A 72089-nucleotide genomic window follows, 5' to 3' on the forward strand; every position below is an offset into this window, starting at 1 on the left:
AGTTTTCGTCGAATTTCATATCTTAGTTTAACCATGTGCTGATGTCTGATATCTTTATTATGCTCAAAAGTACAGATGGAAGTTTGATTTCCGATTACGATTATATTCGGAGGGGTTGTCAGATCTTCGCACACAGAGGTATGTATGAAGGATTTTGGCCTGAAGGATGGGCCTACAAACTGTTGGAGCCCACATGCACATTACAGATTAACGATTATTGCACGCCAAACAGTAATTACGGGACAGAAGAAAAGTAGCGAATGATGACCACCAGCATTTGACTGTAAAACAGCGCTGAAACATGCATCCTTCCCTGCGCCGATTGTCACCCCACACAGACGGATAAGGAAAGTGCTTTTTGTTTTGACTTGCTTCCAAGAAACGCAGTCTTGTTAATGGTGTGTCATTTGCCATATTCAAACGTTCTGTGTTGGTCAATGTTCCGTAAAGACATGTAAATAAATAAAGGACAAGATCAATACTATTATTCGTGTTTGGTTGGCTTAGTGGGTTCTGTACAACCTGTTGAATATTTATTTATTTCCCCAGGGATAAAGGTTTTGTCTACTTTGTCCCTATACGTTTCAAAAGATTGGACAACCAATAGGATGGACGTTTAGTGCTCTGATTAACTCTGAACACTCTGAGAAATAGACGTCGATGGAGTTAATCTTTAATGTGAAGCCGTGGCAGAATTGTTTACGTCGTCATGTGTTTGTCAGGCAATGTCTGAAATGCCGTTGCAGGAAAGTTGTTTTGTTGCTATGTTATTGACATCAATAGTATGCAAGGGAGATAAGAAAATATTGCATCCCAAATCCATGATTATATTGTAATCTTCTGTAACATACCATCTGCTAATATCGTTATGGGAGTGAATGAACATTTTAACGTCGCATCGACATTATTTCAGTCATGGTGACTAATATCGTTATGAGAAGGCCAGAAGATAAACGGCAAGTATAGGAAATAATTATTATTTTCGATTTTGTTGCGAATATCAACTTTCCTAAATACATGAAGTCAATTTTCGAGAAAAAGTGTACTCTTCAAAACGAAACGCAATACGGATATTTTGGGCCATAAAAGCAAACTTAGCGGACCAAGAGGTGCAAAATGAAGAGGTTTAATGTGTTATAGTGTCAGTGACAATTTTTTCGGATCAAAAGCATCACAACAAGGACATGCAAACCATTAGTCGGGAAACCCGTACGATTCGGATAAACGCACCCAGTGCATAAACAAATGGGCCATGGAGCTGCACGTAATGCACGCGCAGCAGCACTATCAACGGTATTATAGTGCAGGGATTTTGACTCCCTGGCATCTTCGTCAATCGAACAGTGACTGTTCAACAACATGGCAAGATTAACAGAAGTGCAAATAAACAACGTCATGGGCCACTTGCAGGCAGGGAAATCCCGATCAGCTGTAGCCAGAGTTTTCAATGTAGCGTCCAGCACCAACACAAGGCTATAGGATTGGTTTCAACAGCATGGGTCAATACGGGATCGGACAAGGTCGGGACGACCAAGAGTAACCACCCCGCCCAAGATCGCTACATCCACTTGCGCCTCCTACGTGAATGGACGACACAGCCACCTAAACTGCATCCCAAATACCCGGACTGCGCAGAATCTCCTACCAGACCGTACGAAACCGTTTAAGAGCAGGTCTACGAGCAAGACGTCCTGTTCGACGCGTGATATTGAGTAGACAACATAGTCAACAACGACTGCATTGGTGTCGTCAACACAAGGTATGGCCTCAACTGTGAAGAAGTGAGTGAGTGAGTGAGTGAGTATTGTTTTACGCCTCTTTTAGCAATATACAAGCAATATCACGGCGGGGGACACTAGAAATGGGCTTCACACCTTGTACCCATGTCTGGAATCGAACCCGGGTCTTCGGCGTAACGAGCGAACGCTTTAACCACTAGGCTACCCGACCGCCCCCAACTGTGAAGGAGAGATGTCTGGCTCAGCGCCGAATCAAGATTTCTCCTCCGTCGAGAGGGTGGAAGAGCACAGCTATACAGACGTCGAGGAGAAAGTTACACCGGAAACTGCGTGCAGGAAGTGGACAGGTTTGGTGGGGGTAGCGCTATGATGTGGCCGGCTACCTCTCAGCATGGCCGGACAGGTTTGGTCCATATCCAGGGCAATCTTACGGCTCAACGATACATCAGCAAAGTTCTCCTACCACACGTCCTCCCATTTGCAGTCAATGGCAACGGTGTATTCCAGCAGGACAACGCTCGACCGCATACAGCACGGATCACAAGAGCCTGTCTACACAACCACAACGTTAATGTTCTACTCTGGCCCTCCAGATCCCCGGATTTGAACCCGATAGAGCACCCGTGGGATGCATTTGATAGACCCGTGGGATGCACTTGATAGACGGCTACGCCGACGTCAGCCACAACCCGAGACTTTGCAGGCCGAGTTGGCTCTCATTCCCCAGGATGTGATTCGCATACTCGCCAGGGGATGTCAGGCCGCTATCGATTCCAACGGGGGACATACCCGTTATTGATGGTAGCTGACCTTCACCCTTGACTTTTCCTATGTACCGATAGCTGAGATAACTACAATCACCAAGTGTTCTCTCCACAACATTTTGGCTCAATACCTTGTACGGTTCCTTGTATAAATGTATTTTCCTACCTCGCACAAATCTGGCTTTGCGTTTCTTTTTTTTAAACAGTATATTTAATGTCCAAATGAAAGTGTTGAAATCAGACGCCCCGTAATCGTTTTCCAAAACAAACCTATTTCGTGGCGTGTCCCAAAGCTACATTTACTATATAAATCTATCTCACGTTATCTACAGGGGTCACGGGTGGCCCAGTCGTCTAAGGCGCCGCGATTCGCTGTGCAGAGTTGCGTCCCTTGGGCACGCCAGAAACTTAATATAATTGTGGGTTCGAATCCCGGTTCGCCGCAATTATGTTTCTAGGTTTGTCATAACCATATCCGCCCTCGTGGGTTTCACCGAAGTGATAAACGTCTGAGACCTGCATAACTTCGGACTTTCCTCCCACATTAAGCTGACACGCCGCAATATAACTGCAATACTGTTAAAAGCGGCGTTAAACCCAACTCACTCACTCACGTAAGTTATCTTCGGTTAAGCAGCTATTAGGTTACGTTAAGAAGCGGTCAGCCGCAATTCAAACACCAGTCAAGAGCAAATCTAAGGGTGTATCTATTTCTGGTAATCCTGCAAAAATAGCCACACTGCATGTTTACTATGGATGAGCATAAATGCAGATAATCCCCATAATGCGAATAAAAAGGGTGGAAATGGGGCAGGCTGGGCGCTGGCCTGGTCTTTAAAATTGCGAAGCACGACATGGGAACCCGTTTTAACCCCAGTGGAGGATCTTTTCGTTTCAGCGACGATTTAACCAAACATTTTATCGTCTGTTTTACGCTATTTCCGTTTTAGAAACTTAGATTTTGGTCAAGCATTGGTGATTAAACATGCCCTAAAATATTTATTTTTGAGGCCAAAGATTGAAGTGGTACGTTTTCACCAAATTCAATGGTCGACTGGAACTAAAATCGCGTCTTCATGTTAGTGAGTCACAGAGATCGCTTGAACTATCCCTGAACTCATTTGCACCAGTGGTTTTATACATGTACTTGCATGGAATTTATTGTTCATATATTTTTACGCCAGGTGATGTAAGTTTACAGTATACTTATTTAAAAAGTCCCCAAATGACTGAGGCATCCTCGTGAACATGTTAAAAATACGAGATGTTTGTTGAAACCTTGCCTTTAAGCTTTGTATAAACATGTATACATAACAATGAAGCAAACGTTTCCCAAGGTGATGCATGAAAGGACAGAATGGAAACTCAATGAAGCATTAAATCTTGCCGACTGGCGCTCTGTCTTGACGTCATAATAATCAATGACACAGTGCTTGCCGTAAAAGGCGACTATGCTTGTCGTAAGAGGCGACTAACGGGATCGGGTGGTCAGACTCGCCGACTTGGTTGATTCATGTCATCGATCCAAATTGTGTGGAGACCCGTGAAGATTCCAGGGGTAGAATAGGTCTGCAGCAACCCATACTTGCCGTAAAAGGCGACAATGCTTGTCGTAAAAGGCGACTAACGGTTGATTCATGTCATTGATTCCGATTGCGCGGATCGATGCTCATGATGTCAATCACTGGATAGTCTGGTCCAGACTCGATTATTTACAGGCCGCCGTCATATAGCTGGAATATTACTGAGTGCGGCGTTTAAAAACAAACCATCCAATCAAATCTGAGTGAATCTTTTATTTGTAAAGTTAGTGTTGGGAAAATATGTGTGTCTTAAAATATCATAAGTTGTCAATCACTGAATTTTCGGTTTCTGATTCAATTATTATACAGACAACTGTCATATTACACGAACATATCTTAGTGAGGAGCTAAACAACAAACAAACAAACACATAAGCTGCCAATTAGTTGAAACAAATACATGAAATACAACATTCATATCCTAAGGAAGAGAAAATATGGATGTCAGCTTCTTCATTATGAGGAACAAAACGTTTCGGAGAATATGCTTACTCCTTCATACTTACTCACGTATCACCTGAAGGAGTAAGTAAATACTCAAAATGTTGTCTTCCTCATAATAAAGGTGTTGACATCTGTTCCTTAAGTGTATCACTTCTAAATGACAAAGACTTGATTCACATCCTAGTTTTCCTTCTGTTGGCCCAGATTTCCATGTGCTCAATATGTTTGTTTTGTTACTGACAGTGACGACCATTCACAGCCGACTTGTATGTTTGCAAGGCTATATCTCAACAGTTATGATTAGTCACCTTAGCAATTGCACACTGCAGAGTTGAGCAGCCGCACCAATACATCAATTCCTACACGTATTGTGGTGGAGTTTCGGAACAGATGGCCTTGTAATATGTCCATCCTGATTTGCCGTATAGTTTTGCCAGTGACACAGCCACAAACTCACATGTTCCATTGAGATTGCTGCTGTCAAGGCTATTAAAGTTAAAGCCATCACATGCCCACATCATCGTACATTCAATCATGCAGGTCTTCAAGCTGCCGATGATTTCATGCCTGGGTCTGGTCGTGTGATACATCTCTGTGAAGGGCACAAAGGTGGACGGGGACCGCTGACCGAAACTGCAGTTATTTTCTGAAAGTGTCAAAGAAATAATTCGTATTTCTGTTTGCGAAACTGGTATTGATCGGCTATATGGTATTCATCAGATATTATTACATGATACAGCATGGTATTACAAAACGATTATATATCCCTAGCAAGTGTTTCAGGACAGAAATCAGTTAAATCGACGCATTTACTATCCACATTTTTTATCTGCAGTTCAGAAAGTGTCTTCGATGCAAATTATTATAATAATTTGCGTTTTCCTTATGATTATCAAATGATAGTATAAATGGTATTAACTATCTCATCTCATTATCAGTGACATTTGAGTAATAAAGTCTAAAGTGCACGTTTGTGAGATTGTTTGTCCAACTTAACAGGGCCATCCTAATGAATTAAATAGAAACTACCACTACCACAACCACCACTACTACTACTACTACTACTATTACTACTACTACTACTACTACTACTACTATAACGACTACTACTAATAATACTTCTCAAAAGAAGTTACAGAACATCCGACGTTTTTTATATGTTTGAATTTAATCTGCCATGGCTGGTCGGTATTGCAACGCTCAGCCTTCCAACTGTGGGTGTTTTTTAAAGTGTCTTCAGAAGTGGTATAATGGTACAATACTCCCTAACAATTGTTAATCTGAACAATTGACAAGTTTCAACTGTTAAACATTTGGAATATTGTTTCGCTGACCATTTATCTTTGGGTGGACTGCCACTTCACACAGAGTTAGCGTGTCGTCATGTTTCTGATGCCTCTTCTTTATCCGGACATATCGCCCCTCAACGGGATACATGCATCTGAGAGTTTCTGTAACTGCACTCCCAAATTCCCCAAAGAAGGAAAAACACATCTGACCATTTGCTGCAGGGCTCTCAACTGGATCAGCTGAGAATATTTCAATGTCAAAGTTGTGTAGACGCCAGTCTGAAACCGAAATAATGTGAAAGAATTGTGTAAGTTTTTACAAGACAATAGTTGTAAAACTGAGCACAAATACCACAAATAGACATCAGTATGATTATCATGTAGTCTTTAGTAGTAATACTCAACCTTCTTATGAGAGGCCGGTGGATGATGAAGATGAATGGAATTGGTTAAACCCCAAAAGAAATAGGAATTACCTTACTCATTTGATGTATATACAAAACGTAAATGCACAAAACCTTATTATTTATGCAAATCCTGCACAAACAATACATGGCGAGTGAGCTTTGCATTTGAAGCCCAGTTTTGGACTCAGTTCCTACCCTCGACTTACATATGAGCTTGGGAAGCGAACAAAACGAAAGTTTTACATTCCTGAATTGCAAAAGGCACCAGTTTAGCATTTGAGGTATGCATTAACAACGTTTGTTGAACATGTTGAAGTTAAGGAATTAAGCTACATTTAAACGGAGTTCAATTCTTGTCTTGGATATGTAAATTCGCAAACTAAATATTACGACCTGCAAAAGGCATCTGTTGTCTGATTTTGTCTCCCTTTGACAATAATATTGAACAGCTTGTGACTTAAGATGCGGAAGTGAACACTACTTTCATTTGAACATATGTTGCCTTTCGAAAAGTAAACAATAATAAAACATTAAAAATGAAGTAGCAAAGGCCGAAGCTCTACCCTTAATAATACTACTAACAATGCCTACCATCTTCCAAAAATCCTCAATAGCAATAAGCACTTTCAGTACTGTAGTGATTATATACAGTTTCCACAGTTTGCTCCTGAAACGAGCCTATCCCGTTTAACCTACCGTAAGTCTTTGAATAAGCGCCACTTCAAACGACGCAAAGACGGAGCCTCGAAGAGAGACATTTTAAACGATAAAAACTAAAAAAAACTATTAAAAAACGCCTACCTCGTATAAACGCTTGGTCAAAGGACATTCCGTTATAAATGCAAGCACTACACTTTTTCGAATTTTTATTGAAAACACTGATGCGAGGCATTAACCCGGGTAGGCGGGGCAGTCTAGTCTTTGAGCGTTTGCTCGTCACACCGGGGATACAATGTGTGAAGCTAATTTCTGGTGTCCCATACTGTGATGTTGCTGGAATATTGGTAAAACGGCGAAAATGGACGCGACAAAGGCCTGTCCATTATCATAAAAAATCCATGAGCATTTGTTTCTTTACTAATCAAATAGGTAATAAATGTATGGTATATGTGAACGGAATATATTGCCTGTATGTATGCTTTACTGTTTAGGAGCGCAATGTCGACCAAAAATTGTAACGTCTCATACATAAAAAATACATCGTGATATTATTCAATGTGAATGATGAAAATTTACCCTTTTCACTGAGTCCTTTGTTAACGATGGTGACCGCCTCGATGTTTATGACCTTTTGTAGATCCACCCGCCACCACAGGTGATTTAACGCTGTGGTAAATATATCGTGATGTTATTCAATGTGAATGATGGATACTCACCAAATTTGCTGAATCCTCTGTTCACGATGGTGACCGCCTCAACGTTAACGACCTTCTGCAGATCCACCCGCCACCACGGCAGTGGATGACTACTGGTTCCGGGGCTGTACGTACAAGATGAACGTTCGAAGATAAGTTCCCCATTTCCGTCCACGGCTCGACTCGGCACCCCCCCTAACGCAACAGCACTCTGGACAGCAGGTTTTCTACTGGCAACGTTGTCAAGGCAATATGCTGAATGAAAGGGATAGGTGTTTCTTGATAGTTCGGGATTTTAGACCAGTACTTCCTGTCAACACTGATATCATCAATAAAACAATTCTACATCTAATTTGGAATGTATAAGCTTTGCATATGAAGTAAAGAAGAAAAGATTACCTCACTGGTATGCATGAATATCGAAATAGGCACACATATCACGGGGCTTAATTTTCTTCACTATTTTGCCTTTTAAGCCCAATGAAATCTGCTTCTTCGGATAATTCTTTTCTAGTGTTGTGTTATATTTACAAGTCTCATTAAGTTTGGTAAATTATGTTTTCAACAGGGTTATTCCAAATTTAACACAAGGTCTCTTTGACTCATTATGATGTCATTTACAAAGGGTGTCAAACATAACTTTCGGTCGCTTTTCTGTCGTTAAAAATTCCATATTTCAGTTTAACCCTATAGTGATGTCTAATATCTTATATGTGCTCTATATTCTAGATGGATGTTAGATTTACAATGACCTTCTATAGAGGGGTTGTCAGGTTTTCACCCACAGAGGTGTCAAATATCGGAGTGAAAATCTGGTTTTGATGAGATTCTGAAAATGCTGACACTTATGTTAACATGCGAATAGTGAAAGGTCAAAACATTTGTTTTCTTATTGTGTGTCATGTGGCTAATATATGTTTAATTGCGTAATTCATTATTTCAAGATATGAACCAATCAGAGAAGATATACCATCCCCATCTTATAGCCTTAAATGCAGTCGACCTTAGACAATGTTCAGAGAAAATGATTGGATGTGTCTATTATGTACAGCAATGCCAGATTGATGTTATGGCACAATACGAGACGTTGACAGTGTTTCTAAACAACTAACTGCCAGCATCAATGAATTGGGTCTGTCTGGTATGCCACAGACGTCAAAGCAACCATGGTCACAAAAAAGGACGAAAGCCAAATGATGCATCAATTTGGAAGATGTGTTGCTTCTCATTCAGGAACCATTGGGTCTCCATAAAGTAAGACATCCTCTATGTCGTTGAAGGAAATCAAATGACTGCAGCAATAATTTTGTGATTGATGGGTCTGCAGACAGTATCGACTAGAGAGTATCGTTCTTGATATTACTCTGAAACGTTAGACCAAACCAGAAACAGACTCTCAGACAAAGACAGCATGTTGTTTATAAAGGCGTTGATGCCTTAAAATTAAGTAACATTCTTATTCCGGTTTCGGAAAATGTCCCACACTATTTCACATTTCACGCACCACCAACCGTTTCACACCATTGAATCCAAGTTGTTCAATTAAGGCAACGAGTTAAAGTAAATAGACAGGTCATGATGTAAAATCAAGTACTTGTGGCTGCCAAGACTCATCACACTGCTCCAATACAGTCATTGGTGACCGACAGTTTTTCCCCGAGGTATGAGTGACAAGTCAAATATTGTCACATATAAGGCCAGTATGTTAACCGGGAAAAGAATCTGTGAAAAACACACATCAGTACTATCACCTTTTGACCTGACTCTAAAACCTAGAATATGTCCATTCCACATTTATATTAGATTCCAACGCTCAATACATATCAATACAAAGCGAGATATATTGCTGCGTCCAGAAAAACGTAATGTACTACCAAATCTCTGTCTCAAAGATTAACGATAACCTTTGATACAATCAATGAAGGAATTCTATATATTCGCAGAAAGTATTTGAGACAGGTGTAATTAATACTATGTGGATTCTCAAAACCTCACAGGACCTGATTGACATGATTGATTAGTATAGAAAAAAACAAAGTTCAATTAATAATGCCAAAGCATTTGATTTTCAACTTGATACACCACTGTCCTGCATGGCACACTTAAGGAAACACTTAATTCCGTGATACATGGGCCATTTGTTGGTGACGATAGATATAGTTACATTTCGATATCTCAGAGGTTCAGGACAATTTGCAAAAAAGAGCAAAAGTCATCTGAATTTCACCTGAAGTTCACTGAGAGAACAATATGTAAAATGTCCTCACAAGAACATCTGTGAAAGTTGGAAATAAGACATTACGGCAGGAAGTAGGCATCCCCATGGGCACCAATTGTGCTCCCGTTCTTGTTGATCATTTGCTTAATGCATATAAATTAGAATGTCTACTTGGATTGTCAAAATCAAAACGGGTGACTTTGGCCAAGAACTCCATGAGCTCCAGGTATATCGATGATCGTTCAATAACGGTCAAATAGCCCAGTCCCTTTGAATGATCTACCCACCTGAACCAGAAATAAAAGAGTGAAACTGTCTCATTTGTTTCATATTTAGATCTATACATAAAGATTCAGCGTGATAACCAATGAAAAATAATTGTATGCCATACAGTAATTGAAGGACTTACCGCAGACAGAAGGAAAATAGTGAAGGATGAATCCCAATATTTCACAGCACAACAGCGCTGAAACATGCATCCTTCTTGTTCCGACCATCCTCTGCCTACACAAAGTGATAAGGAAAGTTAGTTTTGTTTTGACGCACTTCCAAGGTAGCGCAGTCCTGGTATTGATACGTCACTGGACCAATACAACGTTCTGTCTTTTTTTAATATTCTACAAACATACATACAATAATTGAAGTACTTGATCAATACTGTAAGTCTTGTCTGATTGGCTAAAAGTTTTACACTACATGTATAAATAAAAGATATTTCCCTAGTTAGTCTGCATCCTTTTAAACCGAGTCGCCGAGCTCAATACAATTTGTGTTCAATTTTCAGGAACAGAATCGATGAACGTTTTGTGCTACGTGTTGTCTTTTATACAAACTGGCAGAGCTGTTTACATAATCAGTTTTTTTGTCTGCCAAAGTCATATGCCATTAAAGGAAGGTTATTTTACTGCCATGTTGTTGTTGCCAACAATAGTATGCAAGGGTGATCAGAAAAGTTAAAAGGACAACTGAGGTGAAAAATGTGATCGCGATGTTGTCACGAACATAACTATTCCTAGATTCATTACCTTCTTAGAAAATGTTTAAATGTCCAAGCGAAAGTACTGAAATCACACGCTCCGTAAGTTGAAATTGTGCAGCGCGACAAACATCGGGAACTTGTTTTAACATAGGTGACTTTTTGTATCGTTTGTTTTACGCTACTTCCGTTTTACAAAATTGATTTTTGTGATTAAGCTTTCTCTAGAGAACTGTTAACGCGCATGTTGACTGGGAATTAGCTCTTGGGAGGGGATATAGAATAAAATCGACATCACTGTCAATTGCACAATGAGCGGAATCCCTGCTCTGACAACACAAACACAGCGATGGGCGGACCTTCCAGCTCAGGCATACATGAAGTGAGCGGACCTCCAGCTCACCTCAGGACGTTTCCTACGAGCGGCACATCCTGCTCGAGGTCGTCCCTACACCAGCACTTGGAATACCAAGCTTGACTAACACATATACTAATGGTAACACATATATAGTAATGAACAACAATGGACAGACAAAGAGACAATGACGTTGCTTTGGACATTGGACATATGGGCGTGATGAACCGACATAGTTCAGGGGATGATCAATTAAGGCAATAAATGCCATACTATAAAAAGCAGTAGTTAAAGGGAAGTGATATGGTAGTCCAGGCTGACTGACAGTCAAAACACAATGATATGTTGGTGAGGATTAACAACGGGGATTAGTGTCTTAAACATAATGACAATTAAGTAATGGAGACATATATATGTCATGGCTACAGGGTAATTAGCCTTTGGAGTCAAATGTACTTTAGTCGTAAATCAGTCGTTATGACAGTACTAAACTCTGCAAAATTGTTACGTTCAGTTTACCTAGCCTATAATATGAAGGGATATTGGAGCCACAGAGTGAAGTGGCAAGACTTAACCAAACCAAAGACATCTTCAAGCCAACAAGTGAATCACAAAGATTCAATGAACTATCTCCCGTTAACCATTCGTACAGGATACGAAACTCATGGTCACGAGTGGTTCTTTTCTTGCATCTGGGAATGATTGTTCATTTTAAATGTTTACGCCATGATATGCAAATTTATAGTATACTTTTTATTAGCTTCGGGAAGATCCGGGTTAGAATAGGTCTTCAGTAATCCACACTTGCCGTAAGAGGCAACTATACTTGTCGAAAGGGGCGACTAACGGGATCGGGTGGTGAAGCTCGCTAATTTGGTTGATGCATGTCAGGGTATCCCAGTTGCGTGATCGATGCTCATGACATCAATCACCGAGTTGTATGGTCCAGATTCGATTATTTACAGACCGCCGTCATATAACTAGAATATTGTTGTGTGCAGTGTTAAACAACAAACAAACAAACAAACTTATGTATATAGTCCCCAATTATTATGTTTATATGAACACAAGACATCCTTATGAACATGCATAGAATACGAGATGTCTGTTACAAGCTTGCGCTTATGCGTGTTAGCAAAATGATTCCGTCCATCCAACTGTCATTAAAGTTCACGTAACTTTGTTTTAAGTATAAATACTAAAATTGAGTTGAAGACCAAGCAAGTGTCGACACATTTGCTTGGTCTGCTGAAACAGGAATCCACTTTCTGATGCGTTTTCATAAAAACATGCATATTATATGGAACATACTTTGTTCCGTTGCAATTCTGGACAGGTTGATCGGCAGAAATATTATGACTAATCTCGAGTTTTAGCTGTTTTAAGACAAGCACGTACATGTATGTGTAATGTTTAGGCAGACAACGTGTGTTGATGACGAGATCACTCTGCACGCTGCGACAAACCCATTAACTTTTCTCTTTGCCTTTGTGCTATCCACGTAAATGGGAGACTTGCGGTACATGCCTATAAGTAATTGATGTACAGTCTAGTGGTACTAGTTGCTTTTGGTATTTATAAGTTGCATCTACACATTTCATAGAAGAAGAAAAAGAAATTGTATTTTTGTCTCACCCACCGCAGTGGATGCCCCGAGGGCTATGAGAGCCAGTAAAACACATAGTATATCACAATATAAAACATCAAGGGTTACGAGTCCAGCACAGCCTCCCCACCCTCCGGGAAATAAGAATTAATACCCCACCCCCACCACCCATCCACCTTAAAACAAAACAATATATCGCTCATCTTGCCACACACACACACACACACACCAGTATATACATACATACTCACACACACACACATACATACTTACCAGTATATACATACATACTCACACACATACATACTCACAAACATACATACATGGATGATACTGGTTGGCTCGGAGTCAGTATACTGTGTCTGAATGGGGTATTCAAGTTAAACTACGGCATGGTATCTCAGTGGACTAGCACTATAAATCGGCATCATTCCGGACTAGTGCAAGCAGCCACACACACACACGTACATGCACGTCGCTATATTATAATCTTGGACGCGACGTTAAACCCCATTTCGCCTCACCACTCTCTCTCTCTCTGTCTCTGAATTTCTGCACAGAATCATAATACTTAAAGTTACAGTTAACAGCGGCAGCCGCACTGAGTAAACTCTGCCTTAAGTCTGTATAAAAACAACAGGCAATCAGAATTTCTTTCGGTGCACAACTGTTGCAACATCGAAGTTCAGATAAAGGAATGGCGGCCTTGGAACATCTGCCTGACTCTATAAATATAAGATGTGATCCACACCTGAACTTAGTCAGTTCAGTTCTTTCATCTTTTTTTCAACTGTTTTTACATACGTGCGTGGAGAGGAACTGGGACTTATACAGTCTGCAGGTTCTTAACTTGTTGCCATTAAGTTTTCCGTTGCCATTCCAGATGTTACAATACCATTGCAGATTGTCTCTATATACCAATAATTCCTGTAAAAATATTAACATTCATCTTTAAGCTCAAATTTTATATAATAACCCATGATACATTATGCTTTTGGAATATATTCAAAGTTTTGTTAACAGGTGATTCTCTTCTGGTAGTGGGGACACGGGTGGCCCAGTCGTCTAAGGCGCCGCGATCCGTTGCGTCCATTAGGCACGCCATAAACCTATGATTGTGGGTTCGAATCCCGGCTCGACCCGATTATGTTTCCAGGTTTGTCAGCACCATACCCGTGCTCGTGGGTTTCACCGAAGTGGTAAACGTCTGAGACCTGCATCACTTCCTCCCACATTAAGCTGACACGCCGTGATATTGCTGGAATACTGTTAAAAGCTGCGTTAAACCCAACTCACTCACTCACTCTTCTGGTAGTAGACCATCTGCAGATTTTATGAATAAGCCTTTATGCGGGGAGGGTTTGTGCCAACCCATATCCCCCCTGGTGGCAAGGTTTGAGGCATTCTTCCTCACACCAAGGAAATATTTACACGCTTTGTTTTGAATGACTTGAATTCCTCTGTATTTATTTGAGTTCTTTAACCGTTTTCTTCAGATCGATAGTTGTTGCGACACATATAATTTCTTAATAGTTGTAATTAGTAATTTCCACTGATTTGGGTATAAAGTGTATATAATCTGGATCTTGTCTCTTCTCACAACAAGTACCCCACTCCAGCACAGCCAGACAGCATACGCTGGAGAGAAATTTCATCCGGGGTTATCAATGCGATATCGTCAGCGATATGCTCATTAAACTGCATGCCACATTTTAGAATAATTATTTAATTTGAAGTTTACACGATGTACGGCTTTTCCATTGGACGAGAGGTCGGTCACATGACCGCGAAATTGACGTTCATACATAAGTGTATGAACGACACAATTTGACGTTCATACGTTTTTCACGAGACAGTTTTCTTGAAATGACGTAAACACTGACGGACTACTTTCACATTCCTGGTGGAACCCCTGGGAATTCCCTTGCACGAATACACACAGAAGCGTTCTTTCTGATCATTTAGACCCTTTAATCTTAAACTCAGCTTTCAATATATATTGAGAAACGTCAGAGAGTTTGACTGCATGATCGATTACGAATATCCTATTGTGAACAAAACGAAGAAATGCACATCCGAACAATCGAAGTATCGACTCGATCCGTGTCTGGGCTGACAGTGACAGTCCACAGCAATCAATGAATTTACCTAAGTGTCTAAGTAACACATCTGTAATCAAGCTTCCACGTTCAAACAGTTTGGCCCTCACTCTATGATTTGTTTGTTTGTTGTGTAACGCCGCACTCAGCAATATTCCAGCTATATGACGGCGGTCTGTAAATAATCGAATCTGGACCAGACAGTCCAGTGATTAATGTCATGAGTATCGATCCACGTAATTGGGATCGATGATATGCATCAACCAAGTCATCACTCTTTGAAGGTTCATACTCCAATGAACTCACCAAAGTGAAAGTCAGTTATTAATTTCCTCAGCTAAGTCGTTGACATAAATTGAACATAATGTAGGAGACAATTTGCAGCCTTGTTTGACACCGAGAGTAACTGTATCTTTTTGTTCAAAGAACACTGGACATCAGAATTTAGTTCTGTGATGCATCTAAAATTCTTCCTTTGATGTCAAGTTGCATCATTAATCATCCTAAACCATAAGCAGTTACGGTTTAAAATACCGAACGCTTTCCCCGTGTCTACCAAACATACATAGGCAGACTGTGTGCTGAGTATCCTGTTATTAACGAGATGAACCAGTGGATATATATGTTCTAAACAATTTCTCTTAGGTCGAAAACCATGTTGCTCCTCGGAGAGATCACTTTCCTCGAGCCATGTCTTCAATCGTTGATTAAATGTGTCAGCGTTGTAGACTATTTTATTGTATCTACTGAGTTATTTCCAAATGTATTAGATATGTCCTTTTCACCACGCACTGATTTGAGTCGGATCACTTACCTTTAGTATGCAGTTTCAAGGATATTGTTACTGCTGGAGTATACAAGGAAAGTACTGCTTCTGTTAATATATCCTATGTTCCTAAATATAAATTCAGAACAGTTTTCATCTTATGTTAAGTATCTCAGTGAATATATTTGTAAAGTGATGTTTGAAGAATATATATATTATTGGTAGATCAAAATGTAAATGCTGCAGTATGTAAGCTCAGAGATATCACACTCTACTGTGCAAAGTCAGCTGGTGCTGTTTCTATAGGATCTTCAGGAAGACAAAGATATCAGCCTCCGTGGTTTGATAAGGAGAGCGAGTTTCTGAAGTCTGGAAAATACAGACTTTTGAATAAATTCAGAAGTTGTAAGTGTGCTTCAAACTTAAAGCAATACATATCAGCCAACGATGGTTTTAGGAAATGTTGCAACAAAAAGAAACTTAACTATGGCCTACATTTAAATGAAGAAATCAATACTGCTGCTAAACACAGTGATTGTAAACAGTTTTAGAAGACAGTGAAAAAGGTCATACAGCGACAAGTGACTTGCTGATTAACTTTAGAGATCTTCTTAATCCCTTACAAGGAACTGATAATAATGAGTTTGATTGTGTTGTGGAGGAGTTTCTGCTCTCTCCTACATATGATAACTGTAATGATTTACCCTTTTCGGATGAGCTCCTGTCAGGTAATTATATAAGATCACTGAAAGAGAGGCCTCGGACGCTATCAGTAACCTGAATGGATGTATTTTTTCCTATTCTGTAAATGGCTTGCAGAAACAGTTAAATGTGTTCCAGAGTTACACTTCAAAATGGAGCCTTGAAGTAAATCTGAATACAACCAATGTTGTAGTTTTTGAAAAGGTGGTATTGTTGCAAAACATGAAAAGTGGTTTCTTTGTTCGTCTGCCTTGAGTGTAGTCACTTACTATAAATATTTAGGTCTTATGTTCTCCTCTAGATTGTCATAGTCTATGGCATGTAAGCAATTAGCTGCTCAGCCATTATGTCTAAGTAAGGATAAGAATTTATGGATGAACAACTTCTTTATTACAATTAAGAGTTCATCCATAATTTCTTATCCTTACTTATCACTCCAACTTCTAAATGCCTATCAAAGAAGCCATTATGCCTCTTTATAATTTATTCAGGAAAAACAGTCGTGTGTCTTTTTTCACAGCATGTGCTATAATTGTAATACGGCCAATAGATAATTCTGTTGAGAAATAATGACAAAGTTTGTTATGACGTCACGGTCTAAATCTGAACGTGACCCGGCTTCCACCATAATACCTCAATGACCCGAACTAATTCACTGTCAATTCTTTTTAATTCAACAACAAATAACTATCGTTGCAACGATAGTTTAATGATAATCAATTATAGTGAGTGAGTCAGTGAGTGAGTTTATATTTAAAGTCACATCGGCAATATTTCAGCTATATCGTTACTTGCACAAGTAATAGCATATATAAAAAAACTGTCGTCAAAGGACAGTACAACAACTAGCAATATATCACTGATTATAACTTTAAAACTAGTTTTAGAACATTAAAATGATTGGATTATGACAGACGAAACATCGTAAAAACAGGCTATTGATCACCAACAACTAAAGTTAGGCCACCATACCGGGGACCATGGGGACTTACAGTACCTTTAATCAATTATATAATACCACGCAAATACATATGATGAGATCGACAAGCAGTTTGAGGAAACAATGCGTGACGTAGATCAGGTGACTGCTTAATTTATTAACAAACTGTCATACCATCAACAACCAATCAAGGCAAGTTAGCATTAAAGCATAGACCCTGTCAATCAAGGCAATAGTCGCGAAACCTAACTCCAAAGCATACCGAATTAACACTACTTAACAACATCAACGTATTGAACATGTTTCTCAGTGAACGTCGACATGTATACAAAGGAAAACAATTCCAAACTAGCGTGTAAATATAAGCTGCACCTGTGTTATCACAAAAAACTCGCAGACACCTTCCGTATTATCATGACACAATTAATATCAAAGGCATATTTTTTACACTTCTTTCAGCACCGGCTCGGATGAAAATACTGGCTACCGTATCCATAGTTAGGTGGATCCCTATCTCGATTAACACCATATCTGACGTGACATCTGTAATGCTTTCTTCGTGTTTTCGAAGCGTCGATTTAAATCTCACAGATGAACAAAATGAATGACAATATTTGAAGGTAAAATGGATTATTTATATGAAATAGACCTCTCTTGCGCGCCATTTGGCCAGGTATGTTCATGGACTACAAAGACCGAAGCGCAGCTTACAATAATCCCTACCTGTGATCGCTTTGTGCAAATGGACAGCGAGATGAGTGAGTGAGTGAGTGAGTGAGTGAGTGAGTGAGTGAGTATGATTTTACGCCGCTTTTAGCAATATTCCAGCAATATCACGGCGGGGGACACCAGACATGGGCTTCACACATTGTACCAACATCGGGAATCGAACCCGGGTCTTCGGCGTGATGAACGAACGCTTAAAGGGGCACTGATCTAACGCAATTCCCCGGGACTGGTTGTTGCCTTTGTTATTGTTTTTTCCCCAGTGAGTACCCGGATGTATAGCAGAAATCTAGACTAGTTCGCGGCCTCTGCTGCGCCATTCGTAAGCGCATTAGTCACTTGTATGGGTAGTAATAAGGGCGTATGGTCACATTGATCAACAAAAGGAAATACAGTTTTCGAGATAATAAGGAAATGTAGGTATCTTTGTGGGTAGCATCGGTAATGGTGACGAAGTTTTGATAAGACACTTGCTTGGTAATTTTGCGATTTTCGTTTACACTATTTTGACTTGCAACACAAAGTAAATATTTCACCTGAGCATTGCTTTTATATAGTGTGTATATTTTTTTACTGTCAAAATGTGTAACATTTTCAAATTTATTAAACGCCTAAATATTCAGTTATTTTACAAAGTGACTGAAAAACATTTCCATCTGTATTATTATGATAACGAATTCCAAACATTTTGATGTTTAATGTCATCACCAAGAGACTGAAAATGTTACGTTGAAAAGTACATTTCTATGTTGTTTGGCTTCTAATCCTACATAATAATCAGTTGTGATGTTTGTAGGCCCTTTTAATCGTCTTAATCAATTTGGACAGATTTTTTAGTCAAAATGACTGAAATATTTACACATTTTATAAATTGCCTGAGAGAATCACGTTTTACAAATTGACGGTAATATATACACGCTTAAAAAGGAAAAGGCCTGTGAAAACAACGTCTATCGCGCATTGAAGAATTTCCAAACCAAGACATAGAGAAACAAGGACGAATCGGTTCAATGTTACAGCAAATGTAGGAAAACAAAATGCAAATACCATAATTACAACCTACCAAATTTATGTGTATAAATTTTAGGCAGCTTCCTTGTTCGGGGAATGTATCCATGAATATCCACACAAAGGAACAATATCCCACTCGTCTGCAGCTGTACAAAAAACCTTATTCGATGTCACGTGTCTCTGTAACAATCACATATTTTTTAAAATATATATCGTTTGGGGATATTTTAACCCGTGTCTGTTTCTCAACTGATCACTTGGATTGTTTCAGGTGTTTCACATAGGTGTCAAGTCTCAAGGGTCAGCTGAGAAAGCCCACGTGACAACTATTTTCATAACGTCCACAGTTCCTAAAAAATCCATTGAGTGATAGATAACAATGATCAATCAATCAACGTATTGTCAGTTAACCCTTTGAACAAAGTATGTTGTTTTAACATCGGCACTTCACGCCATGATATGAGTGTATTCCCTTTGTTTTAGTAAACCTAGACATGTAAACACTCACTTTTGACATATCCACTGTGCAAAATAACAGTGATTAATCAATCAACGTATTTTCTGTTAATCCTTTGATGACTAGGAACGATCCGTTGATTTACAAAAAAAAGTAAATCAACTGATCATACACCTCTTGCTGGTCTGCCACGTGCATATTACATAACACACATTTCACCTCACTTCAAACCTGGATTTAGATTGAATAATTACCCCAGACACAATAAATGCCAAATGGGAACCTTTGTCAGGTAATCTAAGTGGTGCTACCACTAATTGTACCTGTAATAAATTCATTAAGTGAGCCTCAAGTGAATGACGACAAATACACAAGTGTAGGGGTTATACGAGAAAACGTAGATGACAACAAGGGAGTAGATATCGTATTATCGACGCAATCCGAAATCCAAAAATGCTTTCACTGCATGGATACTTTTTTTTAGTATTAAACTATAACCATCTGGGGTATTTCCAAATGACGACATCCGATGAGCTCCGCGGTGTCCTCCCATTAGTTAGACGTCCCAATAGTTAGACAGCTTATAACAACACTTTAAACGGTTGAGTGCACACTAACCCTTATGCTTGTTACCTCAGACTTTAAAATGGAATAGTCTAGATAAGATCTGACAAACAAAGCAAAGCAGCTTTAAATAGATACTTTAATATTATACTTAACATTTAATGACACTTTACATTTGATAAATTATATACAGTTTGGTGAAATGATGGCATCGCTGGGATGCTGGCTTCATCTACTTGAGTGACTTGCTCCTCTAGAACAGAACAGAACTTTATTACGCTCAGCCCGAGATCCTCGGCATAGGAGGTACAAACTGACAGCAAAATACACATTATAATTGCGGATTGTGGTTAGCCGGAAGATTTTACAATTTGCATTACATATTTACAGAATTTACTAAGGTTTTTTAATACAGATATCTCTTTACAAGTGAAAAGTCTTTGAAATTTAATCATATTAGGTCTTTTAGAATATGTAGGTGGGATATACAAAATTCTTTCTTTAGTAAAATATGGACATTTAAAAATATAGTGAAATTCATCTCCAATATCATCAATAAAAGGCAGTTTACATTTTCTTTCACAAATAGGTATCCCATTCCATCTTCCTTTTTCAATTGGTAAGTGGTGGCATGAAGTACGAAATAAAAGTAGAGGGATAGCTTTATTTAGGGGTAGGGACGTCAGATAATTTTCTAATTCAAATTGTGGTTTCAAGAGAGAATAGACTACACTTTCCTCGTGCAATGCCTGCATCTGTGTGGTTTCTTCTCGCGCTCTTTTACGAAGATTGCTGACAAAGTTCACTCTGGTTTCATCTTCAGGCGGATGGTTATGTTCCGACTGATTGCAAAGAAAGTCACCGACAGTCGTACATTTCCCATTGCACGTCTTGACGACACATCTCGAATGTGAGCAGGTTTGCCTCTCGCGGTTTCTGTTGTAAATATATCCATCTAATATCAACTGCTCACTTCCACGCCGAGAGATGATGTACTCTACTTTCCTTAAACCATCCATATCGATACTGATAATGATACGTACCCCAAGATCATTTTTATTTCTTTGATGAGTACGTAATCTAAACTCAACTCCTTCAACTGATCATACAGTAAGACAATTAAGCTACTCCATAGTTTACACAGTAAATCTCATGCCTATTGAACCTGTGCTGAGAGTAAGGTAATTTAGGTTAATTAAACGAAATTATAACATTTATACTCCCTAAACTGTGAGTCCCCTATCCCTACTCAGTACTTTAATCTAATTAGGACTGATCCATTACACCTGTAGGTATATTCCCTCTTTGCCTAAATAGAAATGTCTAACAATTGGGACGTCTAACTAATGGGACGTCTAACTAATGGGATATAACCAGCTCCGCCGTTCTTTTTGTCTGTTTGTTTAGGTTGAAGAAATTAATTAACATGCGCCCTTTGTCGAAATCTTTATAGATCCCGGTTAACCAATCAGTGTTTATGCAAAAATGCGTAAAACAAATATTGCCTCCAGCCTCCAAGTTTATTTAGCTGTCCTTGCAGACGGAAGCCCAGTCTCTGGTCACGCTAAGTTGCGTTGCGTATCATCCGGGTACTCACGGGGAAAAAACAATAACAAAGGCAACAACCAGTCCGGGGAATTCCGTTAGATCAGTGCCCCTTTAAACCACTAGGCTCCCCGACCGCCCCTGGACAGCGAGATGGAGCCATAGGCTGGATTTACAAGCATTGTAAACATAATTTCCTTTTGTGCAAGTGAGTAAGTTGTAAGGTAATTATCACAACTTGGATGGTAATTCGCTCTCATTTCATTGCGATGAAAGTTGTCCGTCTTGGTTTGCGTATTGATCTGCATTCACTGGGAATGACAATTAATTGTACTGAATCATGTCGTCACTTACCGAAGAGTTCGGTATTTTGACTGTCATTATCATTGAACGAAAAGAATGAACATGTCGTTAAGTAAAACTTGGACAATCAAGCCAATTAACGCGTACGTCTTTCGACTAATGGGTAACCAGAAAAGTAATATACTTATCGGAGATGTTTTTTGATCTCACACAAGTTATATTTTTTGTGGGAACCAGTTTTGGATAATAAATACCAGTATGGTTTGACAATACAGACTGATTAAAATAGTTTCTTTATTTGGCTAGTCATAATGAAACTATCCTCTGCTGCTCTCATTCCTGTATGTAGATATGGGATCCGTGAAGATCTTGGGTAGAATAGGTCTTCAGCAACCCGTGCTTGCCGTAAAAGGCGACTATGCTTGTCGTAAAAGGCGACTATGCTTGTCGAATGAGACGACTAACGGGATCGGGTTGCAACGCTCGCTTACTTGGTTGAAGCATGTCATCGATCCCAATTGCTTGGATCGATGCTCATGTCAATCACTGGATTGTCTGGTCCACGCTCGATTATTTACAGACCGCCGTCATATCGCTTGAATATTGCTGAGTAATAACAAAACAACCAATGTAGATATGGTACATAAGATGTAAAAAGTAATAAACTGGGGTGAAATGTAATGACTGCTGTCGTAAGTTGTGATGAATTCTCCTGTTCCTTCAGATTCTGGAGCACTTGTACATCCACTGTTTGTTCGACTTCAACACAGCCCATTTTGACGCCAGTGACATTTATTGCCTTTGTTCTTATTCATGCCGAGAGTTGGTGCGGTAAGTTATAATAAATTCTAACAAAACAAATGCAATAACCTCCCATTCATTCAGGCTCTGACGAACTTCGATTTCCACTGCTTGTTCAACCTCCATTTGTTGAAATAAATAACTGAAACCGAGTCTTTTCCTCTTTTGTTCTCGCTCATGCAAGTGGCAAGTGTCTCGTATTTAGGAATGGCAGCAGATGAGGGATTGGTACATGCTTCTGTTACAGTGCAATGTACTTTATCCAAAAAATGATCACTGTTATAGATGAATATCTACACAGCTAATTGCGAAGACGGGTCCACCCGTGTTCCCGGGTGCATTTTTAAGGCCATATCTTATTTACCTTCATTTTATTGATCTAACATATCCCATGCCTTTACGTCAACCCACGATTACATCGTAAACATGATGATGTAAGGGAGGTAACTCTAAACCCGGAAGTATTTCTATAAATAGAACGCATATGTTAAAGGGGCACTGATCCAACGCAATTCCCCGGGACAGGTTGTTGCCTTTGTTATTGTTTTTTTTTGTGGTACCCGGATGAAATCGCAGAAATCTCGACTAGTTCGCGACCTGTGCTGTGCCACCCGTAAAGCGCACAATCAGCTAATTGAGCAGCGCCACCAAGCACCTGGACTTACTTTCGCGCTGGCTATGGGGCGAATGCGAACGACAGAATCGGCAAAAAAGGAGAAGATTGGAAGAGGGTAGAAAGAGGAACGTCACTAGAATCTGTTTAGGACTGCACCACGATCGATGGAACGACATGCGAGAAAGCACTGGATCAGGCAACAGCGAATTCATCAAACATCTGCTCGATGTTCATGATCAATTCTGCGCCTGCAGCAAGTAAGTATTTCCTAATCACTCTACATTATCAAACGATAAGTCAACACAAAGTTTAGAAATTGCTATTTTTGTGCCTATTTACGCTGCTTTTTCATAGTTTAGTAATGTTATGATTATACTCTGTAAACAAAGTAGCTTCCCGAAACCCGCCCTCCAAATTACCTGAATGGGAGATACGAAGTGTTTGTTTATAGTCGGTTTTTAAACATTGTCACATGTTTTAGTTCCCAGGCAATGGATACAGCTGATCATGAAGTGACTGGCGATATCAGCATCGGGAACACCGCCACTTCCTTGTACGCCTGGACTTTCTTTTAGTACTCCTGTTTGTGGTCACGTTGACACTCCAAGTCCATCTCGTTTTGGTATGTAAACGTTTGTTCATGTACGTTTCAAAATTATATTTTTGCGTGGGAATGAATGATAGAAGTATGATTATTTATTAAATTATTTAGTAATATTATTTCTCAAATGGTACAAAAGCAAAATAGGTATGTTTTTAAAAATAGTTTGTATATTTTCTCCAAGCTTCCTAATTTAGGTTGAAAGGTATATAGTGACACTTTGTTTCGAAATCAAATTGTTGCATTGTCAGCAAACCTGCCCATTGTGTATTGCTGGCTTGCTTACAGCTTATATTGGTCGCAAGGATACATGCTTCTGTATGCAGTCTTATGTACCTGACTGCTTTCTTGTGATATTCTTGCCTGTGTGGCCCATATACAATAACAATGAATTGTACAGATTAAAATATTGTTAATTGACCGGAAATAGGATATACTTATGAAATAATGTGCATGTGCACTTGTAAGTGATTGTACGTGAGAATTTCATGTGTTATCAGGGCTACTTTTGGAGAGGACATTGACAACATCTCGGCATTAGAGGAAGATCTTCTAAACTTGCCCGAATTTGCCACAGATGATGATGACTTCCCCGACACTTCTGAGCCACTGCTTGAACTCATCTCCACACCGAAGTTTATTGGTTACCCGAGTCCGATCATGGAGTTGGTGAAACTGAAAGCCGGTGACACTTGTACAAGACCATACTGTGTTAGTCCGCTCATGTTCACAGACAAGATGTATGGCACTGCCTTGGTTGTACGATGGGATTGCACTTCTGGTTACTCGTGTGGATCCTGGGCCTCACAACCAAAGAGGATGTTTTGTGGAAATCTCCAGCTGTCGACCAGTATCCTCTTCAGTGGCAACTCCTACATGAAGATTCCTAAACCTTGGAATTATTGGCGAGCCAACTTTCTACCAGGTATTATATGAGGACAATAGAATAAATTGACATCCTGTTGAAACTCTAAGACATTAATATTTATTCATTTAGTAAGTAATGAAATAAAAGTACCTTGGTGCTTAGGTACATGTTGACATTCATACATATTTGTTGAAAAATATTTTCCTGTATTACTAAGACACAGGTTAGCTACTTCCTGCAAATACTGCTGCGACCAAAATACAAATAAGTAGTTGATAATGAAATATGCTTTCATTTTAGGTTCAAAGACTATAATAGGGTACATGGTGTGAAGCCCATTTTCCCGTGTGCCCCATGGAATACTGCTAAAAGCGGCATAAAAAACATAGTCACTCCCAGCAGGAACAGACTCTTTGCAGACTTTCTGTCTGGTACAACTAAAAACAACCCATTTTGCTCTGTTTGGGGCATGCCAGTTACAAAAAGGTGTACTTCGACACAGTCTAAAAGTACTGACCGTCCGCATATTCATCATCAAGGATATGTTGAAGTGGTATTATAATTACTGGAAGGTGAGATAGGTGTTTCGCTGTGGAAGGACTCGCTGAAGGTTGAGACTGTGACTCCGCGATTCCAACAGTGCTTTGGTTTTCACCCAATGAACGCCACCTCCACTTTCTGAAGCACTTCCCACAAGGTCAGACATGTCTTTACCAGCCATGTGTTTACCATGGGGACTTTGTGCACTAAAAACCTAGGTTGTTCCAAAACAAGGATTTCGCACTCAGCAATATTCCAGCTATATGACGGCGGTCTGTAAATTAACGAGTCTGGACCAGACAATCCAGTGATTTGAAACATGAGCATCGATCCACGCAATTGGGATCGATGACATGCATCAACCAAGTCAGCGAGCCTGACCACCTGATCCCGTTAGTCGCCTCTTACGACAAGCATAGTCGCCTTTTACGGCAAGCATGGGTTGCTGAAGACCAACGCATGTATCTGACCGCCTACTTTAGCAAACTCCGCTAAAACAGGAGAAAGGTTTACATACATTATTAGAAGCAAGTAAAGGCATGCAAAACAGAACATTGGTGCTTATGGTGAGTGTATAGGTCATCAGGGTGAAAGTTGCTTTTGTTAAGTTAGTATACGTAGTTATATAAGTGCTGGAGTTAATCTAAATTAAATTGTTTTTTTATACTTCTCAAGTAATATAGTTTGAAACAGAACGTGCTGAAACCGAAACAAGACAATTAAAATTCTTTACGGAAATATTTATAAATAACTACAAAATCAACTCGGCCATATAGAGTAGAGTATTGGAAAGTTCTTGTTTCTTTTAATTAAGTTATGCTCACGATACAATGCATTCCGTATAACCACCAAAGTGCATTATCGTTTTTCTTCAATTACTCATACTGACCACTGCCATGATATTATTATACTGGCATTGAATAGTGTACTACCACTCTGTTGTGTACTGCCATTGTAATTGCTGTGCAGTATTTGGTACAGATTTGTAAAACTAGTTAATTTTATAATACAATTGTTGATTGAATACCGCTTGTTGGTTGTTAGTTGGTTTCAAACTGGGCCTTACGTACAGATATCTTTTGAACGTAGGTGCATTGTAGAAGCTGTAATATCAGTGAAGACAGAGTTGACTGACTTATAGATTTGTAAAAAATGAAAGCAAATGCCACCTGATGTTCACTTATAAGTGAAATGCTGAACTTCCTCGTTGATAACATCTTTGTAAAATTTTGGGGAAAGAAGTTTAGGCAAGAAGTAGGCATCACAATGGGCACCAGTTATGCTTTCTTTCTTGCTGAACCTTTTTCTTAATGCATCTGAATCGGAATTTCAGCTTGAAACAAGGTAATTTGTCCAAGACGTTTAATTAAAGCGTCAGGCATATCAACAATATGATATCGTTTAAAAACCATTATATAACCAACTCCCTCCCACTTATTTACTCATTTTAACACCAAGAAATGAGATTAATCTGTTTCGTATTTATATCTATGCATAAAGATTCGCTCTACACAGGACTGTATTACAAAATGAATTACTTCAACTTTCCAATAGTCAACTCTCAATTTATGCCAAGCCATATTCATGCAGCTCCAGCCCATGGTGTTTACATTTCACAATCGAGCATGCTCCCTCTACCAAGATTTAAAAGAGAATCATACGACTCAGAAGTTGCTTGATCAAGGATTCGTCATACAAGGCCTCAGTAAAGCTTTCAAAAAGTTTTATTGTAGACATATGCAGAATAAATTTATAAAACTTAACGCATCAGTCCAAAAGGATGTCCCTATTTTAACTTGTATGATCCCATGTTTTTCAGATGAACACTTTGACTTGACTTTGCATGTGTTTGTGACGGGTGCCACCGGTGGGGCAGGATATGCTCACCGTTTCGCGAACACCTGCCATCATCTCTATTTGATAGTGATTCATAAACACATACTCAATGTATTCTTGGAATCGTACAATCATATTTCTTATGAATATGGAAAGGGTTTGGTCGCTTTTCTTTATAGATTTCAATCTCTTTATTATTTCAATGCCAGGTTTCGGTAAAGGTGCTAGTACTTTAATCAAGCAAGAGATGCATAACTGGGAAGGCAATGTTATGCGGCAATATTACACATTGATAAACAACAACAAAACACGGTGACAAAGGATGATGGCAAACAGTATCATTACCGACATGCCTCCAATAAGTCAATGAGGCTGAAACAATATTAGGATATGAGAAAATGCAGTTTTTCATTCAGTTATAAAATGTTAAGAAAAACATGTTCACTGAATTAATACAAATATTTAAATATATTCGACACTCAGAAATGACCATAACTTTAAGTTAGTTAACTTATTGTTTCAATTTGGAAGTCGACACGTAACAATTTGATAAAATGCTTTTTTTCGTTTTGTTGTAAATTTGAGGGGAGAAAAACATATTCATTGAATTTACACAAATACGACTGTAAAGTATTCGACACTCAGATTTCATTATAACATTTACATGAGTTTTGTTGTTTCCCAAACATTACACACCTAATCAGCTGCAGTCAGTTATGGTAGATATTTATAATTCACACTGGCTTCATTCCATACTCCTTTCCGACCTGGCATAAAGTCAGTGTGAATCATGAATCACTATTCCTGTCAGTCGGGAATCCAGATAAGAACGTCGGTCTCCAGCAACCTATGCTTGGACGTCTTCTCATTCTTTGTTCATGTGGCCGACAGTGAATACTTCGATGATTGTGTATGACTCAAAATGTACCACGTGAAGACAAATAATTGAATGCATTTGTAGTTTTCTAGCTAATCACATCTTCCGTCTTCTCTGCTACAGAACGCCTCTTGTTAAAATGTTCTGTGATTAGGTCAACACACGTTGGGATTCCTGGTAAAAAAATAAGCCCACAGCAAGCCCCATATGCCGGTCGTAGGTGGCTACTAACGTGGGTGGTCTGGCTCGGTTGATTGCATGTCATCGTATCGCAATCAATGTTCCGAGTGTCAATTACTGGATTTGGGTTTCAGATTCAATTATTTACTTTACCTCGTCACATAAGAAGACAATATCTGTGTGAGGCGTTAAACAACAAACAAACAAACAGTAAATTTGTTGAAACACATTGCAATATCCACATCCTAGGTTTCTGTTGTTGGTCCGGATCTGCATGTGCTCAATCTGTTTGTTTTGTCACTGATATATCTCAACAGCATTGATTAACCACCTTGCCACATGCACATGTTATGCCAGAGTTGAACAGAAGTACCAATACATCAATTCCTACACGTGTTGAGCTGGAGTTTCGGAACACAAGGCCTTGTAAAATGTCCATCCCGGTTTGCCGTAAAGTTTAGCCAGTGACACAGACACAAACTCACATGTTCCATTGCCGTTGCTGCTGTCCAGGATATTAAAGTTAAAGCCATCACATGCCCACATCATCGTACATTCAATCATGCAGGTCTTTAAGCTCCCGATGATTTCATACCTGGCTCTGGTCGTGTGATACATCTCTGTGTATGGCACAAAGGTGGACGGGGACCTCTGACTGAAACTGCAGTTATTTTCTGAAAGTGTCAAAGAAATAAAGAAATAATTCATCCTTTCATATATGCAACGGAGTCAGTAAGTAAGTGAGGAAGATTTAACACCGCTTTTGGCAATATTCCAGCAATATCACGACGGAAGACACCAGAAATGGGCTCCTCACATTGTACTCATGTAAGACGGGCCTTAAGCACTATAACCACTAGGATACTCCATCGCCCCTTTGTGCAACTCAGTTTCATGGGTTGCATCAGATATTATTACATACTGCTATTGTACATTGTTATAAATCAGACCACTCACCAATATTGTTGACATTTTCAAATTCCCTAAGTAAGAAGGGGACACGGCCATTTGAAGTTTCAAACTCCCCTTTTAGGAAACAATGAATTAAAAAGTACATTTGAAGACACAATACAAGAATATATAACCCCGGAGTACAAAACTGATGAAGCAATTCATTTTGATGATAATGTCAAATTAAAAATCTGATGCTCTTTTCCATAAAACCTTCTGTTGAAACTTCGAGGTAAAACCGTTTCATTTGGTTTTTTCCTTAAAAAAGACGGACAAAAAAAAGACTGAGCAATTATCAAATAAGATGTCTGATTTTGGAAGAAACAATTAGCAATGACTTTCAAAAGATTAACGAATCTTTGCTTTCAGAATTATCAACATCAAGATGCAGCTAGAACAAATTCATGAAATAGAAGTTAGGGAAATTTTAGTAAGAAACAGTATTAGCTGGTATGAGGATGGGGAAAAACCAACCAATTCCAACCAGGAATTTTACCAGTTAGCTTATAAACAACATTGTTAATGATAAAGGAGATGAAATATCTGATTGTGAAACCATCCTTAACGAATGAGAAGAGTTTTATTGTAAGTTGTATGAAACATCAGATGCACTCGTCTCCGAAAATACCGATGATTTACATAACATACTAACTCCTAACCAACGTCCACAACAGGTTCATAACTTAGAAAAAATACATAACTATGGAAGAAATTTCTAAAACTGTAAGATCAATGAAAAAAACAATAAAAGCCCAGGTATAGATCGGCTCCAAACAGAATTCGTCAACCTTTTTTCGGAGGATTGAAGCAAAGGGGTTCTTAGATATATTACAGAAGTTTTTTGAAACAGAAAATTAACTTCAACAATGAATAGGGGTATTATTACATGCATCCTTAAACCCAATAAAGCCAGAATATTACATAAAAATTGGCGCCCAATATCCTAACCCAAATTCATTACACAAAATATTAAGTACATGCATTGCAAATAGATTTAAAACAACATTAGATATACTTGTACAAGAAAACCAAACCGGGTTTATCCGAGGAAGAGGTATTAGTCAAAATATAAGATAACTCTATGAAATATTGTATGAAACTAGAAAGGTAAACAAACCTCAACTTCTTTTGTTAATCGACTTTGAATAAAGCATTTGACATTTAAAAATAAAAAAAAGTATTAGAAAAATTTGGCTTTGGGCACAATATGATCAAATGGATAAATATTTTAATAAACAACACAACATCATGTGTTATACAAAATGGACATCTCTCAACATTCCTTACATTAGAATGGGTATGCCTGCATGGAGACCCAGCATCACTGTATCTATTTATTTTAGTTGCTGAAATACCAGGATGCATGACTAGAGAAAATACCCACATTAAAGGAATTACACTTATTGATGTTGAACACAAAAACTCGGGCAATATACGGTTGACACTCAACAGTTTTTGGATGGAGACAGTCTGTACGTATTTATTAAGACATTGAGTAATTTCTACGAAATATCTGGTTTGGAAATATATGTAGACAAAATAGCTATCTGGATAGGTGCAATGTCAGGAAGTAATTTTAAGTTGTGTACGGAGATCAATCTTTAGTGGCACACAGGCAATTAGACAGATTTCTTAGACCAATTCAACTCAATTATAAGTATTTGCAAGTTTCTATATACTGACAAAAGAGAAAAAATTAAAAGAATTAACATTATTAGAAAAAATGATTTGGGGGATTTAGAATGATAGAACTTGAAGCATTTTATTGAAGCATAGAACATCTCTAGCCCGAAAAGATATTTACAGAGTAACAGACAAATTCAAAACTTACCAATTCAATGCTTATATTTAGTTATACACTAAGTCTTACTTCTACACACATATCCACTGTTAAAGAATAATGCCTCCACCATTATTTAATATCATAAGCCGTTATGTCATATCGTCCTTAATATACTCTCTGGATACTTTTGAAATTGAATAAAAATTGTTTGAAGAAAATGAAAAAAGAAAAGAAAAAAGAGAGAAGACGTTTTGATATGAGTGTGTGTTCCACTCTGATTTTATTTAATGATCTCGATTTTTTATTTCCCCTGTGACTATCGGAAAAGAATAAATAAAATCCACACCTATGTAATGCTTACTTTACTATCCACACTTATCGGCTGTGCAGTGTCTTCTATATTAGTAACATATATTATCTAATCTAATAGTTGCATTCCAATTTAAGACAAAATATCTCATTTCAATATGATTAACCTTGATTATAAGGTTTACAAAGACAAAATTAATCGTGTATGAGATCTTTAAAATGCAATACAAATCAATCAATAGGAACATGTTCCTTCGGTTAAACCACCTATGGTGTGTTGGGCTGATATATACAGCGAGATGACAATTACTGTTAATGATTCGTTATCCGAATAATAGTTAATCTGAATAATTAACAAGGTTCACCTAGAAAACATTCAGAATATTGTTTTGCTGACCATATATCTTTGGGTGGACTGCCACTTCACACAGAGTTAGCCTGTCCTCACTATTCAGATGTTGCCTCTTCTTTATCCGGACATAGCGCCCCTCAACGGGATACATGCATCTAAGAGTTACTGTAACTGCACTCCCAAATTCCCCAAAGAAGGAATAACACATCTGACCGTTTGCTTCAGGGTTTTCAACTGGATCAACTGAGAATACTTCTATGTCAAAGTTGTGAAGACGCCAGTCTGAAACCAAAATATTGTGTAAGAATGCTGTAAGTTTTCACCGGACAGGGGAGTGGAGGTGAGGGGGGGGGGGGGGGGGGGATATTGATAAAGCTTGAGACTTTTCTATGAATGAATATTAGTGGTAATATATATACTGTTACTTTTGTGTGGTACCTGTGTGAACGTTTCTTATAAATTGGGAAAAAGCATCTGGTTTCAACTGGCCACAGAACACTTTCGCGGACATGACGAATACGGAGTTACAATGGCTTACAGTTAAGAGTTATGCCCCCTGCTTTATACATATGTAAACCGCTCCGCCATTTTTTTGAAGATATATTTTCGCTACATAAAACAAGCACATTTTCGTTTAAAATGTGTCACGTTATACATAACCACATAAACACTTTACACAAAGCTGTCAAATAAAACGTTTTGTCGCACTGTACTTTATCTTTGTAGGATAAAATGTGATTACATTTTTAGAGGTTCTTTCGTTAGCAAAACAGTAACTTGCACAGCACACGATTCCGACTATATCATGTTTTTAAATCACTATGAAATAGTGATGATACCAGGTGTTCGCGAAGAGGTGAACATACCCTGCCCCATCGGTGACACCCGTCACAAACACATACAAAGGCAAGTCAAATTTTTCATTGGAAACTTGAAGTCATCCCTATTGCCATATAGTCTTGTGGAAAGTGTTTTGTCACTTTGAATCTTTATGCATATATCTAAATATGAAACAGCTGAAGCGTTCTCAATCTTCTTTATTTCTAGTTCAGGAGGATCAATCATTGGAAGGGAATTGCCTATTTGATGATTTTTTTTACCGATATCAGATCATTGATACGCTTGAAGCTTAAGTTAAACTTCTTCGCCAAGTTATCTTGTTTTGACTTGCCAATCCGAGCAGAAGTTCTGATTCGAATGCATAAGAAAACAGATCAGGAAGGAGGGGAACGCAATTCCTATTTCTTGCCTAAATGTCTTCTCCCCAAAGTTTACGTAGATTTTATCAATGAAGAAATCCAGGATTTCAGATATTGATTTCAGATGGCTTTCATTTTTGACAAATTGACAATTATGACTAATTAGCCATTCCTTTTTTAATTTTCTTTCCACAGAAAACCGATTTTGATATAATTTCGATTGTGTTCGTGGAGGCACGGGTGGCCCAGTCGTCTAAGGCGCCGCGATTTGCTGTGCAGAATTTCGTCCCTTGGCCACGCCAAAAACCTATGTTTGTGGGTTCGAATCCCGGTTCGCCCCGATTATGTATCTAGGATTATCAGCACTACACCCGTCCTCATGCGTTTCACCGAACTGGTAAACGTCTGAGACCTGCATCACTTCGAGCTTTCCTCACGCATTAAGCTGACACGCCGCGATATAACTGGAATAGTGTTAAAAGCGGCGTTAAACCCAACTCACTCACTCACTCTTGTGTTCATTGCGGTCCATCAGCTCTGAATCGCGTTGGTCATCACTATTATTAGTTCCAAAGCTACTGTCATCATTGTTTTCACTCACAGCTTTCATTGGAACGATCGGATTGTGCTGTGAGAAGACGGTAATGTTTGTCAAGTAAAGCATAACAGTCAACGCATGTCAGAAGTTCGATGCACTGAACTCGATACACTGCACACAGTATATTAATTTAGCATAACCGAATCCTCGCACCGCAACATGTTCAATGACACAGACGGAAAGTACGGTCATAAGAGTTTCATTGCAAACGAGGAAACTGGCGAATGAGAAGACGGCGGAGCAAATGTCAGTCAAGTTAATTATATAATATATATAGGGTCGGTCGGGTAATCGGAACCGCAAATCTTTCTGATAGGCCTGGGTAGCAAACGACGAAATCCTAGCACTTGCATAATATACTCAACAACAAAAGTTCCTGTGACACCAATATTTAAGTGTATTTTTCAAACAAGTAAAGTTTGGTTTTCAATGTTGTATTACATGTATGGAATCAAGTCACAAAAACGCAACTGCTACAGAAAAGCATTCATTTCATGCAAAAGTTGACTTTTATGCAAGCCCCATGCATTTCACTACCCATAAAAACATGTGCGTTAACGGGATTCCATATGCATTGTTTAGCATCGCGCTGACAAAAACCAGTCTGAAAAACAACAAAACTACGCAATTATTCAACATTACGAAATGCCACGCCTGTCCGAAAATGAGCCTCTGCGAGCCATTGGTATGTTTAAAGCAGGATCGAATCAACGTGATGTTGCAAGACAATTTAACGTCCACAGAAACACCATTGGACGGCCATGCAGTGGGGACAAGTTCTATTCACTGACAGCGATGGACGGATTCGAGTGTACGGACGTCAAGGTGAACGTTACGTCAATCATTGTGTCATGGAAGAAGATCGGTTCGGGGGCGGCAGCGTTATGGTATGGGGTGGGATTGCAGCAAGACAGAGAACCCGTTTGATAGTGGTAGAGGGAAATCTCAATGGACAACGCTACCGCGACGAGAACATCGGCCCTGTTGTTCTACCGATTTTGCGTCGTCATGGCCCAGGCATCACCTTTCAACATGACAACGCCCGGCCTCATATTGCTCGACTTGTTCAGGATTCCCTTCAACAAAACATAGTGAATGTCATACCCTGGCCAGCTCGCTCCCCTGATCTCTCACCAATCGAGCACATGTGGGATGAGATGGATCGGCGTCTTCGACGTCAACCACGTGTTCCACAGACACCACAGGAACTTCGAAACATGCTCCAGCAGATATGGACTGATATCTCACAGGACTTTGTGTGACGCCTGGTCCATTCCATGAGACGAAGATGTGTTGCTTGCATCGCAACCAGAGGTTGATTCACACGCTATTGCTTTGTAAATTGGCATTTCGGTATGTTCATGTTTTTTTAATGAAATCTCGCATTTTCTGAAGTCAGTATGGCAAATTAAACCATTTGAACACTTACAGGAGTCTTTTATCTGTTGCAAACCGAAATTGTTTCAGATTTGGTAAAAAACATAACTTTGCATTAAAATCTTATTCAATTTCACAGGAACTTTTGTTGTTCAGTATATGTATACAACATTTCACAATTCTCCGAAAATAAATCCAAACTTTATTTCCGGATGTGTCCGAAACGCAAATGACACAATCTTTCAAATCCTGAATAGCAAATATTTTTCGGCACTGCAGAGTAGTGAAAACAAAATATATTTTAACCCAAAAAACGGTTTTTATCAAGAGTGATTTAACACTATGGTATAGTTTCGTTCATAATCGTCGGTTCATAATCATACGAAATATATCGTGATGTTATTCAATGTGAATGATGAATACTCACCAAATTCGCTGAATCCTCTGTTCACGATGGTGACCGCCTCAACGGTAACGACCTTCTGCAGATCCACCCGCCACCACGGCAGTGGATGACTACTGGTTGCGGGGCTGTACGTACATGATAAACCTTCGAAGATAAGTTCTCCATTTCCGTCCACGGCTCGCCCCGGAACAGCTGAATTCCCAATAGCACTCTGGACAGTAGGTTTTCCACTGGCAACGTTGTCAAAGCAATATGCTGAGAGAAAGAGAAGAAATTTCAGACCAGTACTTCCAACACTGAATGTCCGAGACTTTAGACCAGTAATTCCTACCCACATTAGTATTAATAATATTAATAATTACATCTTCTCTAATAGCCTCATTGATGACCCCACTGGAGTGCACTGATATAAAAACAAGCACACACCCTCAAGCATGTATAAGGTTGTGACGTAGTAGATTATACAGAGTTTTCGTCGAATTTCATATCTTAGTTTAACCATGTGCTGATGTCTGATATCTTTATTATGCTCAAAAGTACAGATGGATGTTGATTTCCACTTACGATTATATTCTGAGGGGTTGTCAGATCTTCTCACACAGAGGTATGTATGAAGGATTTTGGCCTGACGGATGGGCCTACAAACTGTTGGAGCCCAAATGCTCATATGTCTTTGATCGTTTCAGCATAGGAAACAAGTAACTTTTTTGAGAGGCATTTAGGAAACATGTGTTTAAGCAGTGCAACAAACACGTTCTTTACAGATTAACGATTATTGCACGCCCAACAGTAATTACGGGACTTACCACAGACAGAAGAAAAGTAGCGAATGATGACCACCAGCATTTGACTGTAAAACAGCGCTGAAACATGCATCCTTCCCTGCGCCGATTGTCACCCCACACAGACGGATAAGGATAGTGCTTTTTGTTTTGACTTGCTTCCAAGAAACGCAGTCTTATTTATGGTGTGTCATTTGCCATATTCAAACGTTCTGTGTTGGTCAATGTTCCGTATAGACATGTAAATAAATAAAGGACAAGATCAATACTAGTATTCGTGTTTGGTTGGCTCAATAGGTTCTGTACAAACTTTTGAATATTTATTTATTGCCCCAGGGATAAAGGTTTTGTCTACCATGTCACTATACTTTTCAAAAGATTGGACAACCAATAGGATGGACGTTTAGTGATCTGATTAACTCTGAGCACTCCGAGAAATAGACGTCGATGGAGTTAATCTTTAATGTGAAGCTGTGGCAGAATTGTTTACGTCGTCATGTGTTTGTCAGGCAATGTCTGAAATGGAGGGCCAAGTACACTAGACTAAAACTGGGACTAAAAATGGTTTACACATGCCGTTGCAGGAAAGTTGTTTAGTTGCCATGTTATTGACATCAATAGTATGCAAGGGAGATCAGAAAATATTACATCCCAAATCCATGATTATATTGTAATCTTCTGTAACATACCATCTGCTAATATCGTTATGGGAGTGAATGAACATTTTAACGTCGCATCGGCATTATTTCAGTCATGGCGACTAATATCGTTATGAGAAGGCCAGAAGATAAAGGGCAAGTAAAGGAAATAATTATTATTTTCGATTTTGTTGCGAATATCAACTTTCCTAAATACATGAAGTCAATTTTCGAGAAAAAGTGTACTCTTCAAAACGAAACGCAATACGGATATTTTGGGCCATAAAAGCAAACTTAGCGGACCAGGAGGTGCAAAATGAAGAGGTTTAATGTGTTAAAGTGTCAGTGACAAATTTTCCGGATCAAAAGCATCACAACAAGGACATGCAAACCATTAGTCGGGAAACACGTACGATTCGGATAAACGCACACAGTGCATTAATAAATGGGCCATGGAGCTGCACGTAATGCACGTGCAGCAGCACTATCAACGGTATTATAGTGCAGGGAGTTTGATTGCCTGGCATCTTCGTCAATCGAACAGTGACTGTTCAACAACATGGCAAGATTAACAGAAGTGCAAATAAACAACGTCATGGGCCGCTTGCAGGCAGGGAAATCCCGATCAGCTGTAGCCAGAGTTTTCAATGTAGCGCCCAGCACCAACACAAGGCTATAGGATCGGTTTCAACAGTATGGGTCAATACGGGATCGGACAAGGTCGGGACGACCAAGAGTAACCACCCCGCACCAGATCGCTACATCCAATTGCGCCTCCTACGTGAATGGACGACCACAGCCACCTCAAACGCATCCCAAATACCCGGACTGCGCAGAATCGCCGACCAGACCGTACGAAACCGTTTAAGAGCAGGTCTACGAGCAAGACGTCCTGTTCGACGCGTGATATTGAGTAGACAACATTGTCAACAACGACTGCATTGGTGTCGTCAACACAAGGTATGGCCTCAACTGCGTGCAGGAAGTGGACAGGTTTGGTAGCGCTATGATGTGGGCGGCTACCTCTCATCATGGCCGGACAGGTTTGGTCCATATCCAGGGCAATCTTACGGCTCAACGATACATCAATCAAGTTCTCCACCACACGTCCTCCCATTTTCAGCCAATGGCAACGGTGTATTCCAGCAGGACAACGCTCGACCGCATACAGCACGGATCACAAGAGCCTGTCTACACAACAACAACGTTAATGTTCTCCCCAGGCCCTCCAGATCCCCGAATTTGAACCCGATAGAGCACCCGTGGGATGAATTTGATAGACGGCTACGCCGACGTCATCCACAACCCGAGACTTTGCAGCAGTTGGCTTTTGCTTTGCAGGCCGAGTGGGCTCTCATTCCCCAGGATGTGATTCGCATACTCGCCAGGGGATGTCAGGCCGCTATCGATTCCATCGGGGGACATACCCGTTATTGATGGTAGCTGACCTTCACCTTCGACTTTTCCTATGTACCGATAACTGAGATCACTACAATCAACAAGTGTTCTCTCCATAACATTTTGGCTCGATACCTTGTACGGTTCCTCGTATAAATGTATTTTCCTACCGCGCAGAAACTTGGCTTTGCGTTTCTTTTTTTTGACAGTATATTTAATGTCCAAGTGAAAGTGTTGAAATCAGACGCCCCGTAATCGGTTTCCAAACAAACCTATTTCGTGGCGTGTCCCAAAGCTACATTTACTATATAAATCTATCTTACGTTATCTACAGGGGCCACGGATGGCCCACTCGTCTAAGGCGCCGCGATTCGCTGTGCAGAGTTGCGTCCCTTGGGCACGCCAGAAACTTAAAATTGTGCGTTCGAATCCCGGTTCGCCGCAATTATGTTTCTAGGTTTGTCAGCACCATACCCGTGCTCGTGGGTTTCACCGAAGTGATAAACGTCTGAGACCTGCATCACTTCGGACTTTCCTCCCACATTAAGCTGTCACGCCGCAATATGACTCGAATACTGTTAAAAGCGGCGTTAAACCCAACTCACTCACTCACTTAAGTTATCTTCGGTTAAGCCGCTATTAGGTTACGTTAAGAAGCGGTCAGCCGCAATTCAAACAACAGTCAAGAGCAAATCTAAGGGTGTATCTAATTCTGGTAATTCTGCAAAAATAGCCACTCTGCATGCATACTATGGATGAGCATTAATAATGAGCCGTAATGCGAATAAAAAGTCTGAGGCGGAAAGGGGGCAGGCTGGGCGCTGGCCTGGTCTTTAAAATTGCGTAGCCCGACATGGGAAGCCGTTTTAACCCCAGTGGAGGATCGTTTCGTTTCAGCGACGATTTAACCAAACATTTTATCGTCTGTTTTACGCTATTTCCGTTTTAGAAACTTAGATTTTGGTCAAGCATTGGTGATTAAACATGCCCTAAAATATGAAAATCTGCAAAATGACCCAGTTTACTTGCCCTTTATATCTTAAGAGTTATGGGAGCCAAAGATTGAAGTGGCAAGTTTTCACCAAATTCGATGGTCGACTGGAACTAAAGTCGCGTCTTCATGTCAGTGAGACACAGAGATCTTTTGAACTATCCTTGACAAGAAAATCATTTGCACCAGTGGTTTTATACTTGTATGGGATTTATTGTTCATATATTTTTACGCCAGGTGATGCAAGGTTACAGTTTACTTATTTAAAAAGTCCCGAAATGGAATTATCTTTATCTGAACACAAGGCATCCTCGTGTTTTAAATACGAGATGTTTGTTGAAACCTTGCCTTTACGCTTTGAATAAACACGTATACATTACAATGAAGCAAACGTTTCCCGAGGGGATGCATGAAAGTACAGAATGGAAACTCAATGAAGCATTAAATCTTGCCGACTGGCGCTCTTTCTTGACGTCATAATAATCAATGACACAGTGGACAAAACGTTACTGTTGTTATATTGGTTTGTTTTTGTTGTGTTTTTGCACGAAAGTCAACATCATTCTAGGTGTAAGAAAGCGGGCTCACAAACTAGTGGTTGATATCACGAGCAGCGCCCCACGCCATCTGGGTATGGCCACGCGAAATCAACTAAGTCAACGTTACGTAGGACCCGTGGAGTTCCGGGGTAGAATAGGTCTATAGCCACCCATGCTTGCCGTAAAAGGCGACTATGCTTGTCGTAAGAGGCGACTAACGGGATCCGGTGGTCAGGCTCGCTGACTTGGTTGATGCATGCCATCGATCCCAATTGCGTGGATCCATGCTCATGATGTCAATCACTGGATTGTCTGGTCCAGCTTCAATTATTTACAAACCGCCGTCATATACCTGAAATATTGCTGAGTGCGGCGTTAAACAAAACACAAACGAGCAAACCGTTACGTAGATGTTGTCATCTGTAACACAAGCTCAGAAACTTACCATAGGGTACAACAGATAAGACACCTGTCCTGAAGATCAAGCCGTTATGGACATTAAGTGTGACGGTGGCCCCAGGATCGTGACAGCAAGTCACAGATGTATCATGATATATATTAATTTCTCTAGTGCCCTGACTTCCACAATGATACAAGTCGCAGATGTATTGTACCATGTATTTACTAAGTCAAAGGTGTAATTCTATGTGTGACGAAAGTAACTTAGTCCGCTATGCTAAACCTACTTTACAACATTACGCAATGCACGTTATTGTCAGTTTAATCAAATATTTCCCAAATGCGTGACTATGTTGATCTCACATAAGAAAACTACAATAAATCAAAACGGATATTCGTAGATATCCAATATATGAGTGAGTGAGTATAGTTTTACGCCTCTTTTAGCAATATTCCAGCAACATTACGGGGGGCGTGACGAGCGGACGCTTTAACCACTAGGCTACCCTCAGTAAATGATGTTAAACAACTTTTTTGTTATAATATTTGTAATTTAACGATTGCAAAGATTCGAGTAAAAGTGGTAACTCGTTCATAGTGAAATACTCCAAAAGGACAACAAAACAAAGTTACCACGTGCTGTCGATAAGAAATTTTATACCACGGATATTCGTGTACATATATTTCTAGTGTGAATATCGCGTTAACGTTGCTGTGAGTCATGATACAGATATTACGTCGCTGCCTAGATAACAACATTACTTATTCTTTAAGTAAATCAGTTGATTATTTTACAGTTTGTTGCAACCATAAATGCACACATTAATAAGTAATTGAATAAGCTGAAAAGATGGTTTAAATATGATCATACTTGCAAACAATTAAATCAATATTATATCGAAACAAATTTTAACGATTTACAACAAATATCACAGATGTTCAATGTCAGTTTTAAACATATGTATCGTAAAACAGTCAAACGCAGATCCTAAGACAGCGTCATCAGCTCGGCGATCAGATAGTGGTGGGCATGGACAGCCTCTTGTGGTTCGAGGCCATGGTTCAGTCTACGTGGAATTTCGTGAATAAGATTCTGCAGTCGTTCAACAATAGATAATGGAAACAGTTTTGTTGCTTTTAGTGAGTGAGTGAGTATGATTTGACGCCGCTTTTAGCAATATTCCAGCAATATCACGCCGGGGGACACCAGAAATGGGCTTCACACATTGTACCAATGTAGGGAATCGAACCCGGGTCTTCGGCGTGACGAGCTATCGCTTTAACCGCTAGGCTACCCGACCGCCCCTTTGCTGCTTTAAATTAAGTTATGGTCATATAATATCAAAAGTTTTATTCTTTAAATACTATTCTATGAAGCAAACATACTTGAGCGAAGGTGTAAACTAGCTAATACTATCTCTCTGTGTTCTTGCTGGCACAAATTCATGTTTAGTTGTTTGAATATTCAAGATTCAAGATTCTTTATTTCAGTATTGGAGGCCTCGCAGCCCAGAGTACAATACATTTACATCTAATTTATTTGTGGATCTCACACAGTTGACTTACAATGTTTCCATGATATTTGACGTAATACATAATACATACAAATATTATGTTTGTTTGTTTCTTGTGTTTTTCAAATTTCTCTTTAGGTACAAAGCAAGACCTTTGATTGTTGAATGTGTTGTAGAGGACATTAGTTCAATTATTTTTTGACGAGAAGGATGTTTATGGTAATATTGTGGAATAAATGTATTTCTACTTTGCTTATAGTATGAACAGACTAGTACAAAATGGTACTCGTCCTCAACAACTAATTCATCACACTGGTCACAGTATAGCATCAGCTGGTCAACAATTGTCTTCGCATTATTTTTACTATAACGCAGTTTTTTGTATTTTCAAACTATGCGAAAGAGTGCGGAACTTAGCTAATAAACAGATCAAGTCTTTATCTAAAACACCCGAATGTCAATGTCACGTGTCGGTACGGGTGCTAGTACCTTTATCAAACAAGCGATGGACACAGGGTAGGGCATGGTTGTATAGCGATGATTACACATAGATTAACAACAATAAAATTATGCTACAAAATGATAATAGCAAACAGCATCATTCACCATAAGAATCCAATAGATCAATATAATAGAGCTGAAACTGCACACAAATATTGTTATATGACAGTGTAATGTACTGTTAAACAATGTTGTAACTGTATTATATTGTTTCTGTTAAGATTCACTAGAATCTAAGTGGGCAAGAGCATGCCTTTCCCCTCTCGTATTACATCAAGACCAGCGATTGTGTGAAGATCATATTTTCACCCTTGATATCCAGGCTGGGGTTATTTTGAAAGCGTGACCATTTTGCTACTAGGTGAATATTATTATCACTGACTTTATTGCTATTACCAATGCTTTTACATTTTATACTCCATTGCTTTTACGACTGGCCAGGATATAAAAAGTTCTCATGCCCACATCCTCGTACATTCAATACTGCAGGTGTTTAAGCTCCCGATGATTTCACGCCAGCGTCTGAAAGAGAAGAACTTGTAGACCATTGCTATTATATGCTGAATGAAAGAGAAGAACTTGTAGACCATTGCTATTATATGCTGAATGAAAGAGAAGAAATTGTAGACCTTTGCTATTATATGCTGAATGAAAGAGAAGAACTTGTAGACCATTGCTATTATATGCTGAATGAAAGAGAAGAAATTGTAGACCATTGCTATTATATGCTGAATGAAAGAGAAGAACTTGTAGACCATTGCTATTAAATGCTGAATGAAAGAGAAGAAATTGTAGACCATTGCTATTATATGCTGAATGAAAGAGAAGAACTTGTAGACCATTGCTATTATATGCTGAATGAAAGAGAAGAACTTGTAGGCCATTGCTATTATCACTAATATTAGGGCAAACCTGTTTGGTGGCGTGAGCTAAAGCTATAAGCACTGTATACTCTTTCTTGTCATTCCTAGCAGATATACGGATACGCAAGGAAATGTCCAGACACAATTCAAACCCCATTCAAAATTCAATCTAAACCAGTGGCTATTTCTGTCAATCCTGAAAAAGGAACATTTTTATCGTCGTCATACTTGATCCTGTTCACACTTTGAATTTCACGTTGGCAGATAGAAAATAGATCTAATTGTCGCACAAACATATTTCAAGGAGAATAGGTCTTTTGTTACTTCCAGTGCACTTGTGGGAATCATTTTGTTTTGTCTCACGTCAGATGTAAATGTTATTGTCAGAAACAACAATAAGTGGGATTTGAGATGTCGAGGGATCTGAAATAATCATGAAATCGATGATTCTATTCGTGTCAATGAGTCCAAGCTTCAAGCCGCCAGTTAAAAATCAATGACACGGTGGACAAAGTTTAACAGTTATATTTGTTTTGTTTTTGTTTTTGCGCGACATTCAAAAATATTCTGGCGGTACAACATCGGTTTGTAAGTAATCGAATCAGTGGTTGATATTATGAGCAAAATCATACACAGTCGGGGTACACGCAATCAACCAAATTACCGTTACGTATAAACTGTCCATTCGGTAGAACACATAAGACACAAAAGGCGACTTTGCTTGTCGTAAGAGGCGACTAACGGGATCGGGTGGTCAGACTCGCTGACTTGGTTGATGCATGTCATCGATCTCAATTGTGTGGATCGGTGCTCATGATATTAATCACTGGATTGTCTGGTCCAGACTCGATTATTTAAAAAACGATTTTTATCGTCGTCATACTTGATCCTGTTCACACTTTGAATTTCACGTTGGCAGATAGAAAATAGATCTAATCGTCGCACAAACATATTTCAAGGAGAATAGGTCTTTTGTTACTTCCAGTGCACTTGTGGGAATCATTTTGTTTTGTCTCACGTCAGATGTAAATGTTATTGTCAGAAACAACAATAAGTGGGATTTGAGATGTCGAGGGATCTGAAATAATCATGAAATCGATGATTCTATTCGTGTCAATGAGTCCAAGCTTCAAGCCGCCAGTTAAAAATCAATGACACGGTGGACAAAGTTTAACAGTTATATTTGTTTTGTTTTTGTTTTTGCGCGACATTCAAAAATATTCTGGCGGTACAACATCGGTTTGTAAGTAATCGAATCAGTGGTTGATATCATGAGCAAAATCATACACAGTCGGGGTACACGCAATCAACCAAATTACCGTTACGTATAAACTGTCCATTCGGTAGAACACATAAGACACAGAAGGCGACTTTGCTTGTCGTAAGAGGCGACTAACGGGATCGGGTGGACAGACTCGCTGACTTGGTTGATGCATGTCATCGATCTCAATTGTGTGGATCGGTGCTCATGATATTAATCACTGGATTGTCTGGTCCAGACTCGATTATTCAAAAACCGCCGTCATATAGATGGAATATTGCTGAGTGCGGCGTTTAGCAACAAACCACCCAACCAAATCTGAATGAATCTTTTATTTGTAAAGTTAGTGTTGGGAAAATATGTGTGTCTTAAAATATCATAACTTGTCAATAACTGGATTTTCGGTTTCGGTTTCAATAATTATACAGACACCTGTCATGTTACAAGAACACATCTTAGTGAGGAGCTAAACAACAAACAAACAAACACGTAAGCTGCCAATTAGTTGAAACAAATACATGAAATACAACATTCATATCCTAAGGAAGAGAAAATAAGGATGTCAGCTTCGTCATTATGAGAAACAAAACGTTTCGGAGAATATACTTACTCCTTCATACTTACTCACGTATTACCTGAAGGAGTAAGTATATACTCCAAATGCTGTGGTCCTCAAAATAAAAGTGTTGACATCTGTTCCTTAAGTGTATCACTTCTATATGCCATTCAAAGACTTTATTCACATCCTAGTTTTCCTTCTGTTGGCCAAGATTTCCATGTGCTCAATATGTGAGTTTTGTTACTGACAGTGACGAACATTAACAGCCGATTTGTATGTTTGCAAGGCTATATCTCAACAGTTATGATTAGTCACCTTACCAATTGCACACTGCAGAGTTGAGCAGCCGCACCAATGCATCAATTCCTACACGTATTGTGCTTGAGTTTCGGAACAGATGGCCTTGTAATATGTCCATCCTGATTTGCCGTATAGTTTTGCCAGTGACATAGCCACAAACTCACATGTTCCATTGAGATTGCTGCTGTCAAGGCTATTAAAGTTAAAGCCATCACATGCCCACATCATCGTACATTCAATCATGCAGGTCTTCAAGCTGCCGATGATTTCATGCCTGGGTCTGGTCGTGTGATACATCTCTGTGTAGGGCACAAAGGTGGACGGGGACCTCTGACCGAAACTGCAGTTATTTTCTGAAAGTGTCAAAGAAATAATTCGTATTTCTATTTGCGAAACTGGTATTGATCGGTTATATGGTATTCATCAGATATTATTACATGATACAATATGGTATTACAAAACGATTATATTTCCCTAGCAAGTGTTTCGGGACAGAAATCAGTTAAATCGACGCATTTACTATCCACACTTATTATCTGCAGTTCAGAAACAGTGTCTTCAATGTAAATTATAATAATTTGCGTTTTCCTTATGATTATCAAATGGTCGTATAAATGATCTCATTATCAGTGACATTTGAGGAATAAAGTCTAAAGTGCTCGTTTATGAGATTGTTTGTCCAACTTAATAGGGTCATCCTAATGATTAAAATGGGAACTACAACTACTACCACCACTACTACTACTACTATAACGACTACTACTACCACTACTCAAAAGAAGTTAAAGAAGACCCGACGTTTTTTATATGTTTGAATTTCATCTGCCATGGCTGGTCGGTATTGCAACGTTAACGCTCAGCCTTCCAACTGTGGGTGTTCTTTAAAGTGTCTTCAGAAGTGGTATACTGGTACAAAACTCCCTAACAATTTTTAATCTGAACAATTGACAAAGTTCAACTATTAATCATTTGGAATATTGTTTTGCTGACCATTTATCTTTGGGTGGACTGCCACTTCACACAAGGTTAGCCTGTCCTGACTATTCAGATTCTGCCTCTTCTTTATCCGGACATAGCGCCCCTCAACGGGATACATGCATCTGAGAGTTTCTGTAACTGCACTCCCAAATTCCCCAAAGAAGGAAAAACACATCTGACCATTTGCAGCAGGGCTCTCAACTGGATCAGCTGAGAATATTTCAATGTCAAAGTCGTGAAGACGCCAGTCTGAAACCGAAATATTGTGAAAGAATTGTGTAAGTTTTTACGAGACATTAGTTGTAAAACTGAGCATCAAAATCTAGCCACAAATAGGCATCAGCATGATTATCATGTAGTCTTTAGTAGTAATACTCAACCTTCTTATGAGAGGCCGGTGGATGATGAAGATGAATGGAATTGGTTAAACCCCAAAAGAAGTAGGAATTACCTACTTATACTCATTTGATGTATATACAAAACGTAAATGCACAAAACCTTATTATTTATGCAAATACTGCACAAACAATACATGGCGAGTGAGCTTTGCATTTGAAGCCCAGTTTTGGACTCAATTCCTACCCTCAACTTACAGCTTCGGAAGCGAACAAAACGAAAGTTTTACATTCCTGAATTGCAAAAGGCACCAATTTAGCATTTGCGGTATGCGTTAACAACGTTTGCTGAACATGTTGAAGTTAGGGAGTTAAGCTTCATTTAAACGGAGTACAATTTTTGTCTTTGAAAGGTAAATTCGCAAACTAAATATTACGACCTGCAAAAGGCATCTGTTGTCTGATTTTGTCTCCCTTTGACAATAATATTGAACAGCTTGTGACTTAAGATGCGGAAGTGAACACTACTTTCATTTGAACATATGTTGCCTTACGAAAAGTAAACAATAATAAAACATTAAACACGAAGTAGCAAAAGGACGAAGCCCTTAATAATACTACTAAAAATGCCTACCATCTTCAAAAAATCCTCAATAGCAATAAGCACTTTCAGTACTGTAGTGGTTATATACAGATTCCACAGTTTGCTCCTGAAACGAGCTACTCCGTTTAACCTACCGTAAGTCTGAGAATAAACGCCACTTCAAAGGACGCAAAAACGAAGCCTCGGAGAGAGACATTTTAAACGATAAAAACTAAAAAAAACTACAAAAACAACGCCTACCTCGTATAAACGCTTGGTCAAAGGACATTCCGTTATAAATGCAAGCACTACACTTTTTCGAATTTTTATTGAAAACACTGATGCGAGGAATCAACCCGGGTAGGCGGGGCAGTCTAGTCATTGAAGTGTTTGCTCATCACGCCGGAGATACAATGTGTGAAGCTAATTTCTGGTGTCCCATACTGTGATGTTGCTGGAATATTGGTAAAACGGCGAAAATGGACGCAACAAAGGCCTGTCCATTATTATAAGAAATCCATGAGCATTTGTTTCTTAATTACTATTAAATCGGTGAAAGATGTATAGTGTATATGGACGAAATATATTGACTGTATGTGTGTTTTACTGTTTAGGAGCTCAATGTCGACCAAAAGTTTTAATGTCTCATACATAAAAAATACATCGTGATATTATTCAATGTGAATTATGAAATTTTACCCTTTTCGCTGAATCCCCTGTTAACGAGTGTGACCGCCTCGATGTTTATGACCTTCTGCAGATCCACCCGCCACCAAGCCAGTGGATGACTACTGGTTGCAGGGCTGTACGTACAAGATGAACCACCCCATTTAACTTCCCCATTTCCGTCCACGGCTCGACTCGGCACACCTGAGAACCCAACAGCACTCTGGACAGCAGGTTTTCCACTGGCAACGTTGTCAAGGCAATATCCTGAATGAAAGGGATAGGTGTTTCTTGTTTGTTTGGGATTTTAGACCAGTACTTCCTGTCCACACTGATATGATTAATAAAACAATTCTTCATCTAATTTGGAATGTATAAGCTTTGCATATGAAGTAAAGAAGAAACCTCACTGGTATGCATGAATATTGAAATAGGCACATATATTCAAACGTCACATCTTTCACCTCACAGGGCTTAATTTGCATCACTATTTCGCCTTTTACGCCCAATGAAATCTGCTTCTTCGGATAATAAGTATCTAGTGTTGTGTTATATTTACAAGTCTCATTAAGTTTGGTAAATTATGTTTTCAATAGGGGTATTCAAAATTTCACACAAGGTATTTTCGATTCATTAGGATGTCATTTACGGAGGAGGTCAAACCTAACTTTCGGTCGCATTACTGTCTTTAAAAATTCCATATTTCAGTTTAACCGTGTAGTGAAGTCTAATATCTTATATATGCTCTATATTCTAGATGGATACGGACCAACATATTGTGGGCAGCATTTAAAAATCATTACGGATGCTGTCGAACCATATGCCAAAGAATGTACCAAAAGAGAAGAGAGTAGATGCCTGATGTTGTTATTTGAAGAATGCGCAAATTGAAAAAGAGGAAACAGCATTGGAAAAATCCAATTCTGTCCCAGCCAGCATTGATCAAAGTCTGGCTGCCCTACATGGAACGTTTGTAGCTGGTCCCTCTGACAAGACCTTAAACAATCATGACAAATATATGTAAGCATGACTACAGTATTTTGTTTTATGATAGAGCTAGGTATGAGTGACAAGTCAAATATTGTCACATATAAGGCCAGTATGTTAACCGGGAAAAGAATCTGTGAAAAACACGCATCAGTACTATCACCTTTTGACCTGACTCTAAAACCTAGGATATGTCCATTCCACTTTTATACTAGATTCCAACGCTCAATACATATCTATACAAAGCATGTTGCTGCGTCCAGAAAAACGTAATGTACTAACAAATCTCTGTCTCAAAGATTAACGATAACCTTTAATACAATCAATGAAGGAATTCTATATATTCGCAGAAAGTATTTGAGCAAGAAGTAGGCATCCCCATGGGCACCAATTGTGCTCCCGTTCTTGTTGATCTTTTGCTTTATGCATACAAATCAGAATGACTGCTTGTAATTGGATTGTCAAAATCAAAACGGGTGAATTTGGCCAAGAACTTTAGCATGAGCTCCAGGTATATCGATGATCGTTCAATAACGGTCAAAGAGCCTAGTCCCTTTGAATGATGTACCCACCTGAACCAGAAATAAAAGAGTGAAACTGTCTCATTTGTTTCATATTTAGATCTATACATAAAGATTCAGAGTGATAACCAATGAAAAATAATTGTATGCCATACAGTAATTGAAGGACTTACCGCAGACAGAAGGAAAATAGTGAAGGATGAATCCCAATATTTCACAGCACAACAGCGCTGAAACATGCATCCTTCCTTGTTCCGACCATCCTCTGCCTACACAAAGTGATAAGGAAAGTTAGTTTTGTTTTGACGCACTTCCAAGGTAACGCAGTCTTGGTATTGATACGTCACTGGTCCAATACAACGGACCGGTCTTTTGGAATATTCTACAAACATACATACAATAAATGAAGTACTTGATCAATACTGTTAGACTTGTCTGATTGGCTAACAAAGTTTCACACTACATGTATAAATAAAGGATATTTCCCTCGTGATAGTCTGCATCCTTTTAAACAGAGTCGCCGAGCTCAATACAATTTGTTTCAATTTTCAGGAACAGAATCGATGTACGTTTTGTGCTACAATTCCCTTTGACTTTTATGCTAACTGACAGAGCAGTTTTTTTGTCTGCCAAAGTCATATGCCATTACAGGATGGTTTTTTTACTGCCACGTTGTTGTTGCCATCAATAGTATGCAAGGGGGGTCAGAAAAGTTAAAATGGACAACAGAGGAGAAAAACGTGATCGCGATGTTGTCACGAACATAAATATTCCTAGATTCATTACCTTCTTAGAAAATGTTTAAATGTCCAAGTGAAAGTACTGAAATCACACGCTCCGTAATTTGATTCCAAAACAAACCTATTTGGTGGCGTGGCAAAAAGCTACATGTACTATATTATCTTCATCTGATGCTCATTATCAAAACAACAATTAATTTCTGTAACCAGCATGTTTATGACTGACCTCCTGTTTGCGTACAATAAACCACCTGCTGGTCCTATTCCTCACAACGAATGCCTATCAGGGATTAATCTTCTGAAGGCATCTTCTATGTTGTTACTATTTTTGGGCATAAGGTGTGGACATGGTTCAGACAGAAAAGCCTCGTGATGCAATTAAAAACTCCGAGGCAGAAGTTGGCAGACTCAGTACCGCCTAATCGTTGAAATTGTGCAGCGCGACCACTTACTTACTTACTTACTTTGGAGATTTAACGTGCGCTTTCCGACTGATGCGTATTTCGCACACGGGCCCGGCCAGGCCATTTAATGTGTTTCCGAAAGGGGCGAAAGAGGTCTGTGCAACCCAAGAGGGGGGTTTTAGGGGTTGCTTATATAGAATTTGGGAATTTTGAGATTTGGAATAGATGCCGATGGGATTGGGGAGGGGAACTAAGGGACCTGGGTATGGTGGATGTTTGTTTGTTTATGTGATTTTGATTTGGTAGGTTATTGTGTTTTTAGATGCGTTTTATTAGTTCCGTTTTTATTAAGAATACGCCTAAGGCCTTGAAGTTTTCTAGTTTATTTTGTGGGTTTAGTATTGCTTCTAGAGTTAGAGCCTTGTTTAGATTGAGGGTGGTTCGATGTGTTAGGTAGTGTGTGCAGTGGATGAGTGCGTGTTCTGGGGTTTCTGGTTTGCAGTGTGGGCAGTTACCTGTAGTGTGTTTTTTGAATTTTTTTAGGTGGTTATTTAGGTTGGTGTGTCCTGTTTGGAGTTTAGTGATTACTCTGTCGATTTTTTGGGATGGATGGAGAATTTTTGGTTTGGTTAGTGATTTGCTGAGCACTATTTTGATTTGGCTATTTGAGTTTAGATATAGGTTATGCCATTTTTTGTGATTTTTTGCTTGTTTACACTTTTAATTTCTGATTTTGAGATGGGTAAGTTTAAGCTTATTTCTGGGATTTTGAGGGATAGTTTAGCTGCTTTATCGGCGTTTTCATTACCGTATATTCCTACGTGGGCGGGTATCCACAAGAAGGTTATTTGTTTGCCTGCCTTAGTTAGGTCGTTGTAGCTTTTAAGTATTTGATTTATTAATTTAGGTCGGTTTTTGGTATTTTTGTTTTGGAGGGCTTGCAGTCCACTTAGGGAGTCAGTAAGTATTAGGATTTTTTTGTGTTTTTTGGATTCTTGATTATGGAGGGCTGAGGCCATGCCCATTGCAGCGCGACCAACATAGGGAACTTGTTTTAACCCAGGTTACTTTTTGTATCGTTTGTTTTACGCTATTTCCGTTTTACAAAATTGATTTTTGTGATTACGCTTTCCCTACAGTACTGTCAACGCGCTTGTTGACAGGGAATTAGCTCTTTGGGGAATAAAGAACAAAATCGACATCACTGACCCGGAACGCTTTATGCACAACATGTCAACAATAAACAACAATTGCACTATGAGCGGAATACCTGCTCTGACAACACAAACACAGCGATGAGCGGACCTTCCTGCTCAGGCATACATGAGGTGATCGGAGCTCCAGCTCACCTCAGGACGTTTCCTGCGAGCGGCACATCCTACTCGAGGTCGTCCCTACACCAGCACTCGGAATACCAAGCTTGACTAACACATATACTAATGGTAACACATATATAGTAATGAACAACAATGGACAGACAAAGAGACAACGACGTTGCTTTGGACATTGGACATATGGGCGTGATGAACCGACACAGTTCTGGGGATGATCAATTAAGGCAATAAATGCCATACTATAAAAAGCAGTAGTTAAAGGGAAGTGATATGGTAGTCCAGGCTGACTGACAGTCAAAATACAATGAAATGTTGGTGAGGATTAACAACGGGGATTAGTGTCTTAAAAATAATGACAATTAAGTTATGGAGACATATACATGTCATGGCTACAGGGTAATTAGCCTTTGGAGTCAAATGTACTTTAGACAATGGTAGTCGTAGATCAGTCGCTATGACAGTACTAAACTCTGCAAAATTGTTACGTTCAGTTTACCTAGCCTTTAATATGAAGGGATATTGGAGCCACAGAGTGAAGTGGCAAGACTTAACCAAACCAAAGACATCTTCAAGCCAACAAGTGAACCACAAAGCTTCATTGAACTATCTCCCTTCAACCATTCGTACTGGAAACGAAACTCATGGTCAGGAGTGGTTCTTTTCTTGCATCTGGGAATGATTGTTCATTATATATATTTACGCCATGATATGTTTATAGTTTACTTTTTATAAGCCCCGTGAAGATCCGGGTTGGAATAGGTCTTCAGCAATCCACACTTGCCGTAAGAGGCAACTAAACTTGTCGAAAGGGGCGACTAACGGGATCGGGTGGTGAAGCTCGCTAATTTGGCGTATCCCAGCGTATCCAAGTTGCGCGATCGATGCTCATGACATCAATCACCGAGTTGTATGGTCCAGATTCGATAATTTACAGACCGCCGCCATATAACTAGAATCATGTTGTGTGCAGTGTTAAACAACAAACAAACAAACAAACTTATGTATATAGTCCCCAATTATTATGTTTATATGAACACAAAATGCATAGAATACGAGATGTCTGTTACAACCTTACGCTTATGCTTTGCATTAACACATGTACATGCCAATAAAGCAAAATGTGTGTCCCGAGAGATCGCATGAAAGGATTTGAATGGAAACTCAAGGAATCATTAAATCCAGACGACCGGCCGCTTTATTATTTTACAGCATGATATATGACTTGACACCTTTTCATCACGTCATATTTGACTCTGTGCACACTTTGAGTCTCAGGCTGGCAGACACAAATTAGATCTTATGTTAACACAAACATAGTTTATGGAAAATAGGTCTTTTGTTTCAGGTGAAGTTTGCAGATGCCCATCCTTGGCACTGTAATACAGATTATACACAATTTATAATCTTGTAATATAATATGAACCCCTTTCTTCCCGCAATAATTAATCCTGTTCACACTTTGAATTGCACGTTGGCAGATACACAATAGACCTAAGCTTCACACAAGCATATTATTACTTGTGCACTTGGCTGCAGTGATATATATTATTCAAAACGATATGCTGTATTCCCAAACTGGTAAACAGTTCTCGGTTGTCATTGCGAATCGATTTACCCGCGGGCATCCTTAAGTTTGTTTGGTCTCACGTCACATGTAAATGTTATTGTCAGTAGCAGTACTGGGATTTTAGAAAAATACCTGAGGTGGATCACCAAGATGGTAAACAGGTCTTGGTTGTTACGCACAACTCATTACGAAACGTTTGTGGTATCCTTCAGACGTTATTGTCAGTAACAGCGACTGCTTGGGTTTCCAATGTCGAGGGATCAGTCGATCAATCGATCAATCAATCAATCAGTCAATCAATCATACATTCAATCATACAACCAACCAACCAATCAATCAATCAATCAATCAATCAATCAATCAATCAATCAATCAATCAATCATGAGGTAGATCATCACTGGCATGATCCATCGTGCGTCCTCGATACGACATGTAACGTCAAAATCAATGACGCAATGGACAAAGGGTTGTTTTTGCTCTACTTGTTTGATTTAGTTGTATTTTAATGTGGTACAACACATAAGACACGAGTCTTATTTTAGAAAGTGCTGTTATGGCAAGCATCAACTAAGAAGTGTGACGATGGTCCCGGGATCGTGTATCCCCAGTCTGGTGAATTTACTTGCAGGCTACAGTAAGTCAGAGGCCTGTTATGATGTATCTTCATTTCTCTTGTGCCCTTGCTTGAAAAATGCTTCCATCGTATAGTACTATAGATGTAAATGCCACTCAAAGAAGTTACTATGTATGTATCTATTCAAAGGTGCAATTTATTCTGTACTCACTACTTACTTTGTTCGTTGTGACAAAACCCGTAAAGATCCGGGGTTGAATAAGTCTTCAGCAACCCATGCTTGCCGTAAAAGGCGACAATGCTTGTCGTAAAAGGCGACTAACGGGATCGGGTGGTCAGGCTCGCTGACTTGGTTGAAGCATGTCATCGATCCCAATTGCGTGGATCGATGCTCATGATATCAATCACTGGATTGTCTGGTCCAGACTCAATTATTTACAGACCGCCGTCATATATCTTTAAAATTGCTGAGTGTGGCGTTAAACAACAAACAAACAAACAAACAATCATTGTGACAGAAGTAACACATTACGCATTGCACGTCAGTTTAGCCCAAGTGTTCACAAGTGCATAGGTTGAACTCCAAAACAAATTGTTGTTTCTTAATAACAGCAATAAATCAAAACGAATAATCAGGAATATTCAATACACGATGTCAAATAACGTATTGGAGATTTGAAAAAAGTAATTGCAAAAAAAAGATGTAATCATACACCACGTGCCGCCATTTAGAAATCTGATATGATTTTCTAGTTAACGGAGAGTCACGACACAAATGTTACTTAATTGCATTACTTAATCTTAAAGTAAAGCGAACATTTTAGTTTGTTGCGACCATAAATAGATCACATTCATTTAATCGACAGAATAAGCTGAACAGAAGGTTTGAATATAATCATATTTGCTCACATTAATAAAGGATATTTCATGTGTCGAGTGAAATATCCCGTTTCTCTCATCGAGGGACGGGGGAAGGAGATATCGAAAATATCTCCTTTTCACTCATCACAAGATGGAATATTCTATTTATTATATACTTTTTTGTGTGTAGATGTCTACCGGAAAATTAAAATATTTCAATACCAATGTAAAACCTTGAAACGTAAATTCTCCCTACCTTACACACAGGGACGGTTCACAACCCCTTGTATTTGATACTTTAAAAGTAGTTTCGTGTTTGCAAAATCTTTAAAAAAAAATCAAAAAAATCTGTATCATACAATTAGATATGATTATATACAAAATCAACTTCAACAAAAAATAGTCTTGAAAAATTGGTGACCGCTGTTGGAGGCGAAAGAATACACGCTGGTCATGTAACAACAATGCCGCTTTGCGAAACGAACAGACTCGATTGACGAGTCAAATGAGAAATTTATAGACTAAGTTTATAACAAAACATTTTGGAGAGAAAAACAAACGGCAAGAAGTGATATTTACTCCATAAATGACAGTCTGTCATTATTTTGCTTTCTGAATGTTGAACTAACGTAAAAAGGACGTCAAAAGTTTGTGTACGGGCTAGCCATTTACGCTAAAGGGAGACAAGTTAAGGGGAGGTAACACTTGTATGACAATAGTTCTGTCAAAGTTCACTGCAGTGAAAATATCACTTTTCCCAACTTCTGAAAAAGGTAAAAATGAATATTATCTCAAACAATTTACACAATTACAACAAATATCACATAATGTTCAATGCCAATATTGAACATATGTATTGTAATCAGCCAAGGGAAGATCCATAACCTGAGGCAGCTACCAGGAACCGTCACCAGCAAGTCGACCCGATAGTGGTGGACATTGGCAGCCTCTTGAGGTTGGAGCCCATGATTCAGTGACTTCTTGGAATATCGTGAAAATGTCGTGATGAGAATATGTAGTCCTTAGATAGGGTAAATTAGGGAAAAGGTTTCGTCTTGTAATTAAGTTATGGTCGTGTTGAAAAGACGACGTGTATTGCAGTTCTGCACTGTACGTTGGGTACTGTAGATGTAAAGTGTGATATACATCTTTACTCATTCTTACTCTCTTGAGGTCCGGTAACATCTCTCTCTGTGGGGGCACGGGTGGTCCAGTCGTCTAAGGCGCCGCGATTCGCTGTGCAGAGTTGCGTCCCTTGGGCACGCCAGAAACCTATGATCGAATCCCGGTTCATCCTGATTATGTTTCTAGGTTTGTCAGCACTAAACCGTGCGGATGGGTTTCACCGAAGTGGTAAACGTCCGAGACCTGCATCACTTCAGGCTTTCCTTCCACATTAAGATGACACGCCGTGATATATCTGGAATACTGTTAAAAGCGGCGTGAAATCCAACTCACTCACTCTAGTTAGTTGTACAGTACATGCGTGATACACGTGTGTCCTGGCAGTTAGTGACATCTGCCATCACTGATGTAGGTACTGGTGCTAAAGATGTTGAAAGCTGTCTCACATGAAGACCGTTCTTCCTCAACTGGTCAACGTGTGACCCTTAAATATTTGAATAACAATTCTATGGTATGAATGGTATTCTATGGTATATATTCTGAAACATAATACAAAAATTAAATCTGAAGTTTACACGATATACTTCTCTTCCATTGGACGGGAGATCGGTCACATGACCGCGAAATGGACGTTCATTAGTGTATGAACGACACAATTTGACGTTCATGCGTTTTCACGCGACCTTATTCTTGAAACACTGACGGACTACTTCCCTAGAATTCCCTAGCACAAATATACACCGAAGCGTTCTTTCTGATCATTTTAGACCCTTTAATCATGAACTCAGCCTTTTAGTATACATTGAGAAAATTGAGAGAAAATGACTGCATGATCGTTCACGAATATCCTCGCTACGACCCATCCAAGTGAACAAAACGAAGAAATGCACATCCAAACTATCGTAGTATCGACTCAATCCGTGTCTTGGCTGACAGTGACAGCAGTCCACAGCAATCTATGAATTTACCCTTGTATCTATTTGACACATCTTTAATCACCTTTCAATGATCGGCCAATCAATCAATGATGACTAAAACACATGTACACGCCACAGGTTAATTGACAACTTCTGAAATCTCTCCTTACAAGTTTATCGTGTCGGCCATTTTGACGTCTTGTACTTGATGTAAATGTATTACCTCAAGCTGTCATTGTGACTGACTTACTGAGGTAGTTCTTCACCGACCTTTCTCGTCAAATGGTGACATTATTTGACGACATATGTTGTGTCAGATGTTTCTCAAGGGCAAATTATGCATAGATACGCTCATGTCACCTCTCTCTTTGACGTTCATACAGTTTGACCCTCACTCTATGAAGGTTCATACTCCAATGAACTCACACAAAGTTCAAGTCAATTCTTAAATATATATATATATACATTGTGATTTACATTTTTAACATCAGTGTCAAGAGTTATCAAGAATCTTTGTGAACTTGTACTTTTATTCGAATTCAAACCAACTGAGAAAAAGTAGTAACTGTTAACATAAATATATAATTAACGTCAATGCAAGCGAATGACCATTCTTGATTGTCGACCGAACAAGATTCAATTTGGTGTAAAGGGCAAAACAAATGTGAAAATGATATGAATAGTCCAGTGAATTCTGTGATAACACCTAGTGCTATCGAAAACTTCCCATGTAAAAAGTATTATTACAATAGAAAGCAAGCTTGATACAGAGAGGACATACATAAGTTATCACGTTGAGAGAAGAAACGTGGTGATGAGCCACGTTTAACAAAAATCAGTTACCCCCTTTCCAAGGAAGAAGGCAATGCATACACTGATGCTTATATATCGTAAATTGCGTGTGTGCATACAACTGTGTTTGTGCAGGTAGGTCTGTGCACTTGTGTCCTCTTCAGCGGTTTGTCATTCGTTATAAACGTGCCTGAATGAGTCAGTTCTGTGAATTGATTTGTGTGCATACTACTGTGTTGGTGACGGTACGTTTCTGCACTTGTGACCACTTTAACTTTATCGCTGTATATGTGGGCTGCATCATTGTGTATGCCTTCATACGTAGCATAAAAAAGTAAAACATGTCACAGGGTATTTGTTAAAGCAATATTAGTTTTCGAGAAGAACACTTTTTTGCCTTCAAGTGCTCTGTTAAAAAAGCCTCCTTATCAACATTTCCTAATTTTACAATTTGCAGAAATGCTTCAGATCGTATCAATACAAAGCTGTGTGATGTCTCCATCCAAGTTACCCTCCTTGTGAATTACATTTTTAACATCAGTGTCAAGAGTTTTCAAGAATCTTTTGTGAACTTGTACTTTTATTCGAATTCAAACCAACTGAGAAAAAGTAGTAACTGTTAACATAATATATAACCTTCATTTGTGTGCATACTACTGTGTTGGTGACGGTACGTTTGTGCACTTGTGACCACTTTAACTTTGTCGCTGTATATGTGGGCTGCATGATTGTGTATGCCTTCATACGTAGCATGAAAAAGAAAAACATGTCTCAGGGTATTTGTTAAAGCAATATTAGTTTTCGAGAAGATCACTTTTTGCCTTCAAGTTCCTTATTAAAATTTCCTAACTTTCAAATTTGCAGGAACGCTTCAGATTGTACCAATACAAAGATGAGTGATTTGTCCATCCAAGCTACCCCCACTGTTACTCCATGTGCTCAAGTTCTAACAGTATCTAAAAGATATGTATGCTGTTTTCATAAACCTCAACATAACCGATAAAAGCAACTTTGTCTTTGACACATGTCAAGCTAGGGTTGAGCAACCCTGCCGACATACTATTTCCTATACATGTTTTGCTGGAGTTTCTTAACACATGGCCTTGTAAAATGTCCATCCCGGTTTGTTGTACAGTTTTGCCAGTGACACAGACACAAACTCACATGTTCCATTACTATTGTTGCTGTCCAGGATATTAAAGTTAAAGCCATCACATGCCCACATCCGTTTACATTCAATCATGCAGGTCTTCAAGCTACCGGTGATTTCATGCCTTGGTCTGGTCGTGTGATACATCTCTGTGTAGGGCACAAATGTGGACGGGGACCTCTGACTGAAGCTGCAGTTATTTTCTGAAAGTATCAAAGAAACAGTGAATACTTTCATATGTGATTATAATTATACTTATTTCTCAGTTACGTTATTGATCTAATATATTGTCTTCATGCTCAAGAAGTAATTATATATAGATCACGCATTATTACAGTATTACAAAATTACAGTTTGTTTTTTCCTTAAGACTATCAAATGGTCAAATACATCATTTTTCTAATAATTGCATTCCAAAATGCATCATTATCAGTGACATTTGATTTTAGAAGCGATAAAGTATAAATTACTCGTTTATGACACTGTTCACCAACATACCATCTCAATTAATTAAATAAGAACATTTTGCAACTTCAGTTGAACTCCCGTTGGTGGGTTGGCCTGATCAATACTGTGAGATGACAATTACATTTGGCACCGTCAAGGTCTAAACAAGGTTCAACTATTAAACATTTAGACTATTGTTTGACTGACCATATATCTTTGGGTGGACTGCCACTTCACACAGAGTTAGCCTGTCCTCACTATTCAGATGTTGCCTCTTCTTTATCCGGACATAGCGCCCCTCAACGGGATACATGCATCTAAGAGTTTCTGTAACTGCACTCCCAAATTCCCCAAAGAAGGAAAAACACATCTGACTGTTCTCTCCAGGGTTTACAACTGGATCAACTGAGAATACTTCAACGTCAAAGTTGTGTAGACGCCAGGCTGGAAACAAGGAAATGTATATGTGTAAAAATCATTTAGGTACACGTATTATCATGTCGACATAAATTGTTAATTAAACGTTCATATTGCATGGGAATCGCGACACTGGTCTTTTTGTTGATGAGACCACACAAACCAGTGAATAAAATGCACATATGAACCAGTCATCGAGAATCAGGGGTTCGAATCCCACATTTACTATGATCAAGACAGCACCAGCTGGTTTCAGCGAAGAGGCAAACATATATGACATGAATAACCTTCGATTCTCCTCTCCCCTCGCAGTTCAAAGCATGAAACCACTCTCACACTCTCTGTCACCACAGCTGATGTGGGATCCAGCCAATGTATCCCGTCTGTCAATGCATGCCTACCCAATTCGCTGAATCCTCTGTTAACGATGGTGACCGCCTCAACGTTAACGACCTTCTGCAGATCCACCCGCCACCACGGCAGTGGATGACTACTGGTTCCGGGGCTGTACGTACACGATGAACCTCCCCAGTGAAGATCTCCGTTTCCGTCTACTGCTCGACCTGGACTTGCACTATACCCTATAGAACTTTGTACAGCAGGTTTTCCTCTGGCAACATTGTCAAGGCAATATCCTGAAAGAAGTAAAAATAACATTGTTGTCCTCAACAAATAGGCAGGCTTTAAATCCTGTTAGTTAATGTACCAACGGAAAACGTATCTGTGCTTCATTTGAAGTGATATACATGTTATGTTATTGAAAGTAACAACATAAGTCATTCATCGGAACAATATTTTATCACAACACGTTCATTGACAAAACCAATACCTAGTAACAGGAGACAGAGAGACACGCCCTAGAAACTTCTATTAAAAAACGCTCAGCGGGGGGTTGTTTCAAAATAGCACTATATCTCAGTCACTGCGATAAGCATTCTGTTGTTTGAATTAAAAAACAATGAAGTTTTTCCTCAAATATATCAAAGTACTATGGCGAGTTGATTGCAAAATGAAAACTCTCCGAAAGTATTTGTGCTAGCTTACTATTTGTAATACTTTCAGCGCAAATTTAACAGACGATGGCTTTGGCGATAGCAGCGACCACATTTTCGGAAGACGGATGTTGAATTTGTAAGACGTTTTCTGATTGGACTATCGAAATGTGCAAAGAAAAGTACGCTTGAAATGGCAAGGGTGGAAACTAGACTTAGTGGACACGCTTGCCTTGGAAAGATGTTAACGTGGGCTGACATTATCCTGCTGCAAAGTGACGTTACGTCCCTGCATTTGCAGAAAGAGTTGAACGTGATCTCGAACGATGTCGTACATTACGTCATTCAAATTTAGGAAGTTTTCATGATGAGTTTGTTCTCACATGAGCTGTGATTCCACCCCATACTATTACATGAACCCCGTACATGAAATTGCACGCGCAAATTGTGAATCACGACATTAAAGTCGAGGATATGTCTTTATGAATATGTATTGAAAAATGCATTATAATAATTTCAGAATGAATAATTTTTATTGAATGTTATATGAAGCACAGCTACGTTTTAAACATTAGTGTCTCATTAATATGTCAAATGATGGATCAAAGACAAAACTGGAACAAAAATAGAATTTTCAAAATTGACAATTTTAATAGGATATCAACAAAAACGAATCGAAAAATATTCAAATCAAACATTTTCGACTTCAAACCAAATTTCCAACACATTAAACAAAAAATAACCGATTCATATTAGATCGACAGAAATATAATGTATATCACATTCACAATGTAAATACACACAGTTCATGAAATTGTGGTCCCCCTGTCGCCATCTATTCGTGTAAATCCACGAACTTACACAATCCAACGAATATGTCTTGCCACCCTGACACTGGAATAGTTTTGTTTGTTATTATCTATAGAATAAATTGTTATACTTTGTAACCTGTATGTATTTAAGATTGAATGTGAACTGTATTGGGTAAACTTATTGTTTGTGTACTCCAAAAAGTAATAAAATAATATTTTTTTTAAATATGTCACCTGGTCGGATAATATGCGCTTTGAATTAGGACGAAAAACTCCGACACAGTTACAGTTTCCTCACTACCATAAGTGGAAATACAAAATAGCACCGCGGTGTAGCCAACAGTTACTAATGTCAACAAACGTTGCAACTTAACAGATTGACATCCAAATAGTGTCTGCATTTATGCGGAGGTCTAAAATATGATGTCATCATGAGGCGGAACATACATGAAAACTTGCCACAGTTCGGCTCCCCTACACTGGTACAGACTCAAATATGCACTTTGACAGCGTTTAAGAGAATGGTAAAAACATGTATTACTATTTACCATTTAATATGTTGCGTTATTTACCAGAACAGGACATGAGCATGTTCCGCGATCGATTTGTGGCAAAACCTTAGGATAAATGATCGTTTCCATATTTTTTGGAAATAGATCCTTGTTTTTTTAAATATCCCATACCCCAAAAGTATTTATTTGTACAAAAAGCCACTTTGAAGTGCTGATGTTTATGGAAAGTTCATCCTTATAAAATACAATCCTTCGCATTGGCTGTCTCTGTCCCGGGTAGTTAAAGATATCAACAAGGTGTTGCCGCCCTGTCCCCCAGCGATGCGTGAACAAATGAGTAAAGGAACACTTGGGCATTCGCATCAATTGATGTATTGATACGAGGGGCGTTCAATAAGTTTTGCAACTTCAATATAAGACCAAGTCACAGAATATCTTTTGCACTTTTATTTTTCAATATAATCTCCATTCCCCACAATAAATTTATTCCATTTGTCTTGATACCTCTTTTATAGACAGATTGGCCCTCTAACCACGCCTCTGTGGCAGCCTTTATGTCCTCGTCATCCTGGAAGCGTCTTCCACGTAGGGCAGATTTCATTTGCCGTAACAGGACATAGTCACTGGGGGCTAAGTCTGGGCTGTAGGATGTTTGATTTAACTGTTCGAATCCACATTCACATACGGCGGCTTGTGCATTTCTCGACTTGTGAACCGGAGCGTTGTCATGCAAAAGTAGAATACCATGTGTTAACATCCAACGACGTTTCTGGCGAATAGATTTTCGCAATTTTTTCATTACATTAGCATAATACTGTCCATTGATTGTAGTTTTTGATGGCATGTAATCAATCGGTAATATGTCTCTTGCATCACAAAATATGGTGGCCTTTACCTTGCCAGCCAATGGTTGAGTGCGAAACTGCCTCGGAGGCGGAGAATTTTGGTGCTTCTATTGTATGGATTCCAAATTAGTTTCTGGGTCCCAGCGGTGGATCCATGTTTCATCACCTGTAACTAGACAAGAAAGAAATCCGGCTTCATCCGCAGTATAGAGATCCAGGGTGTCTCGACAACCTTCAGTTCTCTGATGGCGATCTTGAGCTCTGAGGTTTCTAGGTATCCATCTTGCAGATATCTTGGACAAGATGCTCATGAATAATGGTTCCAACACTTCCAACTGATATTTGGAATTCCCAGGAAGGTTCAGATACTTTTACTCGTCGGTCAGACAAAATTCTTCTTTCTGTAGGTCGCACGGGGGCCCAGTCGTCTAAGGCGCCGCGATTCACTGTGCAGAGTTGCGTCCCTTGGGCACGCCAGAAACCTATGATTGTAGGTTCGATTCCCGGTTCGCCCCAGTTATGTTTCTAGGTTTGTCAGCACCATACCCGTGCTCGTGGGTTTCACCGAAGTGGTAAACGTCTTAGACCTGCATCACTTCGGGCTTTCCTCCCGTATTAAGCTAACACGCCGCGATATAACTGGAATACTGTTAAAAGCAGCGTTAAATCCAACTCACTCACTTCTTTCTGTAGCAGCAATGGTTTCCGGTTGGGTGGCATCTGAAGGCCTGTCTGACCTTGGGTCATCGTCTATGGAGTCCCTAACCCTTTTAAACTGTAGAGACCAAAGGCAAACTGTGGAATAGTCAGGAGCACCCTCACCTATCACTTTACACATGCGATCATGGATTTCGTTTGCTTTGCATCCCTCCTTGGTAAGGAACTTTATTACAGCGAGTTGTTCATGTTTGAGAGAACCGATAATTGTGACCATTCTCAGGTGAATGAAGCCATCACATCTCATCTAACTTATTGTTGTGTCTGGAACTTGTTGTGACACGTTTCAACCTGATGTTATGACTAGCGTTACACCTACCACAAGTTGACATTCTTTGTGTAAACACAAATGCCCAAGTTGCAAAACTTATTGAACGCCCCTGGAACACTTATTGATTTTATGAATAATTGCGTAGTAATTGCATCTTGTGCACTACAAAGTTCGACTTGTTTGTCGAGCAGAAAGAATAACAAGGTACACATAATGTATTATAGTTCATTGACGACAGTATAATTGATTTAATAACTAACACAACTGAATAATTATTCATAGACATCATTTGATTGGTAAGCAAGCAAGTACAGCATGACAATTGAACATAAAATATATCTGTAACCGTAAGCTAGAGCTAATGGTGTCCAAGATACAGGAATACAGTATCTCAATTCCAATGATTATCACAAAAGTTATTGATATTATTATTAATTCTATTCGAATATTTTGCCTATGACAACAACATCGTGGACTTATTGACATTTTCCATGTTGATTGAGATACTAAATGAAGAGTTGCCTTACAAAACTGGCTTTAGGTTACATCCATGGGTATAAAGGTATAATTTCTTCTAATATTGTCACAATTTCTGCATGTAATTAGAAAATATAAAGGATCTTGAAAATGGAAACGACATTTGCTATGTGATCTGTCCGTAAAACTATAAAAAATAAATTATATGAGCATCTAATTTGCTGCAGCCGAGTCCGAGGCAACAATGCATAATTTGCATGTAGAGCAAACGTTTTAGTCTATATACTTATTTGTAGGGACAGGGCCTTCGATTTAAGTGCTACATTCACTTAATGAACAAGCGTCGATTTAAGTACTCGGGATAAGCTTTCAACTGTTTAATCGCACAAGGAAGAGCCGATTTTGCGAACCTTTGGGTCCTACATGTACAGTTGATTGCAACTTAGATCCATAACTAAGATTATAATTGTAATTATCTGATACTTGAGCTGGTGAATACGTTCTCTGAGATATTAAGGTCCGATACCGGTATTCGTTTTATAAAAGTTCTTCAATTTGAAACGGTATCTTCTTTCTTTTAGAGATTTGAAACTTGTTTCATCATAAGGTTTCTCACGACTGGTGCCACGAACCGTGTTGCAAATACTACTCAGAGTTCCAAATCGTGTTTTCTAACAATAGAGAATGTTCGTTTGTTCAACTGCCCCCAAAATGACAACAATAGTAAAAAATGGTATGAAAGACTTATACATGTTCTCTATATCTGTTTATCTAGATAATCAGTAATTTAAACAAGAGCCACAAACCACTTACCATACTCATAAGAAATATCTGCAGAACTTATTGTACGATTAGTCATGCGCATGTGTTTATGAATCACTATCAACTAGTGAGTAAACCAGTTAAACCCATATTAAGTTAATATACAGTAGAGTAAGTTAAGGCATACTTATAGTGCATATCAACACGATAGTTGTAAGAAACCAGTGGGAGGAATAACTCTCATGTTGATACATCTTGCCATCGACATATGCCATATATGTGAAATAAATGAATATAAAACGTCAACGCCAGAGAATTATAATTCTCAATTATTCTCGATTATCCGATGAAACAGGATCCATTGTGTATGAAAGGTAAAATGGTGGCGACATTAACATAAAAGGATGACCGCAAATGAGCGATGACGCCAGGTGTTCGTTAAAACAGGTGTACATACCAGAATGTGAATGTAATACTTGGTTCCGAATGGTGAAATTTCTATTTAAAAGTCTCTTGTCTCTATCGATCATTATTAATATTAACGACAAAACTCTTTTCATAGTCAATAACAATCATGATTATAAAAGAATATATTATTAAGGATTTGCACTGGATATCATTTTTGTCATTAATGAGTATTCGACTTGTTAAACATAAAACGTTTTTGAAAGCTTTACTGAGGCAATGACTGCTGTAACCCTCATCACACAGATTGTCAATACTGGGAGTTTCTTATAAGTTGAGACTACTTACCACTAACTGATGCGAAATGATGAAGAATAAGCAAGCACATGCAGGTCAATTTAAGAACAACGACGCCCATCTTTCCTCACACCACATTGTCCTCCTGGAGCTGAAGGTGGGACGTTGATATTATTGAACTCATCGACGACATCTCTTAAATTAATTAATGATGGCTTTATAATTATGTGGCCTGGCTCCCTGGTGTTTATCACACGTTGTTATTGGCAGGCGTTTCACCCATCGATTTTCAAAACAACACAGTAACTCTCACGGGAACTCCTCCGATTGGAAGTTCGATAGAAGACAGCAAGGGTTGTCTCAAGCTTTTATTAGCTTACACTCCCACAGAACAGCATTCCACAGAACTACCATGTCACATACAGCAACTATCATATGTAATGGGAAATGTCATTACATAATGTCAATATTGGTGTTCTTCATATTCGAATTTTCCCTGTCATTTAGACAAAATAATCTCATAATAAACGACAACCTCAGTGGTCTAGTGGATAGAACGTCTGCCCGGAGAGCGGAATGTCGGTGGTTCGATCCCCGGCCGCGTCACACCAATATGGTTCTTGTTGTTACCCTGCCTGGCGCTCGGCAATAAAGGGCTAAAACAAGGACTAGTCGGCTCGGAGTCAGTATACTGTGTCTTAGGGGGATATTCATGTTTAACTGCAGCATGGCATCTCAGTGGGCTAGCACTATGCAATGGGCATTAGTCAAACAAACACACACGCAAACACACACAAACACACACACACACACACACACACACACACACACACACACACACACACACACACACAACCCCATTTCACCTCACCTCACTTTACCTCACCTCATGCGAAACATACAGCATAGGCAGGCGTTCATCTGACAAAGTCTGGTTGGTGGTGATTTCAATGTGGTCAGTGCGCATGGTTCTGGGTCGCGTAAACCAAGCAAGGATTGGCATGGCTATTGTCATCATATGGTGCTTCAGATCAATCATAAACGTAGATGGAGGTCATCTGAGGTACTGCAATTGGGTGTGTAGAGTTGAGTCCCTGAGTAACAGAATCCATGTGTTCGAATCCCAGATTATGAACATCAGTCCTCATCACGGTCTTTTCTTTGTCAGCACTGTATGACATCACAAACGTGCCACTTGTGATGCCTGCCGATAAGGCATACTAATTTGGTGTTCAGTCTCTATGTGAGGGTGAGTTAGTTCGGTTTTACGCCGCTTTTAGCAATATTCACGCAATATCACGGGGGGGAACACCAGAAATGGGCCTCACACATTGTACCCATGTCGGGAATCGAACCCGGGTCTTCGGCGTGACGAGCTAACGCTTTAACCACTGGGCTACCCGACCGCCCCCGGTCTCTATGACTTGGTTGATTATGTGATATCGTTCTCAAATGATCGTGGCCCATGCTTTCTTCACTGGTGTGCCTTGTCCAGGATGTCATTGCAAAGGTCTATAACCACCAACTTGATCCCTTTTTTCACGGGTCAAAATTGCTGTTCACCAAACCCCATGTGATGCCATGATATGCTACGTTGTTCGTAGTATGTCCGTCCGTTGTCCGTTCTTCTCAGAAACAACAAGGTCTCGAAAACTTTGTTATGGTGTGGTGTGTAGACAAAGAGGGCTCAGATTCAATGATGCCCAAAACGATAATACTTGTACAGGTTCGAATCCGTGATTAGGATCATCAGAACCATACCCGTGCTGGTGAGTGGACAATATATTAGGAATGCATCACTTTAGGGTATCCTCCCACGTTTAGCTGAGACGCGTGATTAATATTAATATTGATCAAAGCAGCGTTAAGTCCAATTTACCCACTCATTACCTTTATGCCGAGACCCGTGAAGATTCCGGGGTAGAATAGGTCTTCAGCAACCCATGCTTGCCGTAAAAGATGACTATGCCTGTCGTAAAAGGCGACTAACGCGATCGGATGGTCAGGCTCGCTGACTTGGTTGATGCATGTCATCGATCCCAATTGCGTGATATTAATCACTGGATTGTCTGGTCCAGACTCGATTATTTACAGACCGCCGTCATATAGCTGGAATATTGCTGAATGCGGCGTTGAACAACAAACCAACCAACCAACCTTTATGCCGAACCTGGCGCGGACAGATCCCGAGTGTTCCATGCTTGCCGTATGTGACAACGAAAATAGGTAGTCAGACTCCGCCACGTTACTGTCTCTGTTGCAGCCACCTGCGACGGTGGGGATGGTTGCTCATGTTATCAGTCACTGAAGACTGTACAGTTCAGAGTGTACATTGAGTGATCATCCAGAGGATAGCATCACACTGACATCGCTGAATGACAACTCGTATTTCCAAAAATTGGCTGTTAAATGTACCTTTACGGTCTTTAGAGTTGACAAAATGTATGACAGTACATCCTTGAAACTTTATCTTCAGTTGTGTATACTTTGTTTATAAGTATATACCATGCATTAACACAGAATAAAGGGAATCAGGTCTGAAATACTTTATTTCTTCGTAAATACCATCATAGTATATATCGTTGAAGCACAGGTTAAAGATACATCGCGAAACATTTATGTAACACAATAAAGCACACTATTGTCATTGAACACATAACTCAGATGAGATATCAAATATATCTCACATATAAAACATAAATATGCATTCAGCATTATCAAACAGTTTGCTTTAAAGAATGTTTACCTTTAATGTTTATAACTGGTGGAACGTCGATTTGAAAAGTGGCATAAAAATGGTGCACTGACGCATGAACTCGAAACATATTCTACAATATAGATTTTCAATGCAAGAGAATAAAAAAACAAGTATAGATTATCCACCGAAACAGATTCCATTTGGCGTACAGGTCAAAATAGCTTTGTAAGTTACATGAATGGACCACTGAAAATCACTGATGACATTATACTATCAGTTTGCCAATTTGGGTGCCAATGTGCATCCGCGAGACTACAAATAGGACCCGCATTGACGTGTACTTGTTATATGCATTTGTGATTATCAATTACTTTGTGCTCGTGCGTTGTGTGTGCCCCAAGATGCGACCTGTTTGCATTATGTGTACATATACTAACATGTGCGTGCCTTTGCAATTGCTGGCGTTTGTTCATGAGTGTGTTTTGGATGGTTTCGTTTTTATCTTTATTTAACATTGTGAATTTGTTTTTAAATAATTTGTTCCAGATATAAGAAGAAAAAACATAATTTGTCGTCCGGTTTAGCAAAAACAAATTATCCGTACACAAACTGGATGTCCTTAGCAAGTTGCTGTGAACATAATTAACATTTTTGGTTCCTCTGTTTATGAAAGGGGGCATGGGTTGCCCAGTCGTCTAAGGCGCCGCGATTCGCTGTGCAGAGTTGTGTCACTTTGGCACGCCAGGTACCTATGATTGTGGGTTCGAATCCCGGTTCGCCCCGATTATGTGTCTAGGTTTGTCAGCACCATAACCGTGCTCGCGGGTTTCACCGAAGTGGTAAACGTCTGAGACCTGCATCACTTCGGGCTTTTTCCTCCCACATTAAGCTGACACACCGTGATATAACTGGAATACTGTTAAAAGCGGCGTTAAACCCAACTCACTCACTCACAGTTTATGAAAACAATGACAGGATTTGAAGCGCTAAACGAAACACTATACTGTCTCTAACATGGTATTCTAAGCGTAATTACAAAGTATTACCGACCTCCTCCGTGGTCTAGTGGTAGAGCGTCCACCCGGAGAGCGGAAGGTCCGGGGTTCGATTCCCGACCGCGTCATACCAAAACACGTCAAAAGATGGTACTTGTTGTTATCCTGTCTGGCGCTCGGCATTAAGGAGCTAAAAAAAGGACTGGTCGGCTAGGAGTCAGTATATTGTGTCTGAGTGGGGTATTCATGTTAAAATCTCAGTGAGCTAGCACTATAAATCGGCATCAGTCCGGACTAGTACAAGCAGCCACACAAACACACACACGTACATGCACGTCGCTATATAAGTGCAATAATCTATGACGCGACGTTAAACCCCATTTCACTTCGCCTCACCTCAGAGTATTACCAATCTGTAGGTTTGATTGTTAACTTTTCCTTGCATGCCGCAGCTAAATACTGAATATTTATGTTTAATGCCCTTTGGCCTAAGAGGGATGTAGATATCGAGTGAATGAGTGAGTTTGGTTTAAGGCAGCTTTGAACAGTACTTCGGATATCTCATGGCATGGCAGCTTCATGTGGGAAGAAAACCTGAAGTGATGCAGGTCTTGGTCGTACTTGGATGGAATCCACGAGCGCGGGAATGACACTTACAAACCTAAAATAGAATGAGGTTGAATCTGTGTTTCGCCCTCAGACGACTGGGCCACCAGCTTGCCCTTTTGAGCCGTTAATCTTTGAGGACGACAGTGGCAGTGTAATAACTATAAGTGCTTATGAAATAATTATATTCATATAGCGTCGTCGAATTTTCTAATATACATACTCGTGGTCCTATGTCGGCTGTGCTTGGACGATATTAAAGGCGTGCATTCAGACATTCGTTGAAATAGTAAATAATCATAACATAACAATTTTGGCGATGAGACACGGGAAATCGAGTGCTCTTAAACATTAACTGTTGATAATATTCGGTTGACCTTCGGACACCTAAAGTGTTGAAACGAAATTGTAACGATAACAGTATCTAACGAGATATTTTTGAAAGTCAATGTTTAACCGGGAGAACCTCGTGTAGAGTCGCTACTACATAATGCAAATAAGTACAAGGCTTAGGGGCAAAACTCTTTTCATAGCCATAGTCGATTGTACGATTCCGACTGCATCATGTACATGTGTTTACGAATCACTATCAAATGGTAATGATACAGGTGTTCGCGAAAAGGTGAATGCATCCTTCCCCACCCGTCACAAACACATGCAAGGGCAAGTCAATTGTTTACCTAAAAAAACAGTTACATTATGATACATACATCATTTCTGTCAGTGATGCGTCAAATTTTGAAAAAAAACTCAACTGAATGCTTAACTGAAGCCTTGAACGTTGTAACCTTCATCAAACACGTTTTTAACAAGAGTTGTATAACGCTTTTTGACATCTTCCTAGAACATGTTAAACCATATCCCACGTGCCTTAGCACGCGAAGTCCCCTGGGAGTGTAAAGTGATGTTGGATCAACCGAAGCATATTCACAATCATCTAAATATTATTGTCCATGTTGATGGGCTTATTACGGGCAAGCGAAGCCCTGAATATGAAAGAATCTGTTCGTGTTAAGTATCGAATAACATGCTCACGAAAGCCCAGGTATCCCTATTCATTGACGGTATAACTATTTGTCTTGGTGTACATAAATATTTAAACATCAAATCCACACAAAACTGCATTCGTAAGCCTGCGGTATTGACTTCACGGGTTCCTATGCCGCTGTTAATACAATCAATTTTTTTATCAAAGTACACAGTTATCAAATTGATTTATGGAAGCAGAGCAGATATGTCATTACCAAGTGGGCGACAACAATTCATTTATTAAAAGTCCGATCAAAGACACAGATGATTAAAGGTGAGTTCATCTACCTTAGTGAGTGAGTCAGTATGGTTTTACGCCGCTTTTAGCAATATTCCAGCAATATCACCACAGGGGACACCAGAAATGGGCTCCAAACATTGTACCCATGTCGGGAATGGAACCCAGTTCTTCAGCGTCACGAGCGAACGCTTTAACCACTAGGCTACCCAACCGCCCCTCATCTACCTTAAAAAAGCGAATTCACAAACAAAGTCGCACTTTTGATCGCAGGGGAAATCATGCCATGTTTTCTGGTCATTAATATACATGGCCACACAAGCCTCCCGTACCGGATTGAGAAAAGTCTTTCCGTCTGGCTGTCTGTTTTCCCAATTGGTGTAGTTGACCAGAGTGTTGCTGCCTCCCCACACCCACTGAGTAGCATTCTCCCGGTCATTCAGTCCTATCCAATGGCATTTTATATATTCCGCTGAAAGATAAATAATCGCATTTACGACAATATTAGCTAACTAACTACAGGTACCATTAAACATTTACAACCAGATATGTACAATTAGTGAGGTGGCAAAAATTACCATAAATATTTGAGAAATAATACTTAGTATTAGATCACGCTACAGCGTGAACATCAAAGTTACAAATACATTTTCCATACATGAATAAGCTTTTGTAAGTGAGTGAGTGAGTGAGTGTGTTGTGTTTAACGCCGCTTTTAACAGAATTATATCACAGCGATTTTGTGTATATATATATGGGATTAATCGAAACAAATTCTCTAACAATGCTTTATGAACATAAACACACCGAACTATGCCGGACATTGTCGGACAGTGGTCAGTAGGATGCGCTACTGTCACTGGACCGTGACGGGCTTGGTTTTACGACCCGGTGACACAGCATTATTAATAGCATTGTAATGTGACAGGTTTAACCGTACAGTGCGAATGCTGCTTTTTTCGTTCAGTTGATGAATATTTTAAGATTAAAAGATTTGAAAAGCTTACCCCATATGAATTTCATGTAGAAGACTACGAAACCCATTTCTGCCTCCGACGTTATCTCCAGGAGATTCATCTCCTTGTCATCACAGTAACTCTGTTGGAAATAACATATTTTACAATTGATAACTGTGCTGATGATGAGC

At 39.3% G+C, this 72089-nt stretch overlaps 4 protein-coding genes and 1 long non-coding RNA gene across 5 annotated transcripts; 1 reads left to right on the forward strand and 4 right to left on the reverse strand.

Moving 5' to 3' along the window:
• Positions 1-4371: 4371 nt before the first annotated feature.
• On the reverse strand, positions 4372-10286 carry LOC124129044 (fucolectin-like). Its single transcript, XM_046492514.2, has 4 exons — positions 10208-10286; positions 7602-7835; positions 5864-6097; positions 4372-5175 (listed from the first exon to the last, which is right to left on the reverse strand). Exons 1-4 carry the CDS (start codon positions 10275-10277, stop codon positions 4889-4891), a joined length of 825 nt encoding a protein of 274 aa, XP_046348470.2. The 5' UTR covers positions 10278-10286; the 3' UTR covers positions 4372-4888.
• Positions 10287-23141: 12855 nt separating this feature from the next.
• On the forward strand, positions 23142-24782 carry LOC124129045. The gene is made up of 3 exons (XR_006860341.1): positions 23142-23522; positions 23747-23887; positions 24367-24782. It is a non-coding gene; the product is annotated as an uncharacterized LOC124129045 (long non-coding RNA).
• Positions 24783-27925: 3143 nt separating this feature from the next.
• LOC125381897 (fucolectin-1-like) lies at positions 27926-36099 on the reverse strand. Its single transcript, XM_048399251.1, has 4 exons — positions 35949-36099; positions 35164-35397; positions 31608-31844; positions 27926-28841 (listed from the first exon to the last, which is right to left on the reverse strand). The coding sequence occupies exons 1-4, from the start codon at positions 36016-36018 to the stop codon at positions 28555-28557; spliced, it is 828 nt and encodes a 275-aa protein (XP_048255208.1). The 5' UTR covers positions 36019-36099; the 3' UTR covers positions 27926-28554.
• Positions 36100-44385: 8286 nt separating this feature from the next.
• LOC124143535 (fucolectin-7-like) lies at positions 44386-49308 on the reverse strand. The gene is made up of 4 exons (XM_046512536.2): positions 49131-49308; positions 47483-47716; positions 45878-46114; positions 44386-45240 (listed from the first exon to the last, which is right to left on the reverse strand). Exons 1-4 carry the CDS (start codon positions 49198-49200, stop codon positions 44954-44956), a joined length of 828 nt encoding a protein of 275 aa, XP_046368492.2. The 5' UTR covers positions 49201-49308; the 3' UTR covers positions 44386-44953.
• A 7064-nt stretch (positions 49309-56372) lies between these two features.
• On the reverse strand, positions 56373-65621 carry LOC124140902 (fucolectin-like). Its single transcript, XM_046508726.2, has 4 exons — positions 65428-65621; positions 59688-59921; positions 59077-59313; positions 56373-58625 (listed from the first exon to the last, which is right to left on the reverse strand). Exons 1-4 carry the CDS (start codon positions 65495-65497, stop codon positions 58363-58365), a joined length of 804 nt encoding a protein of 267 aa, XP_046364682.2. The 5' UTR covers positions 65498-65621; the 3' UTR covers positions 56373-58362.
• Positions 65622-72089: the final 6468 nt, after the last annotated feature.

This window comes from Haliotis rufescens, unplaced genomic scaffold, assembly GCF_023055435.1.
Source record: "Haliotis rufescens isolate VD_foot unplaced genomic scaffold, xgHalRufe1.0.p SCAF_2, whole genome shotgun sequence".
Classification (NCBI taxonomy): domain Eukaryota; kingdom Metazoa; phylum Mollusca; class Gastropoda; order Lepetellida; family Haliotidae; genus Haliotis; species Haliotis rufescens.

Excerpts from the sequence above, each read along its gene's own strand:
- LOC124129044 (XM_046492514.2), bottom strand. The coding sequence starts at position 10,277 with ATGCATGTTTCAGCGCTGTTGTGCTGTGAAATATTGGGATTCATCCTT. Across the intron at positions 7,836-10,207 it reads CTATTTTCCTTCTGTCTGCG|CATATTGCCTTGACAACGTT; the intron begins GTAAGTCCTTCA and ends CCTTTCATTCAG. Across the intron at positions 5,176-5,863 it reads AGTCCACCCAAAGATAAATG|AAAATAACTGCAGTTTCGGT; the intron begins GTCAGCGAAACA and ends TGACACTTTCAG.
- LOC125381897 (XM_048399251.1), bottom strand. The coding sequence starts at position 36,018 with ATGCATGTTTCAGCGCTGTTTTACAGTCAAATGCTGGTGGTCATCATT. Across the intron at positions 31,845-35,163 it reads CAGAGGATTCAGCGAATTTG|ACTGGCGTCTTCACAACTTT; the intron begins GTGAGTATTCAT and ends TTTTGGTTTCAG. Across the intron at positions 28,842-31,607 it reads AGTCCACCCAAAGATATATG|AAAATAACTGCAGTTTCAGT; the intron begins GTCAGCAAAACA and ends TGACACTTTCAG.
- LOC124143535 (XM_046512536.2), bottom strand. The coding sequence starts at position 49,200 with ATGCATGTTTCAGCGCTGTTGTGCTGTGAAATATTGGGATTCATCCTT. Across the intron at positions 47,717-49,130 it reads CTATTTTCCTTCTGTCTGCG|GATATTGCCTTGACAACGTT; the intron begins GTAAGTCCTTCA and ends CCTTTCATTCAG. Across the intron at positions 46,115-47,482 it reads CAGGGGATTCAGCGAAAAGG|ACTGGCGTCTTCACGACTTT; the intron begins GTAAAATTTCAT and ends TTTCGGTTTCAG.
- LOC124140902 (XM_046508726.2), bottom strand. The coding sequence starts at position 65,497 with ATGGGCGTCGTTGTTCTTAAATTGACCTGCATGTGCTTGCTTATTCTT. Across the intron at positions 59,922-65,427 it reads TCATTTCGCATCAGTTAGTG|GATATTGCCTTGACAATGTT; the intron begins GTAAGTAGTCTC and ends TACTTCTTTCAG. Across the intron at positions 58,626-59,076 it reads AGTCCACCCAAAGATATATG|AAAATAACTGCAGCTTCAGT; the intron begins GTCAGTCAAACA and ends TGATACTTTCAG.